Here is a 71,252-nt window from a genome sequence, read left to right as displayed (position 1 = left end):
TGTGCCAGTGGCTGAAGCTACTAGCCCCAATATCAGCTGTGTCATAAAAAGATTGTACAAAGATTAATAAGTAAACCTTGACTTTGTTCACAAATTGCTCTTGTTATTTTCCATATTACTTTTATTAATGAAGAGACAGCTTACTTACCACATCCCAAAATGCAAAATGGAGCAAGAACTTGGTTGACAAGTTTGGCTTCCACATGACTGAGAGTGATGCTAAGGTTGTAATGATACTATAAAGTCCAGCAACGGACAGTGCCACAACAAAGTACCTGCAATTTCATAGGTGAAATTAATTGATACCCTTATTACTTTCGAAAGCCTTGTGAATGCTGACAATTAAAGGTGGTATAAAATGTCTTCCTTTTTATTTTATTTTATTTTTATCTTTTGAACCTTTTTAGTTTTTACACGTAATTTCCTTTTTAGTTATTTTCTTCCATGGGCAACTTGATAATATTTGAAATAAAATTGTTGCATGATTGATTTTGTTGCTAATATGCATACAGATTATGCAATTTTTATTTTATGCTGGTAGGATATATCATACCACACAAATGTGGAACTAACTTATTAATAAATAAATAAAATACGAAACTCACTCCCATGTGATGGGTGTGGTATATTTCAATGATATCAAATACCTTCTTTTTCGTATGTCATATAGTTTATTACTATACATTAAACATAATTATCCACCTCCACACACAATTTAAATTATGTGCAAATTATCAATCAATTGGTCAAATTGATTAAGAACCCTTTTTCCCTAACAAGAAGATAATTTTTTTTCCCCTTACAACAAGGGGATTCAAACACAGGCTCTCCCAATAAGGAAAAACCACAATACTCTTCACAAAAATAGTGGAAAAAAACCAGGGACATACTTTTTCCAAGCATTAGGTAGCTGCATTCTTGATTCTTAACTGGTAGTAGGTATAAGTGGACTAAATTAATTAATGCCTTTTTCATACTTATATCAATGTACTTCCCACTTTAATATTGTTGCCAACTTTTTCTTCTTATTTGGCCTACCATGGCGGCGAAGGACCACGGCAAAATTTCCTTTAATTACATGTTCTCTTGACCGACATATTCATGAAACATGGTAAGAGTGATTTAGTTTGTTAGAGCATCCACAATAGTGGAGCTAAAATTTTAGCTTTTTAACTATACAAAAAATTACGTTATTTATTTTATCTTTTCACATTCTACAGCAGTGGAACTATTTTAACTTCTTACACAATAAAATAATATAAACATTATAATAAAATAATATTTCATTCAACCACTAATACATAACCACAACCACCATAAAACACATAAAAATCACTGTACAACCACAACCCCGCCGTGCCCATCAAAACCAATGAAGAAGAAAAAAAAGAAAAAAAGAAAGCAGAAAAATCAACGCTAAAACACAATCACAGTGCACATTCATGGATACCGCTCAGAGAGCTTGGTGAAGTCACTTTCAAGTTGTTCTTCTCTACCACAAACCTTCCCACACAAAACCCACATAGCATAAACCATACCCACACAAAAAGCCCAAGCTTTTTCCCCATCTGCTCCCTCATCCAAAAACTCAAAATAAGAACAACCCAGATCAAGAAAAACTATTTATTGCGTTTTTCCTCAAAAACCCAACAAATCTATAATTCAGATTGCAATAAATATAGTTTAAAAAAAAAAAAAAAACTCAATTTTGATAACTTAAAGCTCATATTTTTATGTAAATTTTCAATTTTTTTGAGAACCCAAATTGGAATTAAACTTTTTGTTTTTGTTTTGCACTGTAAAAAGTTATCTAGGTCTCAGCTGAAACTAAAGAGAAGCAACAGAAGAGACTGTGGAGGAAGAAAGAAGAGATTGAGAGGCAGTGAGAAGAGAGACATGGAGAAAAGAGAATGAATGCAGAAAGAATAAGAAATAAAAAAAAAGTAGTGTGAACCAAAAACAATTTTTTTTTTTTTTTTTTTTTTTTTAGCCTTCAGCTACAGTGCACATTTGTTTATAGATGTGCACTGTAGCAATGAAGGTAAAAATTTTATCTTTAACTCCATTGCTGTAGTGTGGATTTTTGTGTTTTAGTAGAGCTAAAATAACTATATAGCTATTTAGCTCAATTGCTATGAGTGCTCTTAACCATTTGTCTCTGCCTTCCCACCAATATTGGGTCATTGATTTGTAGGTACAACCTCAACCCACCTCTTAATTGGAAGTACTAAGGCTTATAGCCTTGATTATCAACATGTTGAAGTTAAAAGTCAAATCATGTTGGAAGCTATATATATATGTACGTAACATATACACACGATACTTCTTTGCAAATACTAAATCATAAGAACACAAATAGACCAATATATACTTAAAAAAAAAAAAATGAAATTAAAGACTACATGCATGTAATTAATTGTAACTCTCTATAATGGAACAAAACTTTCACCAAAAGTAAAGACATGTAACTTACACCAAAGCCGGGGAGTGTTTAAACTTGGCCTCGCGATAACTTCCTAGCTGAACAATAAACTTGGTTTGGTCACTAGTGACTACAACCACGACAGCCGTCAGAGCTGCCGCAAATAATAAGACCCTGAGGGTTACATCCAAAACAGAACAGTTCACAGTGGCCGATGGAGGAGGAGGAGGAGGAGCTCCCTTGTTGTATTCTGGGTCTGTAGGCTTATCAGTGGAAGCCATAGGTGTTGGTTGTACTTGTGGCTAATAAGATTAGCTTGTGTAGCTAAAGGTTTAAGTGTACTAAGTATAGTAGAGATGGTTGTGGATAAGCGAGGATTGAACAATGATTGGTATGTATATTTATACATGAAAGTGTTAGGGGCGAGCTATCGTAGCAAAGGCACAATGTCCAGAAATTATTCAAGTTGGAGTTTCCCGCACGTCAAGTGAATTTTGATTTGGATGGTGAGTTGTGAATTGCTTGGAACTATCGTTTCCATTATCTCATAGACACGGCTGGTTTTGTTTAAGTAAAATAATATGAATGTGAAGAAAACATGTTACATATATGGCATTTTGTTGGGAAAAAAGTTTGGTGGCTAAGAAATTTGATAATAAAATATCAGATTCCGATTTCTTTTTGATTGTGACAGAAAGATTTTTCCACTTGTTTTAATAAAAAAAAGAGCTTTTTGCAAATTTTTTAATTTGCAATTTACGTACATAGATGGATAAACGACCAAGGACATGTTGTATCCACCACTGGCTTTTTGTTCCTGCCTTATCATAAAAGAAGTTTGTAAGTATTTGTAAATACGGACGTCTTCTAGCGGTTTTTGTGTGCATTAATAATGAGATTTAAAAAAAAAAAATTATACATAAATAAATAGACCAAATAAATTTTTTAAAAATTAACCAAACATGCAAATTTTTTTTCTTAAGAAGAAACATATCGGCATGAATTATAGTAAAGAAGCGTGATAGAACATCTCTCATCTACACTAAAAAATCTACAACATATTTAGTATGTCTAACAAAGTTGTGAGTAACAGAGTTACCTTAACGATGATGAACATATGAGAAATTAATATGATTGAAAGAATTTACAAAAAAAACTTAGCGTAAAAAATCAAATGACAATTACCCAAGACTTAATTAGTTTATATGGTTCCCTTAAAAATTATCATGATTTTTGAGTAGAATTATGATGTGTCTTTGTGTTAGAATTTCTTTTCCTTTCTCTCTCCTTGTTGTACGTGCTTGTTTAAAAAAGAAAAAAAAAAAAGTTTATACGGTAAGAGTATTACCTACTACATATATTGTCGGTTTCGCCACTTTGAAAAGGACACAATCCAATAACTATCACTAACATTAATTTTCAAATTTATCAATTTTGTCCACTTTGAAGAGGACACAATCCAATAACTATCACTAACATTAATTTTCAAATTTATCAATTTTAGCTGAACCAATATCCTCTTTAATTGTTTAATGCTAAAAAAAAATTATTGCATAAAGCCTGCTCATATAGAACCCGACCACTTGCAAATGCTGTAGGCTGCCCCCTTTTGTCATGTATATGTGGGCCATATGGCCCAACTGAAGAAATAGAGCAATTGATGGTTAACTCAAGTTAGATTTTTTTTTTTGGGTGAATTTAGAAATTTCAAATTTTAGACCTAGTATTTTTCTTATTCCTTTTCCTCTAAGTTTATTAAGGCTACGTTTCACAATGACTTAAAAAGCCAATTTTTTATTTATTTTTATTTAGCTTATTTATGCTATTATTAAGTTTATTTTTATTACTATTTATGGGTCTCATGGTACTATTTTAGTTACATTTTAGTTTTTTTTGTAGTACTTTTAGTAAAAAAATTTCAGTTTCAATTAAATAAACTGTTCCCAAATGAACTTTAAATCATTTAGTGAATACTAGCCTCTGAGCACACATTTGAGCACGTGCTCAGGGACTCTTCAATTTTTTGGTAGAAGTTAATAATTTGCATTCATTATAAAATGAGATTACTACATTTTTTAATCACAAAAATACCTAAAGGTATGATGAGTGTTATACGTGGAGAAATGTTAATAACTTTAATATTTGGTACAAACGCATAACACACTCATCACACCACTAGGTATTTCAATGATTGAAAAATGTAGTAATCTCAATTTAAAATGGATACAAATTATTAACTTTTACCAAAAAATTGAAGAGTCCTTGAGCACGGGCATGAACGCGGGCTTAGATGCTAGTTTTTTTTAGGGCAAATTACAATTTACCCACTTGTGTGATTTTGCTGAAATTTAAGTTGTCTACATGTGGTTTAAAATTTGACATTTTACCTACTTGAGATTTGACCAAAATTTAAGTTGTCTACATGTGGTTTGAAATTCCATGATGCAAGTGTTTCGATTGATAGTTTTTGATCTTATTTGATCTTGTATTTTTATGTTTTTTTTTTTTGTGTTTTTGGAGGAGAGAGACATAAAAGTGGGTTATAGAAATCTAACTGAGTTAACTTCAAGTGGGTAAAATGTCAAATTTCAAATCACAGGAAGACAACTTAAATTTCGGCCATACCACATGTGGGTAAATTGTAATTTGCCTTTAAAAAAAAAAAAAAAAATCTCTTTTGCAAGATTTACCTTTTTTTTTCCCATCTCCTTCATGTTAAGTTTTTTTGAGAAGCCCCTTCACGTAAAGTTGGTTTTTTAATTTTTATGGGAAAAAACCCTTATCCTTATCCTCTTTTTTTTTCTTCGGAATTGTTATCCTTATCCCATAACCTCATGCAATTTTTATTTTATTTTATTTTATTTTAATAAGATTATCCAATATAGTTAAAAGAATATTTAGTTATCCACCAACATTTCTCACTTATCTAAGCAAAAGTAAATAAATAAAAGTTCAAATGCCTACCAAAAGAAAGTATGGGAAAGGTTCACGATTGTCAATTAATTTTTTTAATGAGATTTATCAATTTTTTTTTATTCTAAAAGGTAGCCATTTAGTCATAAAGTGTAGCCTTTAAGTACATCCATAACAAAAGTTTCAAGTGCCTAAAAAAAATTAAATAGTTTTAATTTAAATAATTTAATAAGATTGTGATTATGGGAAGTCTTTCACGTGAGCAATAATATCATTTAATTTTTAAAATGTATTTTCTTGAAAAAAAAATGAAAAGAAGTTGTAGTGAAAGGCACGAAAATTGTTGGGGATAATTAATTGATTTCATATGGAAGAGATGTGATCGAGCAAAATAAAGCTAAACTGTAGGAGTTTCAATGAATGCTATGTACATTAATATTCCAAAAAACAATAAATTGAATCCAACATATAATTACACAAATTGATAAATATAGGCATAGGTAGGATACTTTTTTTTTTCTTATATACAAAAAGGAGTCATTAACAACCACTTGATTGTTCCTCAAAAAAAAAAAAAAAAAAAAACAACCACTTGATAGATTACCACCACTTTATGTGAGCTTGGAATCATACAATAATTTTTGTAAAGTGTCTCACTATGCAATTCAACAAAATTGTTGATATGTCACCCTAAAAAAAAGACAAAAAAAGAAAAAAAGAAAAAAAAAAAGAGTAAGGATTAAATATAACTACTTTCTCTAAGTAATCTATAAACATATTAATTATATTGAAATCTTATCCAAATTGAACAATTTGTCAAGTTTAATACTATTTTTTTCATTGATTAAGATTTTAATATAATTAAAAAAAGTTCTAGCTAGTGCTGCTATATTGTAATCAAAGAATTTTTTTTCTTTTAAAAAAAAACAAATTTCTAGTACTGGAATATTGTAATCAAAGAAAAGCAATAAGTATTCCATTTTTTAAAGGTAATGAGTAAACTTTAACCCACAAACGCATATCCTACAGAAAAAAAGAAAGAAAGATAATGATAAAGAAATATGAAAATAAAGAAAAGCACTTCAAAGTCCATATAATTAGAATAAGGATTAACAAAAGTAACCTACCCAAATTTGATGAGGATTACGCAATTTGAAGTCCTCATCAAATTAGAAAAGTGTTAGAAGACTGTTTATTTCTTTATTAAAAAAGAAAAAAGAAATGAGCTATGTACACTAAGATACCGATGAGATAGAAAAGCTTTTTTTTTTGCTTGAGTAGGAACAATTAGAAAAGATCTTTTGTTTATGTAGTAGAGTTTCTTTTTCCTGATCTATTTCTACAATGACGGTAAGACTTTAGTGACCCTAATCAAGAAAAATAGAAATTATCGCAAAGAATGAAAGAATACATATCACGTGTAAATACATACCTCCTACACAGTACTCCTCTTCACACTTTCAAGGTGCTTTCTAGTTTCTACAATTGTAAAAATCAATTTTATTTGTAATCTAGATGTGCAGTACCCCTATTCAACATTGAAGGTACTTTCCACAATCGTTAAAAAAGAAAAAAGAATTTTATATGTAATCTAGAGGTAGGGGTAAGTGTTGTGATTTTGGTTAATTGCTTTGTAGTGGGTCGATTGAATAACCGATCAAGTAATGGCTGATAGTGGGGAGAAATTAATGGATTGGTAAAATTTGTAGCTAAAATTGAGGAGTTTTTAATTTGGACGATAACGTATCAACTTGAAATATATATATGTTTAACTAAAAAAAAAAGAAGCAGCGTGATCTTAACTGCTTAATGATAATGCTTTAAAAAAAAAAAAAAAAAAAAAAAAAAACTGCTTAATGATAAGGGGGAAGTTTAAAATTTCTAGGTAGAATTATGGAGTTGTGTGTGACTAAAATGTGTGTACAAATGTTTGTTTGTTTGTTTTGTTTTTTTGCAATAATGGCAGATGTTTTTTTTTTTTTTTTTTAATTTTTTTTTTTTTTATCATATGTATCTTTACAAAGAAACGTGTGTTTGTTTTAGTTTTTATTTTTTATTTTTTTATAAATAGATAAAGCAATTTGAAAACCATCACGAGAGTAGTCATGTTTTTTAGCCAATATTTTAGTGAGAGTTAAATAATTTTCACCAAGTTTTGCCCCTACTTAAACGTAGGGTGTAGGGGTATTTTAGAAAAAGAAAAAAAAATCCAAATAGAGAAAACCCCTTAAATAGTAGTATAGATTAGACTAGAAATGTGCTCAATATTGCTGTTAAGTTTTAATAAAGTTTCTTTGGTTAGAAAAAAAGAAAGAGTTTCTCAAAAAAAAAAAAAAAAGAAAGAAGATGAAAATATATAGGGCAGGAATTTTATTTTTATTTTTATTTTTATTTTTGTTAAGGTATTACTAAACAAGATGCCCATGGGGGCTAAGACAACAGAGGGTAGGAACTTCAACTTGTTTACCGATTCTCTTGGAAAGCTAAATTATCACCAATTCAGGGGCGGCGCCCTGAACTTTTTTTTTTTTTTAATATACCTTAAAAAAGTTTAAGTTTTAAATTAATATGTGTCTTTTGACCACCTAAAGAAAAACTTGATCACCCTAAAAAAAACTTGAACACCCTGAATAACAACTGAGTCTATTAAAAATAAAATTCAACCTCTTCAAAATTTTGGTTTGTTAAATGTTGAACCAAAAAATTGCAAGAAATGTTATTGTGTGGGGTAAAAGACCAATAGGCCCATGTCAATGACTATATTGGGCCAAAGGCCCAACCCAAAGGAAAAATCTCTCCTCGGCTGCGAGGAGAGTCCTCATCGGCACAATGTAGCCAAGGATGAGGGAGGTAACCTGCCATCGGTAGTGACACTCCCTATCATCTCACGGAGTGGGAAAAGTACTAAAGCAGAAAAGGGCAATGAAAGCGTTAAAAGGAAAGACTCCCATTATCACATTCGGTGCCTTGTGCTTGACACGGCCATACCTCTCTGTCCTTACAACCACTCCCAACAATTGGAAGGAAGGGCTGATGGGACAAGTACCTACCCTAAGGGCCCTATTCAGGAGGAAGGAAGCTACTATAAAAAGGGAGTAAAGAGAGATAGAAAGGGGTGGGGGGCGGAGACCCCCCAACACACCAGAGGCCCCGAAAAGAAAATGCTCCCCAGGCCGTGGCAAAGACCGATCCCCTCTGATGAATACGGTCCGCCACAACCTAATTGTAAAAAGTACCATGATGACCGTTGTTCATACGCTAAAACCTAACTCTTTGGCCCACTCTCTACAAATTCATTGTACCGGGCTCATAGGTCTAAAGTCCCATTCATTTTGGGCTTGACCTGAAAAACGTGACCCTACAGTTATATTCACAACATTTTCGTAATAAATTCTAAGTAACAGATCGTGACTGCTGAACAAAAAATTAATTTAAGTGGTAAGTTCCAATTAGAACCAGTAAAAACTTACTATTTAGACTTTGTTGTGAAAGTGTTACAAAAATGTTGTAGACGTAACACTTCTAAAAAAATGTTCAAACAGACAAATTAGTCTAAAAGCCATAATCAAGCGTTTAATTGTGATTTTAAAATTTTTTTTTTTCAAATGACATATTTTAAAATTGCTATTTTTTATATAAAAAAATGCACACTTTTCAAATAACTAGTCTGTTAGTATTTGCTTTAGTTTTTAACTGAACTTGTTGGATTTTTGTAATATATTTTTGGCGAAAATGCACTTTTGGTCCCTACATTTTGGGCCTTGTTATAATTTGGTCCCTAAATTGATTTAGGTCCTAGGTTTGTCCCTGATTTTCAAAAATCGTTTTTAAAATAGTCTCTACCGTCAACCCAGTGACAGAAAATGCTGAGGTGGCAAACAGAATACACTGTTTGCTGATGTGGCTAATAAAATAAAATAAAAAATATTTAATATTTTTTAAATGCCATGTCAGCATTTAAATTAATAAAAAAAAGCCAGCCCTAAGAAAAAAAAAATGTAAATTAAAATTTTTAAAAAAACCTTAAATCTAATTTAAACTAAAATCATTTCTTAAAAAATAAAAATTCATAATTGTTTTAATTCTTTTTGTTTTTGTTTTTGGTTAACCTCATCAGCTTAAAAAAAATCTTCACACTCTCTACCACTAATCTTAAACTCCCTCTCTCTCTCTTCACCCTACACTTGGTCTTGGTCTCCCTAAATCAGAAATCACCAATTCAGCCTTCTTCTCCCTCTCTATTTCTCTATTCTTTTTTCCTCATCTCGGTCTCCCTCTCTCCGAATCGGTGATCTGGTTGAGTAGTGGCGTTTCGGTGGTCGTGGCTCGCCATGGGTAGGTTCAAATCAGCACAAGTGGGATTCAGATCGCCGTGGGCTGGCGTTGGGCCGTTGGTGCTTGTGGGTGGCCGTGGTTTTGCTCGCCATCATTTCGGTCTCCCTCTCTCCGAATCGGTGATTTCTAGTTGAGTGGTGGCGTTTCGGTGGTCATGGCTCGCCGTGGGTGGGTTCAGATCGACACAAGTGGGATTTAGATCGCCGTGGGCTGGTGTGGGGCCATTGGTGCTCGTGGGTGGCCATGGTTTTGCTCACCATGGGCCGCTGCGAGTGTTGGGTTTGGTGGTTGTGGCAGAAAATGGATCTGTTTTGCTTTCATTATTTGGGTTTTTTTTTTTTTTTTTTTTTTTGTGGTGATTTGTGGTTGTTGTGGTTGGTGGTGTGGGTGATTGTGGTGGTTGTTGGTGGTGGTTTCAGTTTGTGGGTATGGATTTTTTGTGCTGAGATTGATTTTGAGTGGGTTAGTTAATTGTGTTTATCTTGATTCGGAGAAAAACATGAAGAATGAAGTTCATGTTTTGGGTTGGAGGTTTCTGGGTTTGAAGATTTTTCTGGATTGGAGGTTTGATGATTTTTCTGGGTTGGTTTTCTCATGTGGGTTTGGGTTTACTGATTTTTTCATGTTCTGGAGGTTTCGATGGAGGATAGGGATTTTGTATGAAATTTTGCATTGTTCTGGGTTTGATGTTCTGGGTTTAATTGTTCTAGGTTTGATTGTTCTTGAGTTCGGGAAGAACAAGTTCCTGTGATCTTACCTCCTAACCTAAAAAATAATGAAAGCAATAATAATAATAATAATAATAAAAAAATTAGATTAATTTTTTTTTTAATTTAGTTTGAATTAAATTGAAATTGAAAAATATAAATTATTTTTATTTTTTTAATTAAATTGACATGGCTTTTTTAATTCAGAAAATGCTGACGTGGAATTTAAATATATATTTTTATTATTATTTTATTAGCCACGTCAGCAAACAATGTATTCTGTTTGCCACCTCAACATTTTCTGTCTCTGGGTTGATGGTAGGGACTATTTTAAAAACGATTTTTGAAAATCAGGGACTGACCTAGAAACTAAATCAATTTAGGGACCAAATTGTAACAAGGCCCAAAATGTAAGGATTAAAAGTGCATTTTCGCCTATATTTTTTCAAAAAGATAATGCATTTTGTTTATATTAGTATTACTTATTTAGGCAATATGTTGGTAATTGAATGAGAGATCAGTAGCTTAATAATTGCTTGGTTGACATAAAAATTAACATTCTTATTAGACACATATAAAACATGTAATTCAATTGTGAAATTCTTAAAATATGAATTTTTGTACAGCTCATCAGCTGATATCAAATCCTCCCGTCAATGAGTTAATACCCCAACTGACATTCCACTCTTGGCAGTGACAGATGACCCCAAATTCAACCCGTAGTGTGTGTGAGAGCTACCTTATCATGGGGAAACAAAGGTGAAAGGTGGCAGAAATCATGACAGTTGTACTCAAATTATTTTTCTCTACTTTCACTTTTATATATATATATCCTAGTAATTAAATGAAATATGGAACCCGCGTAAGGGCAATTGAGTATATGTTTAATCAATCATGCATGTTTTCTGTGAGACCTAAGTTAATCCAACTAAACTTTCCTGATTTACTAAGATACCAATATTCAATACTAAGTTAATCATGCGAATGTTCTTAGCACTCTAAGGCTTATTTTTTAACAATCATAAGTGAAGTGGACAATATTCATATAGTTCAAATTCAATTACATGTAACATAATTGATAACATGAAAAAAACTATATACATGACAAATCATATATAAGATTTAGAAGACACTACACAAGTGGACAACATTTACAAAAGCTCCCCCCCCCCCCCCCCCCCTAAATTTACACAAATGCAAACGTAGAAATTTCAAATTTGTACAAACACACAATTTGCTTAATGGTTGTGGCCATAATTCGCATAATATATATTTATGGAATTTTTGGACTTGTAGAGGCTAGCTCTTACTTGGGGATCCGACGATGAAGGCAGTAAACTGAGAGCCAAACTAGAAGAACAAGCACAAAGGAAGCGAACAAAGAGACTGCAAGAGATCCTGCTAGATGCTGACAAAACTTATCATAATTGTTGCATATCTTAATCCACCCCACATGCTTGTTGCCCTTTAATCCAACATATGCAACACCACCTGCTGTGCCAGTGGCTGAAGCTACTAGCCCCAATATCAGCTGTGTCGTAAAAAGATTGTACAAAGATTAATAAGTAAACCTTGACTTTGTTCACAAATTGCTCTTGTTATTTTCCATATGACTTTTATTAATGAAAGAGACAGCTTACTTACCACATCCCAAAATACAAAATGGAGCAAGAGCTTGGCTGACAAGTTTGGCTTCCAGATGACTGAGAGTGATGCTAAGGTTGTAATGATACTATAAAGTCCAGCAACGGACAGTGCCGCAACAAAGTACCTGCAATTTCATATGCGAAATTAATTGATATCCTTATTACTTTCGAAAGCCTTGTGAATGCTGACAATTAAAGGTGGTATAAAATGTCTTCCTTTTTTTATTATCGATCTTTTGAACCTTTTTAGTTTTTACACGTAATTTCCTTTTGAGTTATTTTCTTCCATATATAGGCAACTTGATAATATTTGAAATAAAATTGTTGCATGATTGATTTTGTTGCTAATATGCATACAGATTATGCAATTTTTATTTTATGCTGTTGGGATATATCACACCACACAAATGTGGAACTGACTCATTAATAAATAAATAGAATACGAAACTCACTCCTATGTGATGGGTGTGATATATTTCAATGATATCAAATACCTTCTTTTTAATATGCCATATAGTTTATTACTATACATTAAACATAATTATCCACCCCCCACACACAATTTAAATTATATGCAAATTATCAATTTATCAATTGGTCAAATTGGTTAAGAACCCTTTTTCCCCTTACAACAAGGGGATTCAAACACAAGCTCTCCCAAAAAGGAAAAACCACAATACTCTTCACAAAAATAGTGGAAAAAAACCAGGGACATACTTTTTCCAAGCATTAGGAAGCTGCAATCTTGATTCTTAAAACTGGTAGTAGGTATAAGTGGAAATTAATTAATGCCTTTTTCATACTAATATCAATGTACTTCCCACTTTAATATTGTTGCCAACCTTTTCTTCTTATTTGGCCTACCATAGTACCATGGCGGCGAAGGACCACGGCAAAATTTCCTTTAATTACATGTTCTCATGGCCTACCCTGCCTTCCCACCAATATTGGGTCATTGATTTGTACGTACAACCTCAACCCACCTCTTAATTGGAAGTACTAGGGCTTATAGCCTTGATTATCAACATGTTGAAGTTAAAAAATTATATCATGTTGGAAGCTATATATATATGTACGTAACATATACACACGTTTTAACCCCCCCCCCCCCCCCCCCCCCCCAAAAAAAAAACATATACGCACGATACTTCTTTGCAAATACTAAATCATAAGAACACAAATAGACCTATATATAATAAAAATAAAAAATGAAATTAAAGACTGCATGCATGTAATTAATTGTAACTCTCTATAATGGAACAAAACTTTCACCAAAAGTAAAGACATGTAACTTACACGAAAGCCGGGTAGTGTTTAAACTTGGCTTTGGGAGTTCCTAGCGGAATAAAAAACTTGGTTTGGTCACTAGTGACCATAACCACGACAGCCGTCAGAGCCGCCGCAAATAATAAGACCCTGAGGGTTACATCCAAAACAAAACAGTTCACAGTGGAAGATGGAGGAGGAGGAGGAGCTCCCTTGTTGTATTCTGGGTCTGTAGGCTTATCAGTGGAAGCCATAGGTGTTGGTTGTACTTGTGGCTAATAAGATTAGCTTGTGTAGCTAAAGGTTTAGGTGTACTAAGTATGGTAGAGATGGTTGTGGATAAGCGAGGATTGAACAATGATTGGTATGTATATTTATACATGAGAGTGTTAGGGGCGAGCTATAGTAGCAAAGGCACAATGTCTAGAAGTTATTCAAGTTGGAGTTTCCCGCACGTCAAGTGAATTTTGATTTGGATGGTGAGTTGTTAATTGCTTGGAACTATTGTTTCCATTATCTCATAGGCACAGCTGATTTTTTAAAGTAAAATAATATGAATGTGATGTAAACATGTTACATATATGGTATTTTGTTGGGAAAAAAGTTTGGTGGCTAAGAAATTTGATAATAAAATATCAGATTCTGATTTCTTTTTTATTGTGACAGGAAGATTTTTCCACTTGGTTTAATAAAAAAAAGAGTTTTTGCAAATATTTTAATTTGCAATTTACATAGATGGATAAGTGACCAAGGACATACTGTATCTACCACTGGCTTTTTTTCTTAAGAAGAAGGTTGAAAATTTCTTTAAAGAAAAATCATATTGGCATAAATTATAGTAAAGAAGCGTGGTAAAACATCTCTAACCTACACCAAAAAAACATGCAGCTTGTTTAGTATGCCTAACAAAATTGTGAGTAATAGAGTTACTTTAACGATAATGAACCCACGAGAAATTGATAAGATTGAATGAATTTACAAAAAAATCTTAGCGTAAAAAATCAAATGACAATTACCCACAACTTAATTAGTTATACGGTAAGAGTATTACCTGCTACATATTTTGTCGGTTTCGTCACTTTGAAAAGGACACAATCCAATAACTATCACTAACATTAATTTTCAAATTTATCAATTTTAGCTGAACCAATATCCTCTTTAATTGTTTAATGCTAAGAATAAAAATTAGTGCATAAAGCCTGCTCATATAGAACCCGACCACTTGCAAATGTTGTAGGCTGCTCCCTTTTGTCATGTATCTGTGGGCCATAAAGAGAGCAATTGATGGTTAACTCAAGTAAGATTTTTTTTTTTTTTTTTTGGGGTAAATTTAGAAATTTCAAATTTTAGACCTAGTATTTTTCTTATTCCTTTTCCTCTAAGTTTATTTAGGTTACGTTTGACAATGGCTTAAAAAGTCAATTTTTTTTTTTTTTTTTTTGTTTTTAAATTTTATTTAGCTTATTTATGCTATTATTAAACTTATTTTGTTACTATTTATGAGTCTTACGGTACTATTTTAGTTACCTTTTAGTTTTTTTTATAGTACTTTCAATAAAAAAAATTTCAGTTTCAACTAAATAAATTATTCCTAAATGAACTCTAAATCATAGGTATTTCTATGATTGAAAAATGTAGTAATCTCAATTTATAATGGATGCAAATTATTAACTTTTACCAAAAAATTGAAGAGTTCCTAAGCACGGGCATGAGCGTGTGCTCAGATGCTAGTTTTTTTTAGGACAAATTACAACTTACCCACCTGTGGATTTGCTGAAATTTAAGTTGCTTACTTATGGTTTAAAATTTGACACTTTACCTACCTGAGGTTTGACCAAAATTTAAGTTGCCTACATATGGTTTGAAATTCCATGATATAAGTGTTTCGATTGATAGTTTTTGATCTTATTTGATCTTGTATTTTTATATTTTTTGTATTTTTGGAGGAGAGAGACATAAAAGTGGGTTATAGAAATCTAACTGAACTAACATCAAGTGAGTAAAGTGTCAAATTTCAAATAACAAAAAGGCAACTTAAATTTTGGTCATACCACAGGTGGGTAAATTGTAATTTGCCTTTTAAAAAAAAAAAAAAAATCTCTTTTGCAAGATTTACATTTTTTCCCCTCTCCTTCACATTAAGTTTTTTTGAGAAGCGCCTTCAAGTAAAGCTGGTTTTTTATTTAAAAGAGAAAAAACCTTAATTTTTTTTTTTTATTGGGAAAAAACCCTTATCCTTAGGGGTGTCAATATTTGACCCAACCTGCGAACACGATACGAACCCGACACGGGTTTTTCTGGGTTAGGGTTGGGCCTTAATAGGTTTGGGTCATTAATGAGTCGACCCGAAAGCAGCACGATAAGAAACGTGTCATAAGCGAGTCAACCTGCGTAACTGGTAATAGACACAATATTTGACACACAAGTTTATTTGTGTCAACCCAAAATAACCCACTTAACACAACTCGTTTAACTCGTATAACAAATAAATATTTATTTTATTTTAGATTTGTCAAATACCTTTTATATCCAACATATATTTTAAATTTAAAAAGAAAAGTGAGTAATTACAAAAATTTACAAGGGATATAATTAGAAATTGAAACTTTACAAACACTAGATCTCTAAACCCTATAAACCCTAAATTATTTCTAGATGGATGTTATATTTAATATTATGCAGGTTAAAATAGGTTGTGTTACATTCATATCACCCAACACGATTTGTTTATTAAGCGTGTCAAATAGGTTGGGTCAGGTCAACCCGCCTTATTAACAGGTCGGGTTAAAGTTGAAGGATCATGACATAATTATTAAATGGATCGGGTTAGGGTTGAGCCATTTAGTTGAATACCTCTACCTCGACATGACACGAACTCGACACGCTAACCCGAATTGACACCCCTACTTATCCTTATCCCTTTTTTTTTTTTTTCGAATTATTATCCTTATCCCATCATCTCATGCAAATTTTATTTATTTTAATGAGATTATCCAATATAGTTAAAAATAATATTCAGTTATCCACCAACATTTCTCACTTATCTAAACAAAAATAAATAAATAAAATTTCAAATGTCTACCAAAAGAAAGTATGGGAAAGGTTCATGATTGTCAATTAATTTTTTTAATGATATTTATCAATTTTTTTAATCCTAAAAGGTAGCCACTTAGTCATAAAATGTAGCCATTAAGTACACATCCATAACAAAAGTTTCAAATGCCTAAAAAAAAATTAAATAGTTTTAATTTAAATAATTTAATAAGATTGTGATTATGGGAAGTCTCTCACGTGAGCAATAATATATTTAATTTTTAAAATGTATTTTCTTGAAAAAAAATGAAAAGAAATTGTAGTGAAAGGCACGGAAATTGTTAGGGATAATTAATTGATTTCATATGGAAGAGATGTGATTGAGCAAAATAAAGCTAAACTATAGGAGTTTCAATGCATGCTATGTACATTAATATTCCAAAAAACAATAAATTGAATCCAACATATAATTACACAAATTGATAAATACAGGCATAGGTAGGATAATTTTTTTTCTTCTTATAAACAAAAAAGAGTCATTAACAACCACTTGATAGATGACCACCACTTTATGTGAGCTTGGAATCATACAATAATTTTTGTAAAGTGTCTCACTCAAACTCATCCAATGTGCCCACTATGCAATTCAACAAAATTGTTGATATGCTACCCTAAAAAAAAGACAAAAAAAAAAAAAAAAAAAAATAGAGTAAGGATTAAAATATAACTACTTTCTCTAAGTAATCTATAAACATATTAGTTATATTGCAATCTTATCCAAATTGAACAATTTGTAAAGTTTAAAACTATTTTTTTCATTGATTGAGATTGTAATATAATAATTGCATTCATCTTTTTTGGTTAATAGTAGAGTAATACAGTTTGATACTTATCCAAATTGCACAGCTATTCTACTTTATTTTAAAAAAAAAAACAAAGTTTTACGTACTGTAATATTGTAATCAAAGAATTAAAAAAATTAAAAAAAAAAAGTTCTAGTACTGGAATATTGTAATCAAAGAAAAGCAATAAGTATTCCATTTTTTAAAGGAAATGAGTAAGCTTTAACCCACAAACACATATCGTACAGAAAAAAAGATAATGATAAGGAAATATGAAAATAAAGAAAAGCACTTCAAAGCCCATATAATTAGAATAAGGATTACCAAAAGTAACCTACCCAAATTCAACAAAAACCAACTACAAGTTGCGTAATCCTCATCAAATTTTACAAATAGTCGGTGATGGTGATTAAAAAAAAAAGTGTTAGAAGACTGTTTATTTCTTTATTAAAAAAGAAAAAAGAAAAAAGAAATGAGCTATGTACATTAAGATACCATTGAGATAGACAAGTTTTTTTTTTTTTGCTTAAGCAGGAACAATTAGAAAAGATCTTTTGTTTATGTAAGTAGAGTTTCTTTTTCTTCTATCTATTCCTACAATGACGGTAAGACTTTAGTGACCTTGATTAAGAAAAACAGAAATTATCGCAAAGAATGAAAGAATACATATCACGTGTAAATACATACCTCCTATGCAGTACCCATCTTCACACTTTCAAGGTGCTTTCTAGTTTCTACAATCATAAAAATTAATTTTATTTGCAATCTAGATGTGCAGTACCCCTCTTCAACATTGAAGGTACTTTCCACAATCATTAAAAAAAAAAAAAAAAAAAAAAAAAAAAAAAAAAAAAAAGAAAAGAAGAAGAAGAAGAAGAAGAAGAAGAAGAAGAAGAAGAATTTTATATGTAATCTAGAGGAAGTGGTAAGTGTTGTTAAATTTTAATAAAGTTTCTCTGGTTAGAAAAAAAGAAAGAGTTTCTCAAAAAAAGAAAAAAAAATGGAAAAGAAAGAAGATGAAGATATATAGGGCAGGAACTTCTTTTTTTTTTTTTTTTTATAGTATTATTAAACAAGATGCCCATAGGGGGCTAAGACAACAGAGGGTAGGAACTTCAGCTTGTTTACCGATTCTCATGGAAAGCCAATTATCACCAATTCAGGGGCGGCATCAAGGGTTAATTAGGGTGGTCACATGACCACCTTGAATTTTTTTTTTTTTTAATATACCTTAAAAAATTTTAAGTTTTAAAATAAAATTCAATCTCTTCAAAATTTTGGTCTGTTGAATGTTAAATAAAAAAATTGCGAGAAATACAATGTTCACAACATTTTCGTAACAAATCTTAAGTAGTAAATTGTTATTGCTGAATAAAAAATTAATTTCAGTAGTAAGTTCAAATTAGAACCAGTAAAAACTTACTGCTTAGTCTTTGTTGTGAAAGTGTTATAAAAATGTTGTGGACGTAACACTTCTAAAAATTTGTCCAAACGAACAAATTAGTTTAAAAACCAAAATCAAATGTTTAATTGTGATTTTTTAAATTGTGTTTTCAAATGAAATATTTTAAAATTGCTATTTTTTAATATAAAAAATGCACACTTTTCAAGTAACTAGTTTGTTAGTGCTTGCTTTAGTTTTTAACCGAACTTGTTGGATTTTTGTAATACATTTTTTCAAAAAAATAATGCATTTTGCTTATATTAGTATTACTTACTTAGATAATATATTAGTAATTGAATGAGAGATCAATAGTTTAATAATTGTTTGATGAACATAAAAATTAACATACATATTAAACACATCTAAAACGTGTAATTGGGACTCTGAAATTCTTAAAATATGAATTTTTGTACAGCTCATCAGCTGATATCAAATCCCCCGTCGATGGGTTAATACACCAACTGACATTCCACTCTTGGCAGTGACAGGTGACCCCAAATTCAACCCGTAGTGTGTGTGAGAGCTACCTTATGATAGGGTAAACAAAGGTGAAAGGTGGCAGAAATCATGGCAGTTGTACTCAAATTATTTTTCTCTACTTTCACTTTTATATATATCCTAGTAATTAAATGAAATATGGAACCCACGTAAGGACAATTAAGTATATGTTTAATCAATCATGCATGTTTTCTGTGAGACCTAAGTTAATCCGACTAAACTTTCCTGATTTACTAATATTCCAATATTCAATACTATGGGCGCACATGAAAGACAAAGGTACAGTCACTTTCACTTCTTTTGATTTTTATATCAAACTTAGATTATTGGATACAATTTTTTAATTATAGGTATCTGTCAAAATGATGGCCAACTTTGGATGATTTTGCTACAGATCTACCAGTCCTTGAAACATGTTTGAAGACTTCAAACCATTAGAATCAATTACTTTCAAAATTCAAGGGGACCTTTCTAAATTTTCTCTGCTCATTTATCGCTAGAACCTTCAAGATTCATAGTATAGAAATAGAACAATTGAATGAATTTCTTCATATATACACGTCAAAATGAAAGAGAGCTTATCCATTTGTTGAAAGTAATCCACGTTGGTTGGACTATATCTCAGCGGGATTGCATAAACATCACTTGTGTCACATTCAGACATGACTAAGTCAGATAAACATAGAAATCATTCAATGGCTATTGGATGAATAGTCTGGTCAGGAAGATATTCAAGAGAGTTGAAAGGAAAATTGTGTATCATCCTGCGTCTAGGAATCATTTGATTGCACCACAAGAAAAGCTTGAAAATTCAATCTGACAAATACATATTGCTCTTCCACTTTGTCTGCTTATAGTCAAGAAGATGTTACTCGAGATTGGATTTAATTATTCTTAAAGTTCAAGTGTATGATTGACTCAGCCACATAATGACACATATAGTAGGAGGCTCACTTGCGCACCTAATTTTGATTATAGCAGCAGTCTCACGCAAAGATAATTAACCTGGCACTTCAGTCATTGCATACGAATTGATGATGGACTATGTACAAATCAATTTTATTTCCCTTTTATTGCGGTTGAACCTGTTTTCTTTCCCTTGCTTTCCGTACCTACTGTGAGTAAAAAAAAAAAAAAATGTGATGACTCAAAATCATAGGTACTACACAGCGTGTCGAGCTTAGTAACGTGAGATTGTAACCAAGTGGAGTATTAAAGTAGTTGAACCAAAGATAGAATTGGCTAGGTGGGAGAGGTGGCTCTGTTGGTTTGTTCCTGAGGTGTCATGGCACAAATTATTTGATTACAGTCTACGACAGCATGAATAACTGGTTGTTAGGGCTCATTTTTGTCAAGCCCAAAACAAGCTGCCCAAAAAATAGAAGGCCCAATATCGCAAGCCATTGGTCCAAATGATATTGGGCTCTTTATTCTAACTTTTCTCTGCCTCTATGTGAGCCCACATAAAAGTCTATTGGAGAATTCAAGGAGGTATGGTTTGGAAGGCAGAAAGAAAGCTTTTTCATCATCACTCCAGGCTCAAGAAAACGACTGCAAAGCATGAAGCACTTGCAAAACCTATGAGCTCACGAGTGGCATATGTGCAAGACAAACATACCGTGAAGGCTTGCTTAAATTAAATCTATTCTACTACTTGTAATTTTTTTTGGGTCAAAATGCAACTCACCTTAAATAAATGCTTGTCTGCCACCATTATTGCCTACTGACACAATGCATCAAATGCCAATCTACTACGAGACCCACCACTCATCAAGATTGTCAAAGCCTTAAAAACCCAAAATCTAAAGACAATCATCTCTCTTTGAAAGAGAAATTTTGATGTTCCCTTGGGCCTCTATATTAAGGCATGGTAAATGGAAGTATTACTCAAGGATTTTTGTTCCTACCGAAAGGACCACATTTATTATTTTTACTAGAACTAGGACGTGTGTGTTATTTTTCTCCCTCATCACATTGTCCATAATTTGCCAATCTTTGTGAACTATTAAATAATACTAACATTTGTTTTTCAATGGATAATAGTTTTACTTGATCTTTTGTGACATAATCAATTTTAAGTAAAATTTTAATTTTGAAAAACTTATTTTTGTTGGAACAATTGTAACAAGTATTTTCAATATAATTTTATAAGTAATACATGCAATTGAATAAAAATCTAGTCTTTTTATACAAATAATAACTGTTATATTTATATTTAGACGTCATTATGATAATTTTCATCAATTTGGTGTATTATTTCATTGTATTCTACCTCTTTTTGATGAATTTATTTTTATTTGTAAGATTTTTATCTAACTTTTTTGTAATATTTTTTATTTAAAATTTTTATATCTAGATTGATATTTTTTTAGTAGACATTTATATTTTATAAATGTATATTTACAAATAAAAGAACTTTCATCTACAATATAAAATTAGAATATGACAAAAATAAAATAAATGTTAAAGTGAACGGCAATAGAAATCTAACTTATTAAATGTATTATTGCAACTTCACTTAATAATAAAATCACCCAATAGTGCCAACCTACTAATGCAATGATGGATTAATCACATAAGTCAATGAATCAATACTAACAAACCAAGATTAGTTTCATATATATAAAGAAGCAAATATCATGGTTCAGTCATCAAGCAGATAGAGAGGAATAAAAATTTTATAATTTTTTTAAAAGGAGGTTTATTTTACTATGGGTTGGTTGATGCAAAATTAAGGAAAATTAAAATAAATTTTCAAATTTGATTTTGGTAGAGAGAGAGAAAGAGAGAGAAATTTTTGATATGCGGTCATTTGAAAGATTAGATGACTAATATTAATAATCTATTGTGTAGAATATTCGTTTACAAAAATTAAAGTCTCAAACATGTAAGGAAAAATTAATCACCAATGATAATCAGAATCCAGCGCACTTATAGTTTATTTTTGAGGATTTCAATTGGGTCGCATGTTTGTTTGTGCAATATTTTAGTGGTTTTTGTAGGGTTATTTTATCCCATACTAATATTTTTGGGGATTTATTGTAATGGAGGGCCTTGACACCTATGTAATCTATTGAATAATTTTTTATTAGATTCTCCCTCTCTATATATAGAGAGAGAGAGAGAGATTAATATTTTTAGAATTCTAGGATTACTTTTTTTTTTTTTTTTTATAGATACCATAGAATTTTATATATTAGTACTAAAGATTGGCCCATAAGAGAAAAGTTGCTCAGCTGTTCAATATGACAAAATATTTTTAAAAGAATCTATCGGCACCATTTACCAGTTTAATGATAAAAACCCCGTTGTTATACAGATTATAGGCTAATTTCAGACTTCATTGGCATCTATAACTATTAATGGAGGAATTATTTGTTTTTTTTTTTTTTTTTGGTTTTTTTTAAATTTTTATAATTCATTAGTTACAATAAAAGAAGAAAATATTTTAAATTTGAACTCTGGACGTGTCTACTAAAAACATCATGAGATGTTAATTAAACTACAAAGTTCTTGATATCTTCAGGATAAATTATTAAAAAGTTGAGACTGAGGGATCCCATCCCACCTATCCTTTTGAATTGGGATGAGAAAAATAATGACAATAATTGAACTACTATTCTTTATTGAGAACATATCATAAAACTTCATTAAGACGGAGAGGTTACAAGACGGCATCCTCCAGCAAAACACTGTGAGAGGGGGCCAGCATCAAAATCAATAGAGACCACATAAAATGCCTGAAAGCCCACTTACTCAAAACTTGTGGAGCTCTATGTTCTTCTCTGTATACACCCAATTAAAACTACAAATTTCAAATTCATTTGCCAGCTCCATAATTTCAAGAATTATTTTATGGTGTGCTTGGATGGTATGATTTGGGCACACGAATTTGGATATGGGTAATTCAAATTCAAATATATTGTTTGGATAGTTTATAAAGGGTTAAGAATTTGGATTTGACAACTCCACTTAGGATTTTGAATCTTAAAATCCTTGAGTTTGAAATAACTTCTTAACGCATAAAATTTTAGGAACCCATATGACATATTTAAATATTTATGAATTTGGAATTAAGGCATTTCAAAAATCCATCACATTAGAATTCAAATTCAAATTTAAATTTAAGTATTCAAACACAACCTTAGTCATAGACTCACAGACCAAACTTAATACGCATAGTGACACAGTCACTTTCTAATTCAATTGAAATAGTACAGTGGAATTCATGAGACCAATGAATAGTAGTAAAAATAAACTGAATAGTAAAATAATTTTAATTTTTCATTGGTATCTAAACACACACTAACTCATTTTAAAGGCTGGTCTATGTCCACATTTCCATGTTCCCCTTCCCTTTCGAGGTTGACATTTTTTATTTTTTTATTATTTGCATGCAAAAATTTTCCCATGAAGTTCCAAAAAATAATAATAAATAAATAAATAAAAATTTGCCCATACTACTGCTGAATTTATGACTTGAGCTGTGTGCGTTATGTGGTCCATAAATAATCATGTCACTCAAACTTGCTAAATTCATGTGAACATGCTCTTCGATGTGGAAATTAAAATTGCCCGATTTGTTTGAAATTCGCTTATTTTGCTGAAACTAAAAATTTTTTACTAAAAATACTGTAGATAAAAGTAAAAGTTAATTGAAATAGTATAATAGGACCCATGAATAGTACAAAAAAGTATAATAAAACCCATAAACAGTAACAAAAATAAGCTAAATAATAAAATAAGTTGGCAAAAATAATCTTTGCCAAACAGATGTCTAGTATGATATGATTTATGATATGTAGTTTTATTTTATAACAAGTTAAATGAAAGGGGACTCCCTGTAATATGATTCATTATCAAACACACTTCTTGTACTGTAAATTTGATTTTTTTTATTTTTTAACTCTTGTTATATTTTTACCAAAAAATTTCCTTTTCTTTAGTTTCTTATAGGTTTATTTTAATCTTTCTTGCAAATTCTTATTAACAAAATTGAAACATAGTTATCTTAATGAAGACCCCACACCGCAGTCCCTAAGTCATGTTAGCCCAAGCCTTTCCACTAAGCCAACCAATAAGTTGTATATACTAATTAATGAAAGATGGTTATCTACACTACTATTTAAGGGGTTTATCCTGTTTGGATTCCTCATTTTTTATGCCTAAAATACCCTCATTATACCCACTTACAAGTTTTCAACTAACGGGGATAAATATGTAAATTAAAACTCTTACACTTCAAGACCCACAAACTCACGTATGCTTTGCAATTTCTATCTCTCATTCTTCTTCAGATTGAAGACATTTAGTTTAGCTTTACATCTTCCTTTCTTTTTATTTAGATTAAAGACATTTACTGTTAAAGGCTCCAACAAATTTTCAGGTTCTCTCTTTTGCAACTTCCTCTTTGTTTTCTTTTCTTTTGTTTATGATTGACTTTCTTTGAGTTTTACTTTTTTTTTTTTTTTTAAATTTTTATGTGTATCACGTTAACTCTTTTTTTTTTTTTTTTTTTTTTAAATACAATTTTGAAATGAATGGTTCCTTCATATACTCTACCACTGTACTTCTTAATGAATTGTCATTTCATGTTGTAGGTATTGTGGTCCAAAGACAGGGCTGTTTTATGTTACAAAAGAGGCATTCAAAATTATTCGTGAACAGTTAAATAGTATGGCTTCCCTTACCTCCTTTAGTAGCCTTTGTTTACATTTTATTTAAAAATCGTGAATTGAAATAAAAATAGTTACCACAATACTCCCTGATTAATGATCAAGATATAAATTATCAATTACTATTTCCTTCTCCTTCCTCACTTTTTTTTTCCATCTTTGTATTTTTTTTCTTTTTAAGAAAGTTTTTTATTAAAAAATTATTTTTACCATCACTGTATATGTTTTTGGTGTTAAATTTTTTTTAGTTTTTTTTTTTTTTTACCATCATTGTATATGTTTTTGGCATTAAATTTTTTTTATTTAGGTATGTAGTAACCTTGAGTTCTACTTTTTTTTTTTTTAATATATGTATCACGTTAACTCCTTTTTATTTTTATTTTTTTTTAAATGTAATTTTGACACGTTAACTCCCTTTTTTTTTTTTTTTAGATCTCCATTAGTTATTTATTTAAATAGTTGATGATGTGGTGATAAGATTTTCAAGAGTCCATGATAGAGTTAAATTCTAAAAAATCTTTATCTTTATTCTGAACAATTTTAATAGGATTTTCAAGAAAAATGATCTCATCAAAATTTAAATCAAACACAAACTCTAACAAACTTATGGTATTATCTTTAATAACACGCATGCTAACTTTGGTTTGTTGATTAAATTTTTATTTTTTATTTTTTTTATTTAAGTATGTTGCAAGCTTGAGTTCTACTTTATATATATATATATATATATATGTATCACGTTAACTCCTTTTCTTTTTCTTTTTCTTTTTTTTTTAAATGTAATTTTGAAATGTTAACTCCCTTTTTTTTTTCTTTTTTTTAAATGTAATTTTGACACGTTAACTCTTTTTTTTTTCTTTTTTTTTAGATCTCCATTAGTTATTTATTTAAATAGTTGATGATGTGGTTAAATTCTAAAAAATATTTATCTTTCTGAACAATTTTAATAGGATTTTCAAGAAAAATGATCTCATCAAAATTTAAATCAAACACAAACTCTAACAAACTTATGCTATTATCTTTAATAACACGCATGCTAACTTTGGTTTGTTGATTAAAGTTTTTTTTTTAAAATACTTGGTTTAACCCTAATTCTTTTATCTCTCTCAGGTTCACGTACGCACAAATTTTTTGGATTGCATTGAGGAGTCATTGGAATGGAATATTAGATAAGTTCAACTGAGAGACTTTACAAGAATTATTATATGTATTAAACCTCACATAAAGTGGTTGTTATCTAAGAAATTGTTGTAAAAAAATTTCTTTTGTAATAGAAACTATATTTATCATTTGTATAATTCTATGTCAAATTCAATTTAAATTTTTTTCCATAAGTATTAATTTACTACTTCATAAAAAATGTTACCTACCTTTTTCTCAGTTTTAAAGGTTGTTGATATATTTGAAATTTAAACTATTTTTAACTTTTGTTATGGATGTGTAGTAAGTGGCTAACTTTTAGGACTAAAAAACTAAATTTTTGGATTAAACAAAAATTGATAAATGTTATTAATTTTTTTTAAAAAGAACAACAACACCAAAAGAAACGAGTATCTCCTGCCATAAAATTTGAAATTTAAGCTTTTATTTACTTATGTTATGGATGTGTGGTAAATGGATAAATTTTAGGATCAGACAAAAAATGATAATTGCCATACATAAAAGTTGAAAAAAAGAACAATATCAACAACACCAAAAAGGGGGGAAAAAAAACATGGATGTGTAGTTACTAAATTTTAGGATCTTTCTAGGAGCATTTCCTTTAACAAAAAACTTATTAATTTACTTATGTACCTTATAAAAATGCAATATAAGTATTGATAATCATAGTTTGTCAAATTTAAACTCATTGGATACTCAACTATTGTAAAAATTAGTAGAAGCATCCAAATCCCAATCCAAAAATGCAAGCCATGTATCAGGTGGTTGGGTAGTTTTTAAACGTGGGATAGAAAGTGAGATTTTTTTTTTTAAATAGTACATGGATAGAACATGGGATTTTTTTAAAAGTGTAGTTTTTCTTTTTTTGATAAACTTTTAAATAAGGATAGGGTCACATCAATTCCTCACCTTAATATTTTAAATTTCCCTAAAATTTAGCCTTTTATATTCTTTCAAAATCAGATATGTTAGTGCCCAAATATAAGGATATGGATGGAGAAGTTATAGTAGGACTTTTTTTTTTTTTTTTTTTTTTTTTTCAAAATATGGAAGAGATTTAAAATATTAAAAAAAAAAAAAAAAGAGAGAGAGAGAGAGGAAAACGTGAATTTGGGTTTTATAAAAAAGGGTGGTCGGGTAGTTTTTAAGTGTGGGATAGAAAGTGGGATTTTTTTAAATAGTACACGGATAGAACGTGGGATTTTTTTTAAACGTGTAGTTTTTTTTTTTTTTTTTGATAAACTTTTAAATAAGGATAGAGTCACACCAATTCCCCACCTTAATCTTTTAAATTTCCCTAAAATTTAGCCTTTTATTTTCTTTCAAAATCAGATATGTTAGTGCCTAAATAAGGATATGGATGGAGAAGTTATAGTAGTGTTCTTATAGTAGAAGTCTTTTTTCCCCCCCAAAATATGGAAGAGATTTAAAAGAAAAAAAAAAAAAAAAAGAGAGGAAAACGTGAATTTGAACTTAAATGTAAATTTGGATGCTGTTCCTACTGCTATGAACTTAAACTACATTTAGTGTACTTTTGTTAATTAAAAAATTTAGAAGAACAACATTGACGAATTAAAATAAAAGTTCATTATTATTCCTATTGGGTTTTTGTTAAACCACCTTTAATAACACTTTATAGTATTTTTTTTTTCTTCTCAACAAACAATCATGAAGTTTTTATACAATTTTTTTTCTAGATACTTCTAATCATTAATTCCCAATTGTATTAGCCTTTTGTTAAGGTTAAAGCACCATTTAATACTTTATTAAAAAAAATAAAAATACAATTGTGGTTTTATACAATTAACATGTCTCTTGCCATAAAATTTTCAATTTAAGCTTTTATTTACTTATGTTATGGATGTGTAGTAAATGGCTAAATTTTAGGATTAGACAAAAAATGACAACTGTCATACATAAAATTTTAAAAAAAGAACAACATCAACAACACCAAAAAGGAAAAAACACAAAAAAAAATAAAAAACGTGGATGGGTAGTTACTAAATTTTAGGATCTTTTTAGGAGCATTTCCTTTAACAAAAATCTTATTAATTTACTACTCCATAGAAAATGTTACGTACGTTATAAAATACAAGTATTGATAATGATAGTCTGTCAATTTAAAACTCATTGGATACTCACTAATGTAAAAATTAGCAGAAGCATCCAAATCCCAATCCAAAAATGCAAGCCATGTATCAATATGTCCCACGTAATTAAGGGGTTTTTTAAAAAAAAAAAAAAAATTTATGGATAATTAAGGTACTTTAGTACAGAAGAGATTAAAAAAGTTTTAACTAAAACAACAAAATTTTTCTTTTTAAACTTCGGCGCCTCTTTGCATATTTGTTTGATATTATATTTATATCCGGTAAAGTGAGAAATTGAATGTACATTCAAATCCTTTAAATACCCTTAAAGACTTTCATCTTCCTCATCACCTCCACAACTCTCAACTTCTAAACTCACTAAGCCACTTCTTCTCTCTCTTACACTTACACACAAACACACAAAGTTATAAATAGACACATTATTTTCTCATCCAAATTAACCAAAATGGCATGGTTTTGTTTTAAAGTGTGTGAAATGAGTACGGAAAATTTAATCTAATTTTAACTATAAATGATTTTGTGAAATAACGTAAACATTTTCTAAATTATATTTTCGTCATATTGATCTAACAAATCATAACCTAAATTTAAATATATTCTCAAAACTTCTACCTAAAATAATAATTTAATAATTTTAAGAAGTGTAACTTATTTCTCCTATTTTACTAAAAATTTACTACAATTACACATATTATTACAATTCTTACATGTGATTAATTTGTTCAAATTTAGTTCACTTTATTGAGGTTTTAATACGCCCTATTTGTGACAAGGAAAAATCTATTGATTATTGTGTATGTATGTGCAACGACCACTATAAATTTAATTTAATTTTATGTAGAAATGAGTTCGCAAAATACAGCAATAGTGAATACCAATGACATAGAACGTTATCGAGAACAATGGAGATATTATGCTTGCTTGAGAAGACAATGAAAGCAGAAATATTCGATTGGCAATACGTTATGCTAATTACTCAAGACAAAGACAACAAACTTTGGGTGGTAATCACATTTTAGTGGGAGGCCTAGCAAATTTAAATGAAGAGGATGTTGTACATTCTAATTCAACATCAACAAACCCATCACTAATATCACCTAATCACGAGACTGGACGAAGTCGTCGCCTTACACATATCTGTAACTTAGCACGCAATATGCCAGTTGAGCATAGGGCTATGCAAGAAGTCAGTGATGAGATTATAGTTTTGTATCTTTAAACATTCTTCATTAATTGCTTGGAATCTTATTATTTTGAGAAAATCCATAATTTTGGGCATGTTAGTTGTATGTCAATATATACAAAGATACTGAGTCAATGTTTATAATATTAAATTTAGGTCTCCCTCCAACCTATCCAACTATAATGGCAAATGACTTTGAGGCTGGACCAAGTCATATAAATTCTGATGTTAATTCTGGTAAGTTTTATATAATATATTTATAAAGCTTTAACCATTATTATTTATATATAATTATACCAATTGAGTATTTTATATAAATACATTGTAGTTACAGAAAGAATTGAAAAAGTTAAAAATATAGTAAAGCAAAACCAAGGGGATGCCTATAGAGAACAAGATTCATTACTCAATGTCACCATTTTTATCTTCAATTTCATGTTTATAACCTTCTATAAAGCTTTCATCATTATTTTTTATATATAATTACACCAATTGAGCATTTTCTATAATTACATTGCAAGTGTAGAAAGAACTGAAGAAGTTGAAAATATAAATGATCAAAATCACAGGGATGGCTACATAGAACAAGATTTGTTACTCAATGTCACCATTTTAATTTCAATTTACATGTTTATCATTATCAATTTTATTATTTGTTAACTAGCCTCTGAGCACGCACTCACGCGTGTGCTCAGAGGCTCTTTTATTTTTTGGGTAAGGGTTAATTTAGAGCATTTATTATAATTTGGGATTACTACATTTTTCAATCACAAAAAAAACTTAAGGGTGTGATGAAAAATTATTTCACAATACATAATACTCATCACACCCCTAGGTTTTTTTGTCATTGAAAAATGTAGTAATCCCAAATTATAATAAATATTCTAAATTAACCCTTATCCAAAAAATAGAAGAGCCTCTAAGCACGTGCGCGAGCGCGTGCTCAGAGGCTAGTCTTAATAACTATCTCAAGTAATTAAAGGAAAACAAATGAGGGTTTTAGTCCCTATACTCTATGGCTACCTAATCTAACATACTTAACTTTTGTAGTTTTGTTTATTTTGTACTTGTTTACTTTATCAACTAAATAGGCTAAATTGTATTTCTCTTATTTTATAACAAAAGCCATAATTCTATTTGATTTATTTGTTAATTGGGAAAATTTAACGGATGCTCTAAAAACATTGGTTTAGAAAAAAAATTTAGAAACTTTTTATAAGAAAAGAAAAAAGTAATTAATTTTTTGACATCTTTTTATATTTCCATAAAAGTGGTATCAAAACTTTCATAAAAATATCAATTAACAAATGCTCTAAGGAAACCCGTTATATAATAATAAATACAATTCTTTACATGCAAAATATTAGATTTTTTCAATTAAATTTTGTCGAATTATGGGTTGTGTCATTTCATTTCAAAATCAATTGATAATGAGAAAGACATATTCAAGCCTTTTATGACATTCAACATTACGTTTGTGAGTTTTTTTTTTAGCAGTCGTAAGGAGTCAATTGTGGTCTCCTAACAATCCCCACTCACGATGATTAACCAGCAACTCAAACCCATGATTTTGGTTGTGATACCACTTTTTGGACGGTAAACTATGCCACTTCACTTCAAAACTAATTGATAATAGGACAAGACTTAGGTACTGTTCCTTAGATTTTCCTCTTAAGATTTAGTCATGTGACTACTTAACTAAAAAATACACTTCTATCTCATGAAAAAAAATCCACATGACAAAATCTTAAAAGGAAAACTTAAAGAACAGCATATAAGTACTGTACCTAAGTCTTGCTCTTGATAATAAAGAACATACACTCAAATATTTTATTACATTTTCTTTTGATAATAAAGAAGATACACTCAAATATTTTATTACATTTTACATTAGGTTAGATTTATTGTATCAATAATCAAGAACAAAAGTTGTGATCCTTTTCAAGTTCAATTGATTTTAATGCAACCATCGAACTAGTATTGGTGACCCTGTTGCCAGCCGATCAAACTTAAGATGCCACAAGATCTTATCAAAATAAACCCCTATTCATATATATAGTTGGCACTTGGCACTCTACCAACAAAGCCACGAACTTGTAAATTCCAAAGCAGCCCGTGGACGGTGCTAGAGATCACATAGTAAATAAATAAATAAAAATTGACATTTTTTTTTTATACAGAATAGAATTTCTATTTTAATTTGTGTATATATGTGTGAAACTTCCTCTCCTGAAGATTTGAATCTCAACCTTTACCCCCACATCCCACAAGTATTTATACTTAAAAAGTGATCACCATACTCAAAATACACTATGATAAAAATTGACAAATTTTACACATTCGTTGAATTGATAAATTTTCACTAGTTTACATGTGAACTGATCACTTTATTTATTAAGTCTATCATCATTACTTTTTCACATTAATAAATATCAAATTTTTCGGCTGTCATAAAGTGACGTAGGTTGTGTACTATTTTTTTTCTGGATGGTTGTAGCCTTGTAGGTTGTGTACTGGTAAGTTGTAACTCTCCAATTCCCCAATTCTAACGGTGAGTGTACTTGTCTTATTTGTCCAAATTTATGGCTGTCCTAACGTGGAGATATTGTGCGACTTTCCAACTTTTACAATTGGAATGATTGAGAGATTTTTTTAAAGAAATTTTCGTTCATTTATCTGTTTGTAAAATACTAATTTTATTCATATTTTCAGTTTTTAAAAATAAAAATAAAAGGTCAATAACATGATAGTAAAATTAAGAAAAATATTATATCCAACAATACTTTTACAATACTTTCATAACAAATCATAAATGATAAGTTCTTACAGGTTGTTATTAGTGGAACAAAAAAATAATTTCAATGATAAATTCAAATTAGAATCAATACTAATTAATTACCTATATATGATTTATTGTAAAAATATTATGGTCGTAGTATTTATCTAAAATTATATATCCTTCCTTTTAATTCATTTTCTTCCACCTAAACACATTAGCTAGGTAAAAGTACACAGGTACACTATAATCAATTCCATTGTTTTTAACTTTTTATGTATGTTCATGCCAATTTTAATTTAAAAACTCACAAACATAACGGTGAATAAAGTTAATCCACTAAAATATCAACAAATTGATACAACGAATATAGCATGAATTTTTTTTTTTTTTTTTTTTTGATAATGAAGATAGCAAGATTAATCTTAAACCTCTCAATCTAGTATTTAATACTTGAAAGCATTACTCATTCCTCTACTCACATATGAATTATTGATCTTATTACAAATTTCTTGGAAAATGATACTGACTTTTCAATAAATACCCCAAAAGGAAAAAAAAAAAATGAACACTTTCTTTGTCACTCTCTCTGAAAAAACGTAATTTTCTCAACCTAGTTTTTTTTTTTTTTTTTAAACCTCTCAATTATCTAGTACTTAATACTTGAAAGCATTACTCATTCCTCTACTCACATATGAATCATTGATCTTATTACAAATTTCGCACGTAAACACACTACCAAATTGATACTACTCGTAATAAATTGCAGGCTCCTATAGTCTTCCTACCCATTACTCGTCCTCTTTCTTCAACGTACATACAGTGTTATCCACCTGCTTGTCTTAATTACCTTTGGTGCAAATTTATGAACCACTTCACTACTTTCCCCTCCTAACAATGCCAAACATTGATAGCTCTTTCACACTTGCCCGTTTGACCAAAACCCATCTCTACCTTCTCTATTTATAAGCCTCCCCACTCTTTTTTCTTTTGCCCCCTCTACTCTCTCTCTAAGAAGGTTCAGTGCTTTTCTGTGTGTTCTTTGAAAATGGAGAGCCAGAACAAGGTCAGTATGGGTGGTATGGATGGGTTGGAGAGTAGAGAGAAGGAAATGAAGATGGCAAATCAAAGAACAGCCAAGAGTCGTGAATTACTTGTAAGGCTTTTGGCTTTTGTTCTAACTTTTGTTGCTGCTATACTTTTGGGGGTAAACAAGCAGACCAAGGTTGTCCCAATTCAGCTCACCCCAACCCTGCCACCTATCAATGTTCCTGTTACTGCTAAGTGGCATTACTTGTCTGCCTTTGTGTAAGTTATTCCTTTAATTCAGATGTCCTTTTTCTTTTCAATAAGTTTGATTATGAACACAAAATATTTCATAATTGTTGGGATGGCATATTATAATTGTTATTCAAAGTACATCAATGGCAAGAGGAGGTATACCATGAATCTGGTGCATATATCTTCCTCCAGAAAATTCTTATATGAGATGGTCTCATAAGACTTACATTTCACTGACATGAGGGTCTCACACGCATGGGACTCACATGTCATTAAGATATGGTCATATAAGTCTCATGAGATACTTTATCATCCTCCCCCTCACATAGAGGTGGACCTTACACATGTGGGTCCACCTCTATGTGAGAGGAAGGAAACATATACTAGATGTATAATATATTTTCTCCAATGGTAGAGTAGAGCTATGTAGAAATAATATACGAATTATAATTTGTCATCTCAATAAATTATGAAAAAAGTGAGAAATTTTTTATGTCTATAGTATTGTTCTCTCCTTTGTTACGAGATTCTTAAAATTTAAATGTATTAGACTTTACCTTAATACCGGTATTTAAACAAAATTTGACTAATATTATTTTGATATATATATATATATATATTTGAATTATTGATGACGGTGTGACACAAAATCTAGTCCAATCATTTCAAATTAAACATCATTAGCTTTATTATATTTTAATTATATATTAGATTCCATACAATTTTGCAATGAATATGTTAGCTCAAAGGTGTTTGCTAACCAACGAGTAGGGTTTTTTTTTTTTAGAATTAACAAGTAGGGTTTTAAATAGACAGAATTGAATTGATTGTCAAAAAGTACAGGATTGGTTCATTTAATTTTATTTCTAACACGAACCAAGCTCGAGTTGATCACCAAAGTAGATTACATGTTTAAACTTGATTCATTTTCTTATTGAATAAGCTCAATAGATGAGTTTGTCTCATTTACTAACCGAAAACATATAGAACTATAGAACTAAGTTTTTTTTTTTTTTTTTTTAAGAGAAATGTTAATGAATGCCTTGGTTTATGGAGTAATCCCCAAAATAGACTACACGTTTAAACTTGATTCATTTTCTTATTGAATAAACTCAATAGATGAGTTTGTCTCATTTACTAACCAAAAACATATAGAACAATAGAACTAAGTTTTTTTTTTAAGAGAAATGTTAATAAATGCCTTTAGGGCATTGGTTTATGGAGTATTTCTAGAAATTTTTTTATGAAAAAAGAAAAAAGTAACAGATTTTTATACTAGTATTTATCATAAAAGTGATATTAAAACTAGTCTGTTAACAAATGCTCCAAGAGCATCCATTATTAGGACTTTAAAAAAAAAAAATTGAATTACTTATAAATAACTTGGTTTATTTATAGCCCACTAACAACAATAATAAAGCTGAAAAAAAAAAAAAAAACAAACAAAACAAAACAAAAAAGTTCAATTAAAACTCTAACTGTTTGCAAACATTGAATTGATCTTTAATTACATCGACCCTACAACTTATGACTTTCCAACTCTATAGGACATCACCTTCATACAGCTAGACTTTTCTCCCAAAAAAAAAAAAAGAGCTAGACAAAGCAACCGTTGAAATGTTGCCAGCACTGCAATTAATATATGTCATTATGTGTTGGTGAAACTCTAATAAAGTGATGTTGAAATTACAAGTTGGATCGATGGTGGATTCATCACCCGTGACCCGTCAACTCAAGTTGGAAGATCATCCATCTACTTCTTCAATTGTGTAAAACAAGTGTTGTGTCACCATCAACATGGTCCCAAATATATATATATTGCCAAAAATCCCGTCCTCTCAACTTATTGACCTTTTCTTTTCTCTTTTTTTGGGTGAAAAGGAAATTTAATTAAAACAAACTAAACATTTAAAGATGATGGTAGAAAATAAAGGAAGGAGGATTTAAATACAAAACAAAATTATCACTAACAAAAACTCATTCCTTAGCTAAAAGGTCTGCGCATTAACTTTCCTCGTGGTAGTGGTCCTAGTGGATGATCTATATTATTGAGGACATATTGACTTATTGACAAGTAATATATCCTCAATAATAGATCATGTGTTTCCCAAACCAAGGATAATTTATTGTTTATGTTAGTAACAATTTGTATTAGCATGTAAATATATAAAATTGCTCTATTAATTATCCTTTTGAATGACAATTATATATCTCTTCCAAGAATATTACTACTTCTTTGGAACTATTAAACATATTTTGGAAATGCAGTTATTTTAGGAATTAACGTTTCTTTTTTATCTTTGTACTAGGTATTTTGTGGCAACAAATGTCATAGCATGTTCATATGCAGCCCTCTCTATACTCCTCCTATTCACAAGCAAAGGTGAAAACAACATATTACCCAAGATGATTATCATCCTGGATACACTAATGGTTGCATTAGTCTTCTCCGGCAACGGAGCCGCCACCGCCATTGCCTTAATGGGCTACAAAGGGAATTCTCATGTGCAGTGGAAAGAAGTTTGTAGTGTGTTTGGAAAATTTTGTGACCAAGGTGCAGTTGCTATTGGCCTTTCTCAGCTTGGAGCACTAGCATTTCTGTTGCTAGGTCTCATGTCTGCTCTCAGCTCCAACAAAAGGTCATCTAATTTTTAGAATAAAATTGTCAACTACTACTAATGTTTTTGGATTTTGGGCCTTGTTCTCTCATCTCCAAGGAGCCCAATTGTATCTTCTTCTTTTGTTTTTGTTTTGTTTTTTTCCGTTTTTGTTTTTTTCCCTTCAATCGTGGTTGGTTTGCTTATGATTATGTCTTGTGAAAAGAGTACTTATATTTTCAATATCTTTGTCACAATAATTTTCGTAAAATATTTCACAACTATTGTCAAGATGCCAAATTGTATTAATGATAAATGTGGTGTTTATTAAATTTCTAACTTTTAACTCAGAAAGTTATAGCTACCCTTCCTATACGGCTTGTTATCTATTTCCCTTTTTTTTTTTTTCATTAGAGTAGAAATTTGGGAGTGCTTATATATGAAAGTTGTGGCTGTCATTCCAAGATCAAATTGATACTTTGAGCTATTGGTTTCAATGAAGTTCTTGTTGAACCATATATGCAATGTGCTTAAGTGCTTTATTGCTGTGGTTTGCTCGTGTAGAAGTGTTTATTTTTATTAGTTTATTAAGTTTAGAAAATAAGTTGGATAAAAGTATAATGATATTTAGTAAAAATAAAATTTTCAGAAATTGTACATAAATCAAATAAATTATAATAAAGGATCCTTGGTATGTTCAGGATGTAAGGCCAAGACTTTATTATGTATTCACCATTTTTTTTTTCTTTTTGGGTTGAAAATATGCATAGACATGGGTTGACTACAAACAAAAGGTTTTTATTCCTTCTCAAAAAAAAAAAAAAAAAAAAACATAAGGTTTTTATTTTATATATATATATATATATATATATTTTTTTTTTTTATAATAACAACAATAGCATAACACACACTCTCTCTCTCTTTGTTGAGAAACATAACACACTCTCTTGGACCAACACACACACACACAAAATATCATAAATATTTGCACTTAAATCAGCTTTCATTTGGGACGAGATCACCAGTACTCATTACTTTGAAATTAGTTCCCAAACAAAGTGTTAAAACAGAAAAAGAAAAAAGAAATAGTATACTTTAGGAGTTCGACCTCAGTGGTCAAACAAGCTGAAGGGATATTCTCTTGAACAACTTCACCTTAAAGTAACCACCTGAAATTCTTCTTGTACAATCCTAAGCAATTGGTATCAGTGGATAACCTCTGAATTTATCTAGAGAAATTAGCTCTATCGTTGCTGACAATATAAAGCAATTTTGTCCAAAATCTCTTATTGTTATTATTATTTTTAGTCTTTAGTCTTGGATTGCCAAGTGTCATCTTATAATAGGGGCCATTCCTATCTCTCAAGTTATTTCTTGGTCGTTATCAAGGAGCTCTTAGATGAAGAGATCCTTTGATTTCCCCCTTTTTTTTTATTAACTCTTTTGTTATGCAGAAAACAAATTAACTTAAGTACAGATTTCTACTTTCTAGTCCTCAAAATTTCTAACATAATCATAGCTCATTCATGCCAAAAAAAAAATGAATTGGAGTGAAACATCACATGTAGATTGTAGAGGACGAGTTTTTCTTGAAACTTTTTTAAGCATGTTTGGCATGACAAAAGTTAGCTTTAGAAAACTACATAAAAGTATATAAAATTTTAACAAAAATACACCACTATGAGGATGGTTAAGTATTTAACCAAAACAAAAAAGTGAATGTTCTTAGCTTTAATTATTTTGATGGGAGTCCAAGACATTTTCCAAAATAATACTAAAAAATAAAACTCTATTAAAAGTTTTAGACAGTGAGTAGAGAATAGAGATTGCACTTTGTAGAGTGCATGTGTCGTGCTCTCCCACTACAAATAGACAGAATAAAATATCTTGTCTTACTCTCTAGTCTCAACATGTTCCATTTTATAAAATTGGCAATAATACACGTGAACCTAACTGATTCCCATGGCTTACATAAGCAGCAAGTCCTCAAATTTAATATTTCAACCATCAATTTCTTCCTCTATTAATTGCTGAAAAACACCAATATATTTGTCTTAAAATTCTTCTTAAATAAATAATTAACTATATACATAAATGAAACTCAAAAAATAGAACACTGAATCTGAATGTGATGGTCCAAAACTACATCCAAGGCAATCTCCAAGAATGGACACCGTTAGTTATTTATGCACTTCATATTCAATGACATATCGCAAAGCTTTTTCTCAAAAAAACATATCGCAAAGCAAAAATCATATATATATATATATATATATATAAAATTCCTCACCATACCCACTTTCAAAATGTGCATGCAGATTGTGACTCATAATCATTGTTTCCAAATCAACACACCAACGTATAGTCAGTGAGATCAGCACAGTCCAATCTTCATAATAATCACCCCAACAACAACAACAAAAAAAAAAAGGGCTATTCAACTTTTTAGTATATTTTAAAATGTTTTACTTTAATCTCTATATTTTCATAATTGTTTTAATACAGTCTTTTATCATTAAATCGATGTAAAATATGCTGATCTAATACAGTCTTTGATTTAATACGTTAGCATTTTCCATCAATTAGATAATAGAAAAGACTTTTGAAAGACATTTTAAAGTATAAGAACAATATGAAAATAAATGCTAAAAGTTAGAGACAAAATATGTAATATTACGAAAGATAAATGGTAAAAACAAAAACAAAAATGAAAGTGATGAATTAATCAAAACTATATATGATTGGTTTTGGATGTAACACATAGAAAGCACATTCTCACAAAAGCCTATCCTGCAAATCTCTGTGTTCAGAATTATATTCCTACAGTTTCCTTAAACCAATCAAACTTCTTCTTCTTTCTTTTTTCCTATCACATTCGCCACCAAAGTACCGTTTGAAATTTACAGGGCAAATGGAAAGTGAAAGCCAAGAAAAAGAGGAGGAGATAAGTAATTTTCTATTTGATATCATGAAGGACTACAGTGACTCTGTGATACCACCACTGTCACAAATATCAACTTTGCATGAGCCTGAAATTGTGTGTGTTGAAAAGGGTTCGAGCTCAAGAAAGCGTGGGAGGCCACCAAAAGGCACGGCTAGAAGTGAGAGTGTCCAGAAAGAGAGAGATAGGAGGGTAAAGATGAGTCAGAATTATAATTATCTTCAGTTAAATGTCCCTGATCTCTTTCCCAAGGTTAGTGGGTTATTTCTTATTTCATTTTCAATAATATTAATGGTTCATATGCTTAATTATATTTTGTTATAAAAGTAAAAAAAATTTAGATTGTATGGAATTCAAATGGGGTTCCCTTTAAGTTTGTGAGTAAAGTTTTTACATTTTATGATTCAATGTTTCACATAATATTCTTTTTAAGTGTCTCAACACAATGGTTCTTAATCTTAACTCTCTCTTAAGGCTAATGGGTTGTATGTTTGTGTTTCATGGTTCATAGGCACAAATCTTCCTGATTTAAGATTTCAAATCCTATTGTGTGCGTGCATATATATATATAAAGATTGGCGGGTTTACTTCAATTTTAACTCGATAGCTATTATGTTCCTCTAAAATTATGGATCACAAATGTCACAAAAATTTGTCAAGCATGTGGGTCTTAATCTCTCTCCTATGGTGTACCAAATTATATTAAATGGCTAGTCACAAATTTTGTTTATTTTTAACATGCCAGATACTAATAGCCTACATGGTATATGGATTTTTATTTGGATTTTAGTATATATAACAATGTTTTGTGTTTGTTGTTATTTTATGTCATAAGGCTACAAGGGAGAAGATAGTTTCTGAAACTGCGAAGTATATAATTCTTCTTGAAGAAAAGAAAAGGCAGTTGGAGAAGCTCAAGGAATCATCAAAATCAATGGCACCAATTAGAGGGACAGTTCCTAACTCGAATTTCTCTGACAATGTCATTGTCTCTAGCAATGTCACATTTTTTGGGATTCAAACGTTGATGAAACAAGGCCTATTGACAAAGATTTTCATGGTGTTTCATAAGCACCAAGCAGAAGTCTTGGCGGCAAATGTTGCAGTTAATCATGGGCAAGTAATGGTTACAATTACAGCATGTGTTAATGGCAATGGAGGCAATACCGTTGAGAAGATTAAGAAGGAGATTTTGATTTTATAGGTTTCAATTTTCTTTTTTTAAGTATATATATTTTTAATACGGATTATTCAGACATTAAATTATTTATTGTGAGTAAATATGTCAAAGAAAATGTTCAGACACAAAAAGATCAAGTACAATAGAGTTATTCACAAAATTTTGATGTCCTAGGACATGCTGAATATGTTGTGCTCAACCTTTTTCTCTCTCCTTTCTTTTCACCTTTTCTTTTTATTTTTCTTGTTTTCTTTGCTCTTTTTTGTATGAGTTTGGAATAAGGTTTGGGATTTTTTTTTATTTGTTGAAAGTTGACAAATATACAGTTGTGAAGCTTAAAAAATAAAAAAATAAATTTAAAAATAAAAAACTTAAAAAAACAAATTAAAAGGTTAAAAGAAAAAAAAAAATCCAAACTCACCTTTTGTTTTTTGTTTGTATGCTTTCCTTGTTGTACAAGCAAGAAAACAAAATTGTGGGGCTTTATAGAATTACCAAGAAAACATTACTCAGATTGGGGTCTGAATATGTTGTAGCAAAGGAAAGTATTTGCACTAGAAGAATATGAGAATGCTTTGAGTGAAAGACGAAACTGTTGGGTTAAGTCCCAATCATTGCAACAGAACGAGCCTACGCGTATTTCAGTCATATTTTGTACAATCTTATCATTAATTTTTTTCATATTTCTTGCTAGCCACGCAATTTAGTTTTTGGAAAAATTGGAATGCATTTATTATCTTTGTTTTATTTAAAACAAGATTGAAATTATGCTTATGACGACCGAATTAGAATCCGATATAATAGTCCTAAGGCTATTGCATCATGCAATACCTCTCACATCTTTTTTACTTTTTCAAAATTTATAACTTTTTTTAAACTCTGAACCTTTTTATCTTTTTAACTTCGTTGATCCAATGATTAGTATCAAAAGTTAACTTTTTAACTTTTAATCTGAACCGTTGAGAAAATATTGTATAGTGTAACAGCTATTGCACCAGATCTCAATCCTTCATAAGGACACGTCCTAAATATGTTCCTCACATATGGGTTTGTTCCAATGTTTCTGTGTTCCGTTGAGGCCAGAAGTGGAACTTTGACAATGACCCAAGTTGCCCATCGACAATCAAAGTGTTGAGATGGCCTAGACTAAACTGGAATGCATTTATCTTTATATATGGATTGCATTTCTCACTGCATAAATGTTATATCACTTATATGGAAGCATCCCATACATTCCTATTATGTTCCAATACTGGTCTGAATTTCCAAAAAATTCTCTTCAACTTTTGGTTATTTATTGATCAACGTTCTTGAATCTAGAAGTGTGCTTTTTTACTTCTCACTAAAAAGTAAAAAATGTGGTCAGTCCATAAGAGAAAGAAAATAAGAAAGAGAGGGGTGCTGTGCTTTTCAAGCCAAATTTTTTATTGTTGTTGTTGTTGTTTTTTCTTTTCTTTTTTTTTCTTTTTTACTAAATTTTAATTGAAAATGATATTCTCACAATTTAAAATGACAGTTTTATTAAAAGATATTTTCATAATAAGTTGGTTACATGGACTAATTTTATCACATGACCACTTTCTGTCACGATTAATGAAGTTAATTATGTCATTTTTTATACCTCTAAGATCAATGCCAGTGAAGAGGCTGGGAGGGGATTCGTGTAGTGATAGCTCCAACTTTCCCAAGTGGTCCCAAGCCATGTGTTTCAGGGTTTAAGTAGGTCGGGGTCAATAAACACACACACGAGATCCTTTTTTCCTCATTCAAAAAAAAAAATAAATAAACCCACTGAAGTAAGAGTACAAGGGATTTACTTAAATTGCCCCAACCCAAACGTAGAGAGAGGGCGGTTTTAAACTCAATTTCCCAGCTAAAATCAGAACATACCAAAATCTTACTAATATAGTATGTCAAAAGTAGAAAGTCGAATGGTTGAGAAAGAAAAAATGTTGCCATACCATGTAGGGCACTTACAACAATCTAGTGTGCTAGTAGAGGCAAGCAAAATTTAAGCTCAACTCTGTAACAGGACAGTGTACATTTGGGACAGCAACCAAGCTCTATCTATGAGAAATTGGAAATCAGTGTAAAACTGTTCCTAGAAACAGACGCCCAACGATTGTTTTATTAAATCAGATATTCTGATCCTTCTCCTTTCAACAAAACTCACCAAAATTTTATGACTATGCCGCACCAATCTACCAGCGGATCCACAATATACAGCATGAGCATGTAACAGAAAAATGAATGGCAACAATTGTAGAGACGCAAAAGAATTACATCCAAAAAGAGAATAAAGATCTTTGTCTTGGTCAGAGGATGCGAATGAGGGCTTTAGAAGTGTCTTTTGTAAAGAGGAAATCATTGAGGTGCTCATTCTCAACCAGTATTGGCTGAAACACATGGTCATCTCTCTGGTACAAGATACAATGAGTGCAAGGAGCTTAGATCTTCACATTCAGCGCCAATTTTCTTCAATACAGAATACCTTCTTTACTGGTTAGGTCTTCAACATTTACACTCACCTCTAAGCCCATGTCTAATAGACCACTAACCATAGCAGGAATATCTGATTTCAAAGACGTAGCTAATGCCTGGGTTATGGGACATAACAGAGACAGAAATGCTTAAGCTTAGATTTCTAAGACAAACACACAATTTAACAAACATAGAAGTTCAAAATCTTCAATTATTAAAAGCATTACCTTCCTATCCTCTTCTTTTTGGCGTTTGATAACCTCCAAAGGCCACTCGTTTACCAGCTTTTGGAGTTCAGCCATGATGCCTGACTTCTTTGCATCAGATAAAGTCTGCCACACATAAGCACCAATCGCTTTAACAAAACAAACAAAAAAAAACAAATAAAAGAACATGTTTTAACTCTCAACATCTTTTCTGTTCACCCAAGTAACAAAAATCATGTTACTGATGTAGCTACACTGGATAATAATTTGGACCCTGCTTGTCACTAGACCATATCCAGATCTCCCCCCTCCCAGGGCCTGCTTTGGCATGATCAACACTATCAATGGCATGTTACTTATTCAAGATTTTTTTTTTTTTTTTTTGCTAAAGTCCCATTAAGATGCAATCTATATTATGCCCAGCCCTTAATTAGTATGTTGAATAAACAAAACCTGCATCTCACAGAAAACCTAGGAAAGATTTTCCCTCTCTGCATGCTATCAATATGATCAGCACTGCATAAGCAAAACTAGCCATGATGTGGGTTGTTATACTATATATCAAAATTTTATATTCATCACTCTTGGATATAACAAGCAGGAAGCTAAAATATATTGTTTAGTGGTTTCAATGGTATGATAGTTGCTCCAGATAGCTGGAGCAGTTTATGCCACAACTTTTTTTTTCCTTTCTTTTTCTCCTTCTGCTTCTTCTTCTCCTTCTTCTTTAATTTCTCTCTCTCACTCTCTCATTTGTGTGTGTGGGTGTGTTGGGGGAGAATTCTCTGAAAATATTAACAAGCACACAAAATTCTAGGTACCTGATTTAGGACTTGAATGATGCCAGCAGCATCCTCAGGCTTATGTTCTAATATGAAACCCTGCAAGGACATAAACCCAAGCTTAGCCATACACTGTGTGTCTGAAAATCTACCATAGCTTAACCCAAACCAAACCTTAACTAGAGTTGCTCAAAACAAGCTCAAATTTCTTAACCAAAAACAATTAAAATCTGAAAGAAAACATAAACAAAAGTCAAAATTATTTTCTACAGTGACAGCAATGTCTCAGAGTTTATTGAGGACTTTCTATGAGAAGTTGCATACTATAAAGAGCGCAGAATAAACTTAGGAACGACACATTTTTTATATCCAAATCAATTTTCACACTCAACCAGGACATAAAACTTGATGATAATAAGATTTATTACCTTAGCGCATGAAAAACCAGTCACAAGAGAGTGCTGCTTCATTGACTCAGATCTCAACTTCTCTATTTTCCATAGTGTCTCAGTATCCCCTGCAGATAAATAACTTGAAACACTTTACTAACGCAATTCTACAAATAGCACAGTAATCTTCTGGACTAAAGGAAAGCATAATTATTGAAATAATGACACAACTCCTAGAGATGCTACTATTTACAAAATAACACCATGCTGATCAACTTTTTTTTGCTTTTATTTGAAAAGAGGGGCTTTGTTTTTTTTTTTTTTGGGGGGGGGGGGGGGGTGTTGTGGGGGGGGTGGGAGGGGAGGGGGTTGCCTCATGGTAAGTGATGTTTAGCAAGGAAATAACTTCTCAACTAACTTATCAATACTCCCTCCATCACAAAAACTGTGTCTTGGTTGAAAATTGTGTATTTTTTATGTCTTGCTTGTTTTAACAAGTAGGCAAGAGAAATATGGGAAAATTAAAAGGTGAACTCTTTGGCTTTTTGAAAGCAGATGCTCATTTTGGGCAATCCCAAAAAGGAAAGCAAGACCTATTTTGGGACAAAGGGAGTATTATTTCAAGAGAAATTCAGTGTAAAAGTACCAAAACAGGCAGCAAGCCAAGTACACTAAGTATGCAAGTATATGATTCATGCAAACAGAACACAGCATATTCCATGGAACTTTACTAAATTTAGACTTCAATTCCTACATACAATCCCCTCCCAAAAACAACCACCACCATCCAAAATCTGACAGTAAGTACAGACATTAAACATAAGCACATATGTTGTACATGAAATAGGAGAACATAGCCAAGAGCCTTGTAACTCAACCGGTACTGCCTGGTGTTTCCAACGGAAACACACTCACACCCAGGGTTTAAATTCCCCCCTCTCTCATTATAACTATCAAAATATCAAAAAGGAAAAAAAGAAACAGGAGAACATAAAACTTTTCACAGACCTATTTTCGCAGCAAATTCCATCCATACATCAAATGCAGTTTGTCGTAATTTTACTCCAGCCTTGACAAACCTTTTTGAGTACTTGGACATCAACTCCCAATTATCCGTGTTGTAACAAATGCTGCAATTGATTAACAAATACATTAGCAAAATCATTTTAAAAACAGCACCAAAGTAAATTGACAAGATAAAATTATAGATTAAAAATAAGAAAGAACAAAAGACACAAAAATATTAGGAATAAATCGTTAAGAAATAATTTCCTTCACTACTAATTAACTCCACTGACCACTTCTTTCAGAGCAATTAGACTTGGCCAAACAGAGTCACAATGTAACACATTTAAGGCAAGGCCTTTCAATGGATTAACATCTTAAATTTGATAACACAGACAGTGGCACAAGTTCAATTTAAAGATCAAATGTAGTGAACCCAAGCTGCATCTAGCTCAACAGCCAGCCCAACAACACATCTATGCTTGTGGGGAGCTCATGCAAGACTAAACCAAGAAGAGTTAGTCAATTACAAAGGTTGTTAGTTAGTTAAAGAGTGAATCTTTATCTTTTTCTTGAAAATTGCATTGGAATCTCCTAGTATAATACTAGGCAACCATGTACTCAAGGTCATTACAAAAGTTGATACATTTTTCCAAACTCTCTTCTATGCTCTCTTCCTAATCCCCATTTATTCTTCTTCTTCTTCTTCTTCTTTTTTATAAGTAAAAATTTTATTAATCAACTAGAAATGTGCCCCCCATGTACACAGGAGGTATACAATATGTATACAAAATTAAGTGAAAAGTGCAACAATCAAGGAGGTCTTCTTCTTCTTGGAGGATGACTACAACAAAGAAGTCATTCCCCTTATCACTTTCCCTAAACAATTACCATCCCACAACCCATTCCGCATTCCAATCCCTTAAATGCTAAACAAGTTCATCACATCAAAGGTTCAGTCCTAAATCCTAACAAATCTAATTAAACACACTTTAAATTTAGATATGGGCTCTTCACTCAAACAATGATCCAACCTATTTAGCATAATCATAAACATATAATTATATAAACACATGCATGTAACCACAACAATCATGAAAACCTAGATAGTTGAACCAAGGAAAACTGGACAAGAAACAAACTTGAGTTCTAAATTTGGTGGAGAATTTCCTTTTGGGACCCAGTCCCGATCATCTGAAGTTCAAAATTGAAATCACTTAAATTTAGAATTGACAAATTTCCTAGAAAGTGGAGCATTTGGAGTTTTCTGGAAAGCAAAGCAAAAGCAGGAAGCAGTTGTAAGTTATAACCAACATACCTTAAAACAATATCTGCTGTACCAGGTTGCAGTGGTAAGTCATTCCTCTTCAGAAGTTTCATTATTTCTACCATGAGTTTAGCATCGTTGTGATTTTTAGCATACAGCTGCATCGAATTACAAGAATCATTTATTACATGTCAAATGCTAATACAAGGGAATTCCAAATAAGATTTTTAGTCAAAGGTCATTAATACCAGTAAATGGTGGGCAGATCCAATACTAGGAGTCAAGCCATACACATTATGCTTCCACAAGGCCTTCTTCCCTGCATACATTTAAACTAAACAATCTTGATAAACTACATAGTAGCAATTGAAGAAGCCTTGCAGGCGCAAAGTTCCAAACAACACAATGCAAGTGTAGCAATTGGGATGCATGGATTCCTAAAAGTCTAGGTGTAAACAACCAACTAGAAAAGCAAACTAGCTTAAATAAGAAAAGCAATCAGCAGAATGGATGTTGACATATAGAAAGAAGTCAAACTCAAGCATAGAATACAAATTCAAAAGCATACCATAGTCAAGGGCCCCTACACGAGCACATGTCTTAGCAATTTCTCGGCACAGATTGCAATTAAAATTGTCATGGATACGAAGATTTGAAAGCCTCTGCAGCCAAAAGCATTGAACTGTCAGCTATCAACCATTTTAACTCTATAGATCAAACTGTCAATAAACTGTAGCTCAAACGGAACTTCCCCCTCCCATAAAAATAGGATGGAGGATGATTGTTTTTGGTTCAAGATCCTTCGAGAGTGTATCTAACTTACCCCAAAAAAAAATTCTACAGGACAAATTGCAGATTACAAAAGGTGTTATAATTTAGAAACTACAAAAACTTACAAATCTTCGGAGGTTCTCTAAAATGTCAAATAGAAGTTTAATGTCGTCATGGTTTTTACAATTTTCAAGCATCGACCACAACCAAGCATTAGGGGGCATCGTTCTTTTAACAGCCACAGAATCAAGCATTTTGTCATAAAGCTCCTTCACAGCCTCTGCATTCAACAAATTTGAAGCAAAATATCATCAAACTAGCTTCAAGAACAACCTCAAAAAATAAAATCCAACACATAAGTAAATAACCTGTGGGATTTCTTTCGGTTGTACTCGCCTCCGAAGCAAAAGACGCCCTTGACATCATCAAATACATCGGCTGTTGTGCCACTTGCAAATGATTGCTTTGAATCATCCCTGTGTAACATTCCAATATCTTCATATCACAAAATCATTCATCCAATCCCAATCCAATCATATGTACTCTCTCTGGTTACAGAGAAAATAATTCCTTTATATCTCAATACATAATTGATCAATTGAAACTTTCAATTTCCAGAATTTTCTTTTCTTCTCATTTCCTAGGTTTTCTCGGCAACCAAACAAGATTAAAGTTAAAATGCATGAAAATCGAAAAATAAATAAGTTTTAGTCTTAAGATTTTTCATTTTTGTACGGAGAGAACAATAACCACTACTTAATTTTGCTGAGCACAAAAAATTACTCAGCCAAGTTAGATTAAGCTTTTTCAGTTCCTTTATCAGCAAATTCAAATTCATTTCCGTGCTTTCTTTTTTCAATAACTTTCTCGGTAACCAAACAAAATTTAACCAGAAATAAATGTAAAAAAGGTTCACATTCAGCACCAATTAAGAAAAAATAAATAAATAACTAATGTCTAGATTAAGCTGTTACTTTTTTTCGAGGATTTCAAATTCATTTCCGTGATTTCATTTTACTACAACTTTCTAAGCAACCAAACAAAAAAATTTTAAAAAGCAAAGAAATGTTAAGGTACCTGAAAAGCAGGGGGTTAGAGAGGAGAAGCTGTGGTGGTTTGGACATTGAAGAGAAGTGAGAGGAGATTCAAGGAATCGGAAATCGGGAGCGAAGAATCGGTCCGAGTTGAGAAGAATCGGAGATTTGAAAGCCCTAGAGAGTCTGCGAGCTTGCGAAACCACTTGCATGGCTTGGAGGGACCGAGTTTGAGCCTTGGTATTGTATTGAGTTTAGAGTGAACTCGGTGGTGTGTGTGTTTTGTTTTGTGAGTGAGAGCTAAAGCCCAAATGTGGTTAGAGCGACCAGGGTTTAGTGCGGGGAAGAAACAAGGGATACGTGTGGGTAGACCGGCGGTCCAGCCTTGTTCCTGTGAACCTGCGCTCTTTTTTTCTTTTTCTTTTTTTTTTTTTTTTATTTAATACTACAATTTTATGTCAATCAACCGCTCTTATTCTTATTTTTATTTTTTTTTAATTCTAAGAAAGTAAGAATGACTCCAAAAAAAAAAAAAAATCGATTTTAACTTAAAATTAGGGATGGCAAAATTTAACACTACCCGTGAACACAACACGACTCAACATGAAATTAGCATGTTATGGGTTGAAGGTTAACGGGTTTGTATCATATTCGAGTTGACACGACTGACCCGTTTAATAAACGGATTGGGTTAGTGTCTGTTGATACCCATTTTCGCGACACATTTCTACAAGCCCGATTCAACCAAGTCCGACTTTATTGTGGGCTCAATTCATGTATTATATTATATTTTATTCTTTTAAGCATGGCCCAAACCCATGTGACTTATGGGGAAAATTAAGGATGTGTGGTTTAGAAAGTATGGGTCGGTTCCTTTCGGACCTTTTGCATGAGCCCAGCCCATGCGTGCTACTAAGTGGGAAAGGGACACTGGTAGCACCTCAGGCTCATGGAATAGGTCTTGTATCCAAAATTTCCACCCTAAAATAGATTTTATGCTTTGGGTGACTGTGGCCTAAAGTTTCTACCCTAACCCACTTTTACCTTTAAAACATAGTTGGCTCTCATTAGCCAACTTCATCTGCTAGGCCTCACTTAGGTGAGCCTCCCAATGGTCTGAAATGTCTAACTAAAATGTCTGACTAAAGGCAACCAATTAGAGCAAACCTCCTTTATTTCCAAATATGTAAAAAGCTTACCAAACTCTTCCCTAAACAAAAGCAACCCAAGCCAAAACACCAAATTGGTATCTTAAGGGATAAAAGCCTCTTCCACTACTCAAAAACCAGTCAAAAGCAACACCCCAAACTCTATATAAAACTCTCTCTTCAGCTCATAAAAAGGCCAGCCACGTTTTACCCACAAACCTGAAACTTCAGAGCAAAACTCCATTCATCCAGTCAACAATCTCACAATTCCAGAGCTTGGGAGTGGAAATATAAGTATAGGGGAACCTTCCCTTTCTTACTTACAACCTCCCTCAATTTCCTTTTCTGGGTGACTGTGGGTCGAAGTTTCAGACCTGTTAAACCACGTTTTTCCCATAAAACTGAAACTTGAGAGCAAAAACTCATGGAGTCAGGAAACATTCTCATAATTCTGAACCTTAGGGGTGGAAATATGGGTATAAGGGAACCTTCTCTCTCTTCCTTACAACCTCTTTCATTTTCCTTTTTTGGGTAACTGCGGGTCGAAGTTTCAAACCTGTTATGTTTTTATACTTTTTTTACACTTTTGTTAGTAGCATTTTGATTCTCTATTGTCAAAGAATCATTAACCTTTTGTTTATCATACATTTGGAATTTTGGGCTTGATTCTCCACAAATAAACATTTAAAAAGAACTCAAGGGGAGATTTGGGCCGTTCTCACTTTTTCAACCCTTGTCGCAAAAACGTCCCCAACAATGTCCAACACATGAAACTCGTTTTACTCGTTTAATTAAATAACATTTTACCAATATACCCTTCAAATCCTAGCTATATAAACTTATTAGTTATTGTAATTTATTTTCTTTAGCATGTTGTGATTGATTATTTGTGGTATTGAGATATGTCTTAATTTTAAATGATTATTTGTGATGCATTTACTTGTTAGTTCTGAATTTAATATTAAAAAAAATTGGCTTTTCATAATTTAGATCAATTTGGATAATACTAAAATTTGTATTTTTTTTCGCTTGAATAAAATTTGATAAATGAGTCAACACGACTAACTCATTTAATAAACAAGCCATGTTATAGTTGAAAAATCTTGACCCGTATAACAAATGTGTCGGGTTAGTCTTGACTCATATAGTCAAATACTCATTAGTTGACATGACACGAACCTAACATGCGAACACAAATTGCCACTGCTAAATAAAATAGTCTAAAATAAAATCTCAATAACAACTATGGAAGGTAATAGCCCGCCTTTTTTTTTTCTTTTCCGTTCAATTGAATCCTCTAAGCTTCAAATTTATTCAATTCAAGTATTCTATACATTTTTGTTAAAAATTTCCATAAAAAATTTATTTTCACATGAAAAAAATCTAAAAAATTAATAAAAATAATTTATAGATTTTTTTATGTGAGAATTATTAAAAAAAAAAAAAATCATTAGTTAGTTGCATATTTCATGACATTTTTTAAAAATGTATTTGGACAAAAGCCTCAATTGAATAAATTTGAAACTTAGAGGACTCAATTGAACGAAAATAAAGTTAAAGGATATAAATAAATTTTAGTCAAATTTAGAGGTACATCTTTCATTTTAGCTATATATAAACTTTGAGAAGGTTAATACTTTTTATGGTTAGAAACTTAGAATTTATAAATTAGTGACATGGATAGGAGGAAAAAATAGTACTAACTTTGATAAGGTAACTCAATTGGCCTTCGTTTCATACCCCATATTCCAATCACCATGCATTGTCACCCCAACAATCTATAGACTCTGGACCTTACAAATCCAGCTACATGGGATGGGAGCAGCATTTAGAACTTGCTATCCTTTTTTTCTTTTGCTTTTTTTAAATAAATAAAATTAGTCAGGTGTTTGAAATTTTTGGAAACACAATTTAAATTATATTTATAGCAATCTTATCCTCTGTCAGCCTATCAGAATTATAACGCCAACCTCATCATCAATGCAAACCAGGCATTCACAACGCCTAGTGACCAAAAAAAACAAAAAAAAAAAAAAAAAACAAAAAACACAATGGAAGAGAATAGACAGAAATTCAGATATGCTCTAAAATAATTGGTAGATTAGTGACAGAAAAAAGCAGGGATGCATGCTATACAAACTTCCAGCCTATGATAGATGAATTGGATCGTCCATGTAGTTTTCCCAAATTGGCCTGCAAACCATTAACCTTAAATTTGGGTCTAATCATAAGCTTGATCCAGTCCACCCATCACATTTTTCAATGGGTTTGACTTACCTCCAGTACTTTTATAATTGAAATCCCCTTTTGTTTTAATGAGAGACTATCACGTCACTACACTCCCTTGGTGCGATGGTCACTCCACAAGTATAAGTGCTTATAGAGTGTAGAGGACAAGGGCCGGGGTTCAAGTCTCCAAGAGGGAGTTTCACACACATATACACTTAGATTAAGTTAGAGTAAAATTCTATCTTGTATAAAAAAAAAATTTAAATAAAATGTGTAAATTAAAACACATACCACTTGGTATTGTATATTTAAAACAAAATGACATATCTAATTAAAAAAGTAATTGAGGTAAATCAAACCCTTTTTCCAATTAGGCAAACAGATTATTAATAATAGAACTGACCCATTAGGTGCATCAATGCAATGGACCCAATACGATACAAACACATGTCTAAATTAAAAATTCTCAGAATTATAGAAATTACTTCTTATTAAAAATCTGTTTGGATACCGCTTATTTACTAAAAACTGAAAACTTATTACTGAAAACACTATAACAAAATAATTTTTAAATGTGTGAATAGTGCTATAGGACCCAAAAATGCATGGGTATGTGCATTTTGCTGAGTTTGGCAGTCCCATGAACAGTGCCATGAGATCCCAAAAAAAGGCCAGAGGCCAAACACCCAACGCATCAGTGCTATCCAAACACACACTAAGCATACATAAAGCAAATCATTATTTTAGCTGCTGTCATTCAGGGTGGAAATGCTTCCTTTCAAGGCTATATCAATTGTACTGGTTGCTTTATAAACCTCCTTGGAAATGTTAAGTTGTACAGGCAAATGAAATTATAAGTGGTGAGATATCAACAGATTATCACAGTATCTCATGGTCAGCAACTACCACTTGCAAGGCATGTAACAAGTTCTTAACACTTGTAAGGTTATATATCACATAGGCATCAATGGAGGTTATCACATCACATTTCATAACGAAAGCAGTCAATGAATGATCAGATATCATGCATTGTCAGTCATCCATAACTGGAAAACAGTGCTCCATTAAATTACTGTACATATATAATGTTTACAACAACCAAAGGGCTCATTTGGTTCTTCTAACTTGATAAATAGAAAGAAGAATAGCCTGAGAGTTTCCGAGGCTTGTACATGAATGATACAGTGACAGTCGTTTGGATCATAATGTAATGATACAAAATCAAAATAAATATCCCCTTCTAAGAAGGACGACACTACGACAGTTCAATATGATTGAACAAGCAATTAAATACCCCCTTCTATTTAAAAAACCACAGGGTGCAAGCTTTCAATAAGCCTGCCTGGCTGGATATATTTCTGTAATAGTATGATCATTGAGGAAGAACTGGAGGGGAAATTGTACGGGTATTATATGACTCGCAATGGCTGCATTTCTGCCCAATTATGTGAAAGTAAACTTCAGTTGTATCATTGCAATCATTACACAGTATCCAGACCTGCAAAAAATACTCTTGCTTCTTAGTGTTTTCCAGCAAAGTTTGCTCAGAGGTAGTAAGAGTTCTATAAGTGTGATAGATAGGGATACGGGTGTGCCTTCTCCTTGCTAAGTTTTCAAAGTTTTGGACATTGAAAAACAAGGGGTGGCCTTTTCAGTTATTACACCTTCCTTCCACCTTTCTTTTTCTATATTCTTTAGGAATGCGTAGTGTTTGTGCATGCAAATATATTTGCCAGATGAATGCAAACCACAAGCAATACATAACCCAAATACAATTATAATCTAGCCAGAGAAGGTGCTTAAGGTCTCTGCATGAGCATTTATAGAATTCATGAATTTTTGAAATATGGGCAACAAGGAAATGTAGCACCAAATTATTAGATAAGAACAAGGATGATAAGTAAGCACCTTCTTGTGACGGTAATCCTCAGGCATGGCAGTTGCTTCTATCTGATAACATAATAATAACAGATTGGAGTGAAATTTCTGTTTACGCAAGATAATTGCTATATGGAAGCACAACCAACATGCCACTGAATCTTCATAAATATACACAGATCAAATACTGTATCTGCAAGAATAGCTAAATTGAATAAGTCTACCTCCTCATCTATTCTCTTCCAGATTCTAGACATGTCTATTACTGACTTTGAGCATATGGGACAGCAGAATCTGTGCGGCATGACAAAATCAAGTTAGAACTTAAAAAACATAAATGTTTGGCCCAGTCAACAAATAACACTAAAGCAATAAGAAGTAAAGGTTGCTTACTTGTCACGCTTTACCATCTCTCCATAACATTCGCAATGCATTGTGTGCCCACATTTCATTACAATTGTGTCCTTAAGTGAGTCAAAAAGATACTACAAAAATACCATTATATGTTAGAACATCAAGCAATTCTATTTCAATACACAAATGAAGCACACAGGAAGCAAACCTCATAGCATATTGGACAATGGTGCCGCATGGAGTTCTCCACACACAAATGGTTATCACGCAGACTAACCGAATAGCAAGACCCTATTAGTGGAGTAAATATTCTAATTAGAAAATATATAATTCAAAAGAAAAGGGAAGAAAGAGGGGAAAATAACCATATTTATGCATGTATAACTCATGGAGCATACTCAAATTCTTTGGGAAAAGGGGCTCACATAGTCAACTCCAATCAGGAGGAAAAACTGCATGTCAATTTTGAACATGACAAAAGACAATATAGAAAAATACATAGTGCCGAAGATTTTATACGAGAGCACATCCAACATGCAAGCACTGAGTTATGAAACCATAATATATGTGGCATCAGAAATATAGGAACTTTCAATAGCAAAAGGCCCTTATATGAGAGCATATAAATATAAACAGGTAAAACTTTTAAACTTATGTTCAATATTAGAAAATATAAAACAGGGCTTATGCTTCTGGGAAATATGCTCCAAAAGAACTGGTTACACATTCATTCTTTTGACATCTTAACTATTTTTTCCTGTCTTAAGGTTTTTAACATCTTACATATTCCCAACCCTTGAAGATGAAACATAAATTTAGACATTTGTAAAGAAGATCGATCATAAATTATAGTTCTTCCTCATGTATAATACTCTAGAAGATCCATCAGAACTTTGACAGCATATTATATTGTAAAGCATTCAAAGGCTTTTCCTATTGCAACTTTGCAAGGCAATCAGGATAACTACATTTCCTTCAAGCAAGACCAGATGGGTGATAAAATGCCTGATAAATTCTGCAAAGTCAAAGAATATCACCATGGACACCCAATTTATGGATCAATCAGCAACATCCCATTTCACCTAAATTTCTTATTTTAAACAAAAAAAGGAACCAGAACCCTCCAATCTTATTGTATTACTCTGGGTTGCACTTGCTGGGTTATCTACATTCACTGGAAATTAAAATATGATTAAAACTGATAAGCATCCACGTAAAAATGAATGGACAAGCAAAACAAAACACAAAAATAATAACTTAAGTTTAACAGAAAGACAAACAAAAAGAAGAAGAAAAAGTGACGTACTGCTTCTGCTTTGTGCAACTAAAGTAACAAAACCAATCATAATGACAAATTTCTAGTTACTGGGGAGGAAGTGCATACCACACTTTTTGCAATGAAAGAAGTTCTCGCGACCACCAACTCTGATAGAAAGAACAGAATTTAGATCAGTACATCTTTGATATCACCAATTCAATGATAAGTGAAAATATAAAAAAACAAAGAGACACTAATCATACTATGCTTACTAACCTGCATATCCCACAATCATCACAATGAAACTGCGCTTTCTCAGTCTGAGATTAGTTAAAACAACAGTTTGCATCAATAAAAAGAACAAGTAAACAAACAAGGATATTAAATCTCATTCTAGATTATCTGGACAAAAAAGTTTTTTTTGATAGGTAAAACAAAAACACCAAAAAAAGAAAATTTATTAAATATTTCTTGGATTTTCCATTTAAATAGTTGAATCTGAGATAGTGTAATTACATCATCATCATAGAATTTGCAGACTTCGCAAAAATATTCCCCCATATTTACACCACAGTTGGTACAAACTTTAGCAACCTGGAACAATAAGAGAATATGAACTAAACCAATTAATACATAACAGAAAATCAGAACAAGAAAGCTTTTAGCTTTACATCACCTTACACACACACACACACACAAAACACTTACCGGCTGCTCTGTGTCACAAACTGAACAAACAACCTTAAACAACAACAACAACAGCATCATTAGCAATTCACAACAGTGTAAATTAATCATAAAAATTGTTTCTTTTTAAAAGAAAAAAGAAAAAGAAACAAACAGATAAAGCAGAATTGTCGTACTTGTTTAACATCGTATCTAACGAGTTCATGCCGATCAACTGGGTTCCCCAACATGTTCTAATAAACCAAACATGCATGAAAATTAAGAAAGACCCAGATCAATAGAGGTCACAAAAGGCAAATATATTAATCTAAAACAAGATAAAAAGTCCCAAAAAGCTGTGTCTTTGTGTATGCGTATGCGTGTAGTAATAAACTAATAATGCATCAGCATATACCGTGGCCTCATTGTGACAATGGCGACAATCGTAGATCTCGTTGCAACAAGGAGCTCTAATCATGCACCTCCTTCTATAATGCTTGCACCTTAAGAGGAACAAAACAAAACAAAACAAAAACAGAAACCCAGTTAGGAAATAACATCAAAAACTGAACGCAGTGAGTTGAGATAAGGGAAATAGAGCTGGTTTGTGTGTACCCGTAGCCCATCTTCCCAAAACTAAGACGTTCATTTGCTGAGCCTTCCATGTGAAAAGTAGAGAAATTTACAGAGAGAATGGCTCAAAGACAATGAAGGAACCGTAGTTTCCTGATTTGGGAAGATGGGTGGCTCTCTTTTTTGGGTTACTTTTGTCTCAATCTTTAATAAGAGAGGGCAGCCATCTTTGATTCTTTGTTATTAAAGAAAGGAATAGGTGTGAGAATCACCCTTTATTCTTTTTTATTTTTCTTTTATTTTTTTATTTTTTAAATATTATTATACTAAGTGAGAATTTAGTCAATTTACTATTTGATGATTAGAAGATGGGATTAAGGTCAAACTATGATTAGAGGTTAGAAATTAAAAGTTGGTATATCGTCAATTTACTATAATGATTAGAAGATTGGATTAAAGTTTTTATTTCTTTCATCTAAAACTTTTTAGATATTGGTTTCCTGATAGGTAAAAATTATTATAAACATGTTCAAATAAGTGGTTTCACTAGCTTATTTGGTAAAACTTTTAGTTATTAAATAGTAGGAGGCATGTACTTTTTTTTTCTTTAAATATAAATCTTACTCTAACATAATATAAGTATATATACGTGTATTTGTGTAAAATTTCTTCTTAAATACTTATATTTTTTAAGTTGATTAAATAATTTATACTACTAATAACAAGATTCTCTGTTTGGGTTTCATCATTTTGTGTACTAAAATATTCTCACACAAATTCTTAAATTTTCTAAAATACTTCTATCTTTTATTTAAATCATTTTAAATTTAAAAATACAAACTAGTTGAAAGAGTAATTTACTACTTTAAAAAAAAAAAATCGTAAGTTTTAGACTTTTTTCTTTATTGAAAATATTCTAAGAATTAGGGCACTATTTCTATATCATTTTTAAACATTATGACACTAAACATAAAATAAAAAATAAAAAAGAGTCTTACCGCACATGCATGTGTGATGAGACTAGTGTTTAAATAAGTGGATTTCACGGCCAGAAATTTTAACTTAATTCGACAAAAATTCATATCAACTAGTCCTATTGTAATTACCAAACAACTTCTATTAAAAAATTTAATATTATCCCAAAAAAATTTGAAACTTAATTTATGTTAAATATGGGGATAAAATCATAAAATCACTCAAGGATATGCATGTATCATCATAACCTGTGAATGGTGCCCACTTGGAGTGGATAAGGAGGGGTCAGTGGTATGGCAGGAGGTGTAGTGACTTGGGGACTAAGCGACAGACACCGTGACACCGGCGAATCAAATTTCAGAGCAGGAGACTTGAGCTGAGCTTTTAGCAACGAATTCAAGCCATCGTTGTGGGCATTTTAACGAACAACTAGTACTCATAACAACAACATTAGAGCAATTGCTTCAGCAGGTGTAAAATATAAAAAGTGTAAAATATAAAAAATATAAAAATTTACACAATATATTATAAAATAGACGCGTATAAGAGGGTTTTTAAAAAAAATAATTATAAAACACATACTATATTATAAGTTAGACAACATTTCAAACTTATTGCATTTCTAACAATTCGAGTCTGGTGGACTCGATTTACCCAGAAATGTGACGTGGACAAAGTAGGAAATCGAGTTTACTGAATTCGATTTCTATACATAGAAATCGAGTTTAATAAACTCAATTTCTGTGTACAGAAACAAAGTTTAACAAACTCGGTTTCTACACATAGAAACCGAGTTTATTAAAATCGATTTCTATGTATAGAAACCGATTTCAATAATACTGAGAATGCTCATCATTTCTGCTAAAAAAATCTCAACTCAACATTACACCCAACAACAACAAAAAAAAAAAAAAAAAAAAAAAAAAAAAAAAGGAACATAAGACCCAGAAAATATTAGTTTAGGCCTGGTGCCGTGGCGTCTCCGCTTAGGCCCAGAGGCCGTCCGCCTAAGCCCAGAGACCCTTTTGCTCCAGTGCCTTCGCCTACGAAGAAAGCGGCGGCGTCGTCTGGCTCTGGAAGGCCACGTGGCCGTCCTCCTAAGAAGGCTAAGACTGCGGCTTCTTCGGCTCCTGCTGTGGCTCCAACTGGCGGCTCGCCGAGAGGGAGAGGAAGGCCTAAGGTCAAGCCGGCTGTCGCGCCAGTTGGGTGTTGAGTTCAGCTCAGCTTAGAGCTGACTAAAGACTGAAGAGAGGGAGAGAGAATTTTTTTTTTTTTTAATATTAGTTTAGTCGCCGTCGCCGTCCCAACAACCGGTATCATTTTCTCATTTGATCTTCTATGTGGTTTTTGGGTTGTGTCTTGTTTTCTGGGTCTTATGTTCTTTTTTTTTTTTTTTTTTGTTGGGTGTAATGTTGAGTTGAGATTTTTTGAGCAGGCATCTCAGTTTTATTGAAATGGGTTTCTATACATAGAAATCGATTTTAATAAACTCGGTTTCTATGTATAGAAACCAAGTTTGTTAAACTTGGTTTTTGTACACAGAAATTGAGTTTATTAAACTCGATTTCTATGTATAGAAATCGAGTTCAGTAAACTCGATTTCCTACTTTGTCCACGTCATATTTCTGGGTAAATCGAGTCCACCGGACTCGAGTTGTTAGAAATGCAATAAGTTTGAAATGTTGTCTAACTTATAATATAGTATGTGTTTTATAGTTATTTTTAAAAAAAACCCCGTATAAGAGCTTGCAAAGGTAAAAATAACAATAATAAATGATTAAAAATGATTATTAAAATAAAAATATAAGTATAATAGATAATCTGATATGAGTGTTTTGTAAAAGTGGTATTGTAAAATAGAAAAAGTAAGTTCTTATACTAAAATAGATAATAAATTTTACATGTACTGGTGCTAATACTCTTATGGGTCTATGGTTTGTGTCTTGTATTCATTTTCTAATTTTATTTTTTGTACTCATTTTCTATACTTAAATTTTGTACTTATTTTTTGTTTCTATCTTTTCCTTTTTGTTTGATATCATTTTCTACTTTGTCTTTCTCTTCACTTTTTTTTTATGACAATCACCAACAAATAAAAAGAGTGTTCTTTGATGCGACAAATCAGTGATAGTAAGACTCACAGATTTTTTTTTTTTTTTTTTTTTCGAAAATACCACTGTATTCATTTTCAAGAAAATAAAATTGAATACAAATATAAAGCCAAACAAGTTTTTTAATGGTGAGTCTCACAACAAACTGAAACGTATACAAAATATGCTTTTTTGATAGAGCCAAACATATCCTATATTTCCTTTTTCCTTTTTCCTTTTTCCAACTTTTTTGGTTTGGGTGAAAGACTCCCCACTGAGCTTTTAAAAATTACCACTTTAGATACGAGGAAGATTTATAATGTTTAAAATTTTGGAATTTGCAATGAGATTATAAAAATAATATATACACATTCATAGTGAAACCACTCTCTATTAACTGACTGTGTTTTGCTTTTGATTATAATAAAACTTGGAAGACGATATAAAATCACGTTACCTAAAATCATTTTACACTCTCTCTGCAGTCTGCACCAACTTCCACATGGTTTTCAGTAGCATCTGTCCCATATGGTAAAAGGCAAAATTTACTCTACCCCGTCGTTTATTCAAAAACCTGTTCTTTATTACATAAACACAAAATTTTTTTTTTTTTTTTTAAGTAACAACTCAGCCAAACTATTTTACTCACAGCAGACACTCAAAAATCTCATAACTAATAATGTGATATGTTAAATTTGAGAATATAAATTTATGTCAAGCCCAATATCAATGAACTCATCACTTGAACACCTATGATGTGAAAAGGGTTATCAAAACACAGAGGGAGAGAGAATGTATCTAATATATTTGATAAATATAACACCCATCTTATAATAAGATTCTCATACAACAATAGGAATATTTATATTAGTGCTTGTATAATAGAAAAAATGATCATATCTAAACCAACCAAGTCAAAATTTTACCTATATCAGGCCATGTAAAGTTATAATAAAATATATTATTTTTATAATAATTACGTATATTTACACTATCATTATCACTATTCATTTTGCATTTAGTTTTTTTATTTTTTATTTACGTATTTCAATAATTAATGAAAAGATTGGGTGGTGGTAATTATACGTGAATAAAGAGAAATAATTTTAAGAAATCAATAAAATTTGATATTTTAATGAAATGCAGTATAAAATATATAATATAATATAAAGTGTTTTGATAAGTAAATATGTAAAATAAAATGAAAAAAAAAATTATGTTCTTATGCTAAAATTAAAAAAAAAAAAAAAATTCAACTAGAGGTTCATATGCTTTTAGGAAAAAATAAAAAAATAAGAGTAAGGTTTTATATGTAATGAGATAAATAGGGGATGTTGATATGGGACCAAATGATGGCATATACACATGGGCCCATGCCCTTTTTGGTACCATTTTTTCTTGTCGATAACAGAAATCAAAACAATTTATCAATTTACTAATTTATATTTATATCTAATATCCCCTATCTTTTTTTGCTGAATTAATATCTCCTATCTTTATTAACCTTTTCTCTTTGACATGACATCTCCAGATCTGGAGCTTTCTTTTTTTTTTTTTTTTTTTGCTGGGTAATTGGTTTATAGGGGGATCGAACCCCGAGCTTGACAAGACACTAAAGTCCGGGTACCACTCAGGCACAAGGCCCGGTGGTGATCTGGAGCTTTCTTAAATAACTATTCTTTATGACTTTTAGATAGACTATCCAAATCTTTAATTCGAACAACTCACATAGGTCTGTGCATTGAATGTTAAGATGGACCCTGAGATGTTTACAAGTCACAACCTCCAATCGGATTGTAAAACCTAATAATAAGAAGGAAAAAAAAAAGTTGCAACCTTCTTGGGGCATTGCTACTTTTACTATTTTCTTTATTAAAAAAAAAAAAAAAAAACATCTAATACAATTTTATAGAACTTATAACTGGTCAATTTGGATGGAGAGGAAGAGAAGGGGATCTATAAACTGGCCATACAAGAATTTCGCATACAATGAACCCAATCTAATTTCCTACTTTGTTACTGATATAAAAATTTATTCCGCAAAAGTATTATCCTCTAAATGCAAAGTGATATATTTATATATTTATTTTCCCTTGAGTTCTATATTTATAACATGCTGGCACAATAAATTATACTATTAGGTAAAATAGAGGGGGAAGGGGGCAGGGGAAGGAGGGGTTAATACTTTTTTTTTTTTTGATATCAAGGAGGGGTTAATACTTAATATGGCATTTGCGCTATTGTAAGAGAAACATTAGACTAATTTATTTTTTGATGGATACATTAAGATTTGAAATTATAGTGTCTGTTTCATAATAATTGTTCTTTATTATTATGTTAAGACACTATTTGATTTTGGTACATACAAGATTTGAACCCTAATCTCTTATTCAATGACAAAAAACATTATAATTTGAATTAACTGGAATTCACCGATTAAGGTAATTTCAAGGAAGGTGGATAAAGTTATAACTTAATTTTATAATTTATTCCCCATTAAAAAAAGTATAATTTATGTCATTAACTTATGAATTTGCCCTCAACAATATTTATTGTATTTAGTATTTACTAAGTAAGTTGGTTACAAATTAATTAGGCACTCTGGCTAATTCAAATGTACTATAAAATAGATTCATGCATAATGCATTTCCCATAATTGATTTCCATGAATAAATAATCTATCCATCTGTGACAAATAGTTGGTCATAATATAATGAGTTGACGGCTTCAAATGTACTATAAGATAGATTCATGCATAATGCATTTCCCATCATTGATTTCCACGAAAATGAATCCATCAATCTATGACAAATAGTTGGTCATAATATAATGAGTTGGATCTGGTTCGTGTTGAATCCATGTATACAATTAGTGTATGTTTGGATTCGGCTGAAAGTGTCTGCGTCTGCGTTTTTCCAAATTTTTTTTTTTCACGCGTTTTAGGGACAAATTTTACTGTTACAGCTATTGTTCATGCACTGTTCATAAACAGTAGCCGCAAAGTTTGACTTGTCAAACAATTTTCAGCCAATCAATGCACATCGTGCACTGTTCACGGACCCACAAGTTTCACTTTTCAGTAATTTTTTCATTAAAAATGGGTCCTACCGTACTATTCACACATTTTAAAAAAAATTTGCTACAGTGTTTTTCAGTTTTCAACTGTATCCAAACGGACCCTTAATCAACTGGTCAATGAATTTTTTTTGTTTGAGAAAGTTTTTTGGTCAATGAATTTAACATTTGGTTTTAGATGTGTTTCATTCCAGAAAAACTCCCAATTTTCAAACAATTATAGTCAACAAGAAGAGCCCAAATGAGCATTTGCCTCTTTCGCCCAAAAGATGTAGTAAAATACCCCTATTTTGAAACTATTTAGCAAAATGCTCCTGTTTTGAAACTCAATTTTTAGAAAATCGAGTTTTAATGAAAATCAAGTAATGTGAGAAATTTTACATGGAACTCAAGTTCCATGTAATTTTTTTATTTTAAAGTTTGATTTCACATAATTCGATTTTTAGAAATTTGATTTTTAGAAAATCGAATTTAAAATAGAGGCATTATGCTGGAAAGTTTTGGCATAAGAGGCAAATATCCATTTTGGCCCAATAAGAAGCAAACCAAAAAGAGAAAAAATTTCCTCTAAACTGGGTTATAGCTCATAAAATCATCCAAATGTATTAAATCATAATATCATATCATACATTAAGTCATTTAAATAAATTATGTGACTAAAGCTATGCGTAACTTGACCCATAATGGATCACATGAGCTTTCCTTTAAACTTGTTTGGAGGAAAATTATGTTTGAAATTATGTTTATTCAACCAAAAGCCTCTTAAAAAAACAAAACAAAACAAAACAAAGGTCATAAATTCACATTGCCAGCACAATTCCTTCCTAAAAGGGACGTTTAACTTTGCCTAAAAATACACTTATATATAGCTCTATTGAAATTGAGCTTCGTAAAGACCCATCCATACCTTCAAATTACCCCCTGTAGCTGCGTTTTTGTAAAACGCAGCTAAAAAACGCGGCTTAGAGACGCGTTTTTTTTAGTGGTTTGTTACCAAGGTATTGACACCACATTACACCCATGCAATGCTCTATTCCAACACAAAGGTATAACAAAAACAGAAACAAAGTTTTCATTTCCATCTCTATCTCTCCCAACAACAAAGGGAGAGAATATATACGTACTTTCTCTCTCTGTCTCTCCTCACAACTTGTTCAACATTTTACACAAAATGGGTTGTGGGGAATCAAAACACGATGTTGTCACCGACAACACCATCCTCCGCAAGAAACCTAATGCCAATTCCAATTCCAAGAACAGCAAAGACATAGAAATTGTCACAGAAACAAACACCAAAGATAGCACCACGAACTCATCGGTGCAAAAACCGGAGAAGGTGACTAAAGAAGACAATAACAAGGAAATTAGTGGTGCAATTGAAGCTGGTGATGCTAAGGTCATAGGTGAAAACAAGACTGTGAAGGAAGGAGATGACAAAGAAATAGATAAAGGGAAAGAAGGTGGTGATGAAAAGCAAGAGGGAGAGAGATTTATATCCCATGACTCACCAAACCATTACTTTTCATCAAGGAAAGATGAGGAAGCAGTGGAAGGGATTATTTCTGATGCCAAGTCTGAGTATGACTCTCCACATGCAGCAGAGAAGGAAGATTTGTTGAATGAGAATGTGAGAGCTGATAATGCAGTGCAGGAGAAAGTTGTGGCTAATGAAACAAATGCAGAAAAGAAAAATGGTTTGTAACCTATGCATTTTTATTAGGGTAATAACTTTTTTTTTTTTTTTTAATAATTTGATAGTCAGGGAAGGGGGATTTGAACTCTTGACTTTTTTATTGAAAATACTAGAAGATGTCAATTGAGCCTAGGTGGCTATTAAGGTTAAAACATAGATATATACAGTTGTTTATAGTTAGTTTCTCTAATTAATTTTGAGCATATGACTGCCTTGAATATAATTATCATTGGGAAAGATAACATTATTTATGTTACATTAGTTAATGTAGACATGTATTTTAATTTAATTGTAACTAAGTTTTGTCTTTTATTAATATGGCTGACTATATGAATGTATTTTTCTTGATTCCTTTTATTTCATTGAAATAATTTGCTACATGTATAGGAGAGGCCTTAAACGTGAAGGAAGAGAATGTGGTCAAGAAAGCAGAACCGGAGGCAACTGTTGAAGCAAAAGTTTCAAGTCCTGCTACAGAAGAGAAGGATAAAAAAGCTGAGGTATTTGAATTTGAGGGTTCAAAATGATTTTACACTTGATGAAATATAACAAGATTTTATTTTTATTTTTGTTGGGAAGAAGGAAACTTAGAAGAACTTACAAAAGCTTTTGTTTTTGCAGGAAATTAAGGCTGATATACCAACCAAGGATAAGGACACAAAGTGAAAGAAGAATTAGGATAACATGAAGCTTGTCATGCGTTTTGTTATCAAGTTTATGGTTTCAGGATTCATGTACTTTAATCTAGGTCGATACATGCTTGTTACAGAAAACAGCTGATCATATACATTTAGTGTTTTATGGTAAACTTTGTTCTTTTTGTGATCCCATGTGTTCTTCCCCCGGCACTGCCACGAATGTAGACATTTCAAAAGTCTCCAACCAAACACAACATGGTTTTTAGCAAGATGTGGAATATTAAAGCATAAAAATGAAGATAGAAGTGAGATCTTTTGTCTTTATTGAAGACAAATTTTCTTTCATGTAACAGTACTCAACTTTTAATTAATTTGTTTATTATTCATAATCATCTCAAAATTTTTGAGACTAAGGCTTGGTCATTACTTTTGTTGTTGTAATAGCAATCCAATCTCGAAACCAAATCTTGTCAATGTGTAGCAATATTATACATGGATTTAAAGTAGGTTCAAATTGGCTCAATTGGTAAGGTCAAAATCTATTATCGTCAAACAAACAACTTGAGTTCAAATCTCACCTACACCAAACCTTTTTTTTTTTTTTTTGATATTGGACTTGATGATAAAATTAATAATCATCATAAAGCAAACCCCAAAAGTGTACACACACATGGTTACAAAGGCTTAGCCACAACTTTACATCCCAACGTTATGGTAATGCAAACAAACGATATTAAAAATTTGATATGGTTGATCTTTTGAACAACCAATATTATTATAATGGTCTATTCTGCTTATGTTTATTTCTACTTAAGCCTTTAATATTTACAATAAAGAAGATTTTAGGGCCAAATGTAATTTGTGTCGGTAAATCCGTATTTAAAACCCTATCTCCAATGTAATTGAGTTGTAATGTTAGTGTGTACATTAGGGTTTGAAGATCCACATGGAAGACAGAAAAATCAGCTCAAGAGGAAGAGTTTTAGTTGCCTCGACGGCTCGACACATACTTGATTGTAGCTTGATCAGTCGAGCTTCATTAAAAAACCTCAACTTCAAGCTCGACACCACTAGATCAATCGAGCCTCAAAATATTTGTTTTCTAAAGTTGCAACCAACGATGACTAGAGGCCTAGAAATCTATGCACTAGGTTCCAGAGCATATATAAACTTGTGTTAGATCATTATAAACATAGAGAGAACACTGTGTAAAGAGGAGATCTTGTTGTGACAACTACGCGCCACGGGTTTGTACCAAGCATTGTCTCCAAGACTTAATTGAAGATCAAAGAGTGTTCATAGTGAAGTTCCTACACATAAACTAATACAATCAAGTTGTTGCGGTGAGTTAGACACAAATTGAATATTCATGCACCGTTGTAGAGATCCACAAGACAGGAGTCCAACCAAGTTAGAGCTTTGTGTGGTCCCGCGAGTAAGTTTTGCTATAGGGAGCAATACAAGGATTGGGATATTGTTTATTGTAAACTTCCATTTTGTCTTTAATGGATTCTTTAGTTTGATGGTAAGCAACAAACCACCCGTAGGGTTTTTCAGTTTTAAGTCAATGCGGGTATAGTGATACCAACTCTCCAGGGAGTTCTATGATCTTATCTATCCTATCTTCATTACGGATCTACCTCATCCTCTTGACAAGAGCAAAAAAGTGAGTCTATTAAGGGTCACACCATTCTTTCCATTAGATGCTCTATAAAAAGGAGGGAAGGGAATGTGTAAACAATGAAATCAATAGTGATCATATTAACAAGGATGAAGATGTACACAATTCGTATATACACAAATTTCTTTCCAGCCCCAGCCCTTTGCAACAATATAATCAACTGCCAAAGCTTTCTGGAAGGGCACTAAACCAAAAAAAAAGAAAGAAAAAAAAGATGAAAATACTCTGTATGGGGTATTAGATTAAATGTTAATTCATATAACAGACCTCTCTAGCTATCTTGCAAGAGATTTCATACTCCCAGCCATATCTTAAACATTTTTGCCCCCAGTATCTGACTCTGTATTCAATTTAATAACTGGTGTTGCAGGATTTCTGGATAAGATGAAGTTTCCTCCGAGATCAGTTGTACCATAATCCACAACAGGGGGATCCATCACAATTCTGCATGTCCCTGGTTCTCCGGACATTAATGCAACACCATAATAAACTAAATGGTCTGAAATACTGGTCCCGGTCACTGACCTGCACAACATAGCCAAAGAATTTGTAAAATTCCTCTCTTCTCAACGAGATAAGCTCACTGTATCAATTCATTATGTTTTCCAATGTGATGGAAGGGAGGGGGAAAAGGATATAAACATTGAATGACAGATGAATATTCTAATTTCATGAATTCATTAATTAAAATAAATTTCCAATATCAAAATGCTGAATGAAGTAGTTAGGTTTAAATGAGGGGTAGTCTCTTCAATTATCTAAAGCGCATCATAAGAGACACACCTGCTACAAGATGGGTCTTCTCCAGAACCATCACAGACCTTCTCAATATTATAAACAAGACTTCCCAATCCAATGTTGTAAAGCCACACCTTAAAAAAAATGTTGGAAGCAAATAAGGCACAATAAAAAGATAATAAAGCATTACTACATAATTCATCACTTCATTTGGGAAAAGGATATACCTCTCTTGGGAAGTGGTGGTATGTCTTTTGTGGGAAATAAGGATAGTATGGAGGCAAATGAGGCACAATATCATGCTCATTTGTGACTCGAATTGTGTTTGGGACAAGCTTGCTATAGTAAGATGCAAACACTGCATTACCAATACGGGGTTGTCCAAATGTCATAACTTGAACATTCCGTGCTTCATGATTAACCTGGAGATAAACAGATAGTCCTTCATTGAAACACCAATTGTTTCAAAAAATGTACTTCCATATCAAACTTTCCATAAGACCTAACATCTAATGAAACAGTAGAGAAAAGGATGAAAAAGAAACAGCTCAGCAAGCAGTCGCAAGAAATCAAGTAACAAACTCAGAACTTTATTTCAAAACAAGTTTCTCAAAACTTGAACTTCAAATATGGTTTCAACAATGGCTATGGGACACACACACACACATATTAATAAGTAGCTATTGGACAAATATATTTTCAAGGAGTGAATATGATTAATGAATAAAGTTATTTTCATTTGAACTCCACTTCTAATAGATTATATGAAATACAAGTCAACAATTACCGAATTAGAAAATGGATTACCACAAGTTCCACATACAGTTAACCATCCCAAAAGAACTTTGGTTTGACTATACAATGCAAAATATAACAACTAAGTAGCAAAAATAAAATCATATTACACCAAAAAAAGAAAAGAAAATCATATTAAACTTAATGCTAGCAATGGAATTTGGGATCAGATAACATAACATGCATAAATAAGTGGAAAACATTGTCATGTGTCGAAGAGTCAGGCCACCATTTTCCATGTCCACCCACTGCTGTTAAGGAACACATGGCAGCCAGAACATACAACCCAGCTCATACAAGCGATCCTAAAGAACAGTACATATTCAAGTATTCAACCCTATTCAGCATTTGTAAAGAACCTCAGAGCAATGTAGACATTGGAAACAACAACAATAGTAATGGACTTTACTAAGATTATTAAATTTAAAAAGTAAAAAATAAAAACCCACCCCCCAAATCATACCCAAAAATATCGCAGTTGAATTAAGTCTTATTTATGATTACCTTTAGGTCAATCCCACAAAATGCGGCCATTGCCCCTCCCATTGAATGCCCTGTCACCATGATGGGAATGTCTCCATAGCACTCCTTTGCCCTTTTAATAGCATTTAAAATTGCAGGGCGTAGAGTTGTGTTGTGGTAAGCATAATAAAATCCACGGTGCACCTAGAAAGAATGAAAAAGATCATGAGAATTGATACTGTTTAAACCCATTAAAAGAAACATTTCTGCAATACATACCATTGCATCGGACATGCCAGGGTAATTCAAGTCAAGCTGTTTCCAATATAAGTCTTCGATCCAATTCATTATGCTGTACACATGCAATTCAACCATTCTGATAAGTAATAAGAATTTATTGATGAAGAAACAAGAACTCTATGTTCACGACGATGAACAGTATGTAAAACAATTACAATCAAATCAACATGAGGAACTAAAAAGAGAGCTGGGAAATCAAAAATAGAAGTACAATGTGTAAAACCCCAAACCTGAGACCAATCAAAAAGGGTCCTGATTAGCAAGGACTTCAAATGATCTAAAAGTCTCTTAACAGAGTTTATGAATAAATAAGCCAGAAGAATATCTACCTGTGTTCCTGAGTTCCTCTAAATGCAATCACAATAGCATTAAGATCTTTTGCCACTCCAACAAAACTCTGCAGTAGATCGTCATAGTATAATCAAGTAAATATCAAAGGCAAAAAGAAAACTTTTGAGTAAATAAATGACAGTATAAGACCAGGAAAAACATTATATAAATTAAACGCAGTGTGCTATAAGAATGCACCTGTAAGCAGTGCTGAATGTCAACAACCAACTCTATAATTTCAAATTCCTGTTTCAATCAAAAACAGCATTAGCCCAACTTTTTTAATTAGGAAAAGTAAAAGAGACCAACTTCTAGCAAGCATGTAAGTCAAAGCTTAGTTTTGCAAATAGTTGAACTAGTGAAGTTGATAAAATTAATCTCAGTACCTTTATCAAACCATTACATCTTGAGCACGTCCAAGTAAATAATTGTGTCATATCTGTCACGTACACCTGCAAGAGCAAGAGCATCAATCACCAATTTGATGTCATGTAATCTCTTGGCAGTATTATCTGATATTAAAAACTTTGAATTGCAATTTGGAGCACCATGAGATTGACTTGCTGCAACTAGATTTACACCGTTTTGACTCATGCCAAGAAAGAGTGTGATAACCAAAGACTAATCTTTATGTATGAATACCTTAACTAAATGGTTTGGTTTCTCCATTTGGACCAAGGTCAACAACGTATTTGTGAGAGTTTAGATTACAGGGGGTACATTGACTCGTCTATTATACCATTAAAAAATAGAAGGGTAGAGTAAGTCAACTGGCTAATTTAGAGCTAAGCTCAAAACTTCTACACAACTCCGGGAACTTTCAATGCCACCTCTTATTAGATATGGAAATCTTGATCAACTCGAAAGACTTGAAACACTCCATGTTAAAGCTACAAGTGAATTGTACGGTTTAAAATGTCCCACTAATGATTTTAAAAAGAATTCTAGAACTTACTGCAGAAGCATACTCCACTAATATTGTGGCCAGGGTATGATTGTAATCGGATTCATGACCCATCTTGTGCTTGAACAACTTAAGTTCTACAAGTAAAAAAGACAAACCTCATTAGAATGTGTCACAGAATACAGCAACATACATTATAAAGTAGAATGATTAAATATGCAAAAATATACCCCCCCCCCCCCCCAAAGCACCCAACGAAATTCTTCCTAAAACCCACAATTAAATGAATAATAAAGCCTCTAATACAGTTAACTAATCCTGATTATCCTGATTTCAAATGCAAATAATATATCTCTACTAGCGAAGGTTTCGCGGCTCACTAATTCATTTTCCTTTGATTTAAAGGGCGAGCATTGGGCAGGGACAATCAGGTCAATCGAAATCTCTCTAATTAAACAAAACACTCGAAAAATCATCCCTCAAAGTTTGCCCGATAAAAGAAAATTACTTATGCTAAAATAACGATTAAATTACTAAATCCACCATTTCCTAACAGCATAAATTTTTGGCACAAGCGATAATTTATCATGGTATCACAGCAATGGTACATTAAATTCACAATTTCCTAACGGCTTAATCTTTTAGAACAATTAATAGTTTATTATAATGGAATCGATACGGGCGAACACGAGTTCAAAGCCTGTTTGCACTAGTTCCAGCAACTATAATATCAAACCCTATACCTAATAATCAAAATAAAGTCCAAATGCATAAATGAATTTCCTCACAGAACCAGCTATAATCAAAAAGAGAAACAAACAAAAAGCTTATATAATTGATAATATAAATTTATAAATTCCATTATCAAAAAAATTAAAATTAAATTGTTACCTCTCGCACTAGAAGAGGCAAGAACACATGCAATGATCGCCCAAATTAACCACCTACTTTTCCCCATATTCTGTAAAATTAAAAACAAAAATAAATAAATAAAAATTAGCAAAAGAATTTGGGTTTATATAAATTTTTCTGATTGACGTTGATTAGGGCATGCCTGAGTTGACTTTTTTCTTTTTTTTCCTGAATATGAATCAAAAGGGAACTGGGTGGACCCGACTGCAAGGTGAATTCGGAGCTCCGGAGGGAAACCGGGTTGGTGATCCGTACAACCAATGTGAGAGATTTTTATAGCTCGGTCCCTCCGGTAGTTTTGGCAAAATCGGCGTGTGCTGAGCGACTTTCTGTTGGAGAGAGAGAGAGAGAGAGAGTTGTGGAAGAAAAGAAAAGAAGCATGAAATTCGAAGACGGAGTCGTTTTGTACTTTTTTCTTTTTCTTTCTGTGGATTACCGAAATTACCCCCAGTGGATATTCTTTGGATATAGACCGTTGATTTTTGTTGTTGTTTTGTTGGTTATGACCGTTGATGGTTTCTGATGCGTCGCCGTGTGGCAGTGAGAGATCAGAGAGTGTGAATGTATTCACTATTTTGGGTTCGGTGGCTCTTGTTTTTGTTTCGTA

General features: G+C 31.8%; 7 protein-coding genes across 7 annotated transcripts in view; 2 read left to right on the top strand and 5 right to left on the bottom strand.

Moving 5' to 3' along the window:
- The window catches only part of LOC126689156 (CASP-like protein 1D1), a 3,413-nt gene extending 443 nt beyond the window's left edge, over positions 1-2,970 (bottom strand). The window contains exons 1-3 of the mRNA XM_050384209.1: positions 2,474-2,970; positions 149-275; positions 1-36 (exon numbers count right to left, since the gene is read on the bottom strand). The exon at positions 1-36 is cut by the window's left edge and continues 443 nt beyond it. Coding sequence (XP_050240166.1) covers positions 1-36; positions 149-275; positions 2,474-2,703 — 393 coding nt within the window. The 5' untranslated portion in view covers positions 2,704-2,970. The remainder of the gene's footprint in view (positions 37-148; positions 276-2,473) is intronic.
- An 8,429-nt stretch (positions 2,971-11,399) lies between these two features.
- On the bottom strand, positions 11,400-13,653 carry LOC126689157 (CASP-like protein 1D2). Its single transcript, XM_050384210.1, has 3 exons — positions 13,320-13,653; positions 12,022-12,148; positions 11,400-11,908 (listed from the first exon to the last, which is right to left on the bottom strand). The coding sequence occupies exons 1-3, from the start codon at positions 13,541-13,543 to the stop codon at positions 11,684-11,686; spliced, it is 576 nt and encodes a 191-aa protein (XP_050240167.1). The 5' UTR covers positions 13,544-13,653; the 3' UTR covers positions 11,400-11,683.
- A 19,115-nt stretch (positions 13,654-32,768) lies between these two features.
- On the top strand, positions 32,769-36,222 carry LOC126689154 (CASP-like protein 1E2). Its single transcript, XM_050384206.1, has 2 exons — positions 32,769-33,320; positions 35,603-36,222. Exons 1-2 carry the CDS (start codon positions 33,061-33,063, stop codon positions 35,946-35,948), a joined length of 606 nt encoding a protein of 201 aa, XP_050240163.1. The 5' UTR covers positions 32,769-33,060; the 3' UTR covers positions 35,949-36,222.
- Positions 36,223-42,095: 5,873 nt separating this feature from the next.
- On the bottom strand, positions 42,096-48,273 carry LOC126689153 (uncharacterized). Its single transcript, XM_050384205.1, has 11 exons — positions 47,990-48,273; positions 47,281-47,388; positions 47,038-47,192; positions 46,710-46,803; positions 46,390-46,460; positions 46,193-46,299; positions 44,878-44,999; positions 43,909-43,997; positions 43,520-43,579; positions 42,720-42,824; positions 42,096-42,608 (listed from the first exon to the last, which is right to left on the bottom strand). Exons 1-11 carry the CDS (start codon positions 48,156-48,158, stop codon positions 42,489-42,491), a joined length of 1,200 nt encoding a protein of 399 aa, XP_050240162.1. The 5' UTR covers positions 48,159-48,273; the 3' UTR covers positions 42,096-42,488.
- Positions 48,274-52,366: 4,093 nt separating this feature from the next.
- Positions 52,367-56,293, bottom strand: LOC126689151 (E3 ubiquitin-protein ligase MIEL1). Its single transcript, XM_050384204.1, has 12 exons — positions 56,095-56,293; positions 55,895-55,982; positions 55,677-55,733; positions 55,522-55,554; positions 55,330-55,407; positions 55,090-55,133; positions 54,940-54,980; positions 53,764-53,846; positions 53,595-53,686; positions 53,426-53,495; positions 53,232-53,273; positions 52,367-52,821 (listed from the first exon to the last, which is right to left on the bottom strand). Exons 1-12 carry the CDS (start codon positions 56,142-56,144, stop codon positions 52,696-52,698), a joined length of 804 nt encoding a protein of 267 aa, XP_050240161.1. The 5' UTR covers positions 56,145-56,293; the 3' UTR covers positions 52,367-52,695.
- A 7,070-nt stretch (positions 56,294-63,363) lies between these two features.
- LOC126690295 (uncharacterized) lies at positions 63,364-64,551 on the top strand. Its single transcript, XM_050385409.1, has 3 exons — positions 63,364-63,886; positions 64,273-64,385; positions 64,507-64,551. The coding sequence occupies exons 1-3, from the start codon at positions 63,364-63,366 to the stop codon at positions 64,549-64,551; spliced, it is 681 nt and encodes a 226-aa protein (XP_050241366.1).
- A 1,706-nt stretch (positions 64,552-66,257) lies between these two features.
- LOC126689150 (lipase) lies at positions 66,258-71,020 on the bottom strand. The gene is made up of 11 exons (XM_050384203.1): positions 70,788-71,020; positions 70,625-70,694; positions 69,785-69,870; positions 69,216-69,281; positions 69,028-69,075; positions 68,829-68,896; positions 68,479-68,551; positions 68,242-68,403; positions 67,170-67,364; positions 66,988-67,076; positions 66,258-66,729 (listed from the first exon to the last, which is right to left on the bottom strand). Exons 2-11 carry the CDS (start codon positions 70,689-70,691, stop codon positions 66,516-66,518), a joined length of 1,068 nt encoding a protein of 355 aa, XP_050240160.1. The 5' UTR covers positions 70,692-70,694; positions 70,788-71,020; the 3' UTR covers positions 66,258-66,515.
- Positions 71,021-71,252: the final 232 nt, after the last annotated feature.

Source organism: Quercus robur, chromosome 6 (genome assembly GCF_932294415.1).
Source record: "Quercus robur chromosome 6, dhQueRobu3.1, whole genome shotgun sequence".
Classification (NCBI taxonomy): Eukaryota; Viridiplantae; Streptophyta; class Magnoliopsida; order Fagales; family Fagaceae; genus Quercus; species Quercus robur.
Note: the sequence above shows the minus strand (reverse complement) of the source record. Positions and strands in the feature narration are given on the sequence as shown.

Bases quoted from the DNA above. Each gene is read 5' to 3' on its own strand.
- LOC126689150 (XM_050384203.1), bottom strand. From the start codon at position 70,691: ATGGGGAAAAGTAGGTGGTTAATTTGGGCGATCATTGCATGTGTTCTT. The intron at 68,404-68,478 runs GTATGTATTGCA...CATTCTTTCTAG, and splicing joins CTGGCATGTCCGATGCAATG to GTGCACCGTGGATTTTATTA. The intron at 67,365-68,241 runs GTAATCATAAAT...GTTTATCTCCAG, and splicing joins TTTGTGGGATTGACCTAAAG to GTTAATCATGAAGCACGGAA.
- LOC126689157 (XM_050384210.1), bottom strand. From the start codon at position 13,543: ATGGCTTCCACTGATAAGCCTACAGACCCAGAATACAACAAGGGAGCT. The intron at 12,149-13,319 runs GTAAGTTACATG...ATGAAATTGCAG, and splicing joins AAACACTACCCGGCTTTCGT to GTACTTTGTTGCGGCACTGT. The intron at 11,909-12,021 runs GTAAGTAAGCTG...TTTACGACACAG, and splicing joins ATTTTGTATTTTGGGATGTG to CTGATATTGGGGCTAGTAGC.
- LOC126689154 (XM_050384206.1), top strand. From the start codon at position 33,061: ATGGAGAGCCAGAACAAGGTCAGTATGGGTGGTATGGATGGGTTGGAG. The intron at 33,321-35,602 runs GTAAGTTATTCC...TCTTTGTACTAG, and splicing joins CATTACTTGTCTGCCTTTGT to GTATTTTGTGGCAACAAATG.
- LOC126690295 (XM_050385409.1), top strand. From the start codon at position 63,364: ATGGGTTGTGGGGAATCAAAACACGATGTTGTCACCGACAACACCATC. The intron at 63,887-64,272 runs GTTTGTAACCTA...CTACATGTATAG, and splicing joins AAATGCAGAAAAGAAAAATG to GAGAGGCCTTAAACGTGAAG. The intron at 64,386-64,506 runs GTATTTGAATTT...TTGTTTTTGCAG, and splicing joins AGAAGGATAAAAAAGCTGAG to GAAATTAAGGCTGATATACC.
- LOC126689153 (XM_050384205.1), bottom strand. From the start codon at position 48,158: ATGCAAGTGGTTTCGCAAGCTCGCAGACTCTCTAGGGCTTTCAAATCT. The intron at 43,580-43,908 runs GTAATAAATCTT...ATGTCCTTGCAG, and splicing joins CTGGTTTTTCATGCGCTAAG to GGTTTCATATTAGAACATAA. The intron at 42,825-43,519 runs GTACCTAGAATT...TATGTGTGGCAG, and splicing joins TCATTCAAGTCCTAAATCAG to ACTTTATCTGATGCAAAGAA.
- LOC126689151 (XM_050384204.1), bottom strand. From the start codon at position 56,144: ATGGAAGGCTCAGCAAATGAACGTCTTAGTTTTGGGAAGATGGGCTAC. The intron at 54,981-55,089 runs GTTAGTAAGCAT...TCTTTCTATCAG, and splicing joins GATGATTGTGGGATATGCAG to AGTTGGTGGTCGCGAGAACT. The intron at 52,822-53,231 runs GTGCTTACTTAT...TATTTTTTGCAG, and splicing joins AGGATTACCGTCACAAGAAG to GTCTGGATACTGTGTAATGA.